The sequence below is a fragment of the Palaemon carinicauda genome, chromosome 44, assembly GCF_036898095.1.
Source record: "Palaemon carinicauda isolate YSFRI2023 chromosome 44, ASM3689809v2, whole genome shotgun sequence".
Classification (NCBI taxonomy): domain Eukaryota; kingdom Metazoa; phylum Arthropoda; class Malacostraca; order Decapoda; family Palaemonidae; genus Palaemon; species Palaemon carinicauda.
Window position 1 is genome coordinate 30,809,656 of NC_090768.1, and position 72,089 is coordinate 30,881,744.

Here is a 72,089-nt window from a genome sequence, read left to right on the forward strand (position 1 = left end):
AACTGCCATATGAAGAGAGACTTAAGAGATTAGATCTACCATCATTAGCGTACAGGAGGTCGAGAGGAGATCAGATTGAAACATTTAAGATCGTCAACAACAAGTATGATAAGGAGTGTGTTGAGGGTCTTTTCAGGATGAGGGAGGATAGTCTGACAAGGGGCCATGATAAGAAATTATTCAAGACAAGAGCCAGGCTGAACCGTTGCAAATACTCCTTCCCTAACCGTGTGGTTAACGTTTGGAACAAATTGCCAGACGAGGTGGTACACTCAGAGACAGTGACACAGTTTGAGTCAAGACTTGATAAATTTTGGAAAACACAGGATCAAAAATTCAATTATAAAGCTCAGATAAACACCACGTGCCACCACCACCCACATAGTGTCCTGGCTACCATACTGGAGCCACAGGCCCCCTAGGGCCTCTTCTAGGAAAACGTCTGTAAGAATCTGTAATACATCTCGGTGAAAATACACGGGATAATGAAAGACCCCCCTCTAAGTTACTGTATATTGATAGTATATGTAGGGCTTCAAACGACTTCATTCTATAGATGTGCTTAGAAGGACAAAGAATTTCCTTTTTAGAATTGTTCTCGCAGTTGGAAAGAAAAAGGAAGGTAATAGACGTAGGAGGAGATGATCATGATGATGATGATGATATTGATGATGTGTATATATATATAATATAACATATATATATATATATATATATATATATATATATATATATATATATACATATATATATACATATATATATATATATATATATATATATATATATATATATATATATATCCACACACGAGTTGGTTACTCTAATTATACTTACTTTCAACTATTCTTATAAATAACACACTAGCAAATAGACAGAAATATTTGCTTTTTCTTTTTTATTTGACGGATAAAACACGGTCATGCATTTCATTGCTCCCTCTCGTTGGAGATTTAGGATTCCTGTTAATGAAATTAAGAGTTCTTGATATCGTTTAGCTTCTCTCAGCCTCATGCAAAACGGAGTTGGGTTCAGTAGCTATATCATAACATCGGTATTATTTATACTTCATTGACTTATTACAAAAAAACTTACAAAGGTAAAGATGCATCATAAATTGTATACAATTATCTTGCACAAGACAGATTTACTTTAGTGAAAATGTTGTCCATAAAATATATAAACAAACAAATTCCTATTAATAACATGGTAATACCACTCCAGGATTTGAAATACATAATTACAAAGATCCATTGGGTTTCCTTCATTCAACAAGTTTACAATGTCCGAGTAATCAAGGTTAGGATATTTCCACTGGTTGTATGGGTAGATACATGGAACTATAATCCGAAAAGCTGTCGCAATTGTAGAGATTTTTTTTTTCATCATGGGCTCTGTTCTATGGCCTTTTATCGTAGTGGGTTAATTCTTGCTTGAGAGTTGTTCTGTGGCCTTTTATCGTAGTGGGTTAGAGAACTCTTGCTTGGGAGTTGTTCTGTGGCCTTTCATCGTAGTGGGTTAGAGAACTCTTGCTTGGGAGTTGTTCTGTGGCCTTTCATCGAAGTGGGTTAGAGAACTCTTGCTTGGGAGTTGTTCTGTGGCCTTTCATCGAAGTGGGTTAGAGAACTCTTGCTTGGGAGTTGTTCTGTGGCCTTTCATCGTAGTGGGTTAGAGAACTCTTGCTTGGGAGTTGTTCTGTGGCCTTTCATCGTAGTGGGTTAGAGAACCCTTGCTTGGGAGTTGTTCTGTGGCCTTTCATCGTAGTGGGTTAGAGAACCCTTGCTTGGGAGTTGTTCTGTGGCCTTTCATCGTAGTGGGTTAGAGAACCCTTGCTTGGGAGTTGTTCTGTGGCCTTTCATCGTAGTGGGTTAGAGAACCCTTGCTTGGGAGTTGTTCTGTGGCCTTTCATCGTAGTGGGTTAGAGAACCCTTGCTTGGGAGTTGTTCTGTGGCCTTTCATCGTAGTGGGTTAGAGAACCCTTGCTTGGGAGTTGTTCTGTGGCCTTTCATCGTAGTGGGTTAGAGAACCCTTGCTTGGGAGTTGTTCTGTGGCCTTTCATCGTAGTGGGTTAGAGAACCCTTGCTTGGGAGTTGTTCTGTGGCCTTTCATCGTAGTGGGTTAGAGAACCCTTGCTTGGGAGTTGTTCTGTGGCCTTTCATCGTAGTGGGTTAGAGAACCCTTGCTTGGGAGTTGTTCTGTGGCCTTTCATCGTAGTGGGTTAGAGAACCCTTGCTTGGGAGTTGTTCTGTGGCCTTTCATCGTAGTGGGTTAGAGAACCCTTGCTTGGGAGTTGTTCTGTGGCCTTTCATCGTAGTGGGTTAGAGAACCCTTGCTTGGGAGTTGTTCTGTGGCCTTTCATCGAAGTGGGTTAGAGAACCCTTGCTTGGGAGTTGTTCTGTGGCCTTTCATCGAAGTGGGTTAGAGAACCCTTGCTTGGGAGTTGTTCTGTGGCCTTTCATCGAAGTGGGTTAGAGAACCCTTGCTTGGGAGTTGTTCTGTGGCCTTTCATCGAAGTGGGTTAGAGAACCCTTGCTTGGGAGTTGTTCTGTGGCCTTTCATCGAAGTGGGTTAGAGAACCCTTGCTTGGGAGTTGTTCTGTGGCCTTTCATCGAAGTGGGTTAGAGAACCCTTGCTTGGGAGTTGTTCTGTGGCCTTTCATCGTAGTGGGTTAGAGAACCCTTGCTTGGGAGTTGTTCTGTGGCCTTTCATCGAAGTGGGTTAGAGAACCCTTGCTTGGGAGTTGTTCTGTGGCCTTTCATCGTAGTGGGTTAGAGAACCCTTGCTTGGGAGTTGTTCTGTGGCCTTTCATCGTAGTGGGTTAGAGAACCCTTGCTTGGGAGTTGTTCTGTGGCCTTTCATCGTAGTGGGTTAGAGAACCCTTGCTTGGGAGTTGTTCTGTGGCCTTTCATCGAAGTGGGTTAGAGAACTCTTGCTTGGGAGTTGTTCTGTGGCCTTTCATCGTAGTGGGTTAGAGAACCCTTGCTTGGGAGTTGTTCTGTGGCCTTTCATCGAAGTGGGTTAGAGAACCCTTGCTTGGGAGTTGTTCTGTGGCCTTTCATTGTAGTGGGTTAGAGAACCCTTGCTTGGGAGTTGTTCTGTGGCCTTTCATCGTAGTGGGTTAGAGAACCCTTGCTTGGGAGTTGTTCTGTGGCCTTTCATCGTAGTGGGTTAGAGAACTCTTGCTTGGGAGTTGTTCTGTGGCCTTTCATCGAAGTGGGTTAGAGAACTCTTGCTTCGGAGTTGTTCTGTGGCCTTTCATCGTAGTGGGTTAGAGAACTCTTGCTTGGGAGTTGTTCTGTGGCCTTTCATCGTAGTGGGTTAGAAAACTCTTGCTTGGGAGTTGTTCTGTGGCCTTTCATCGAAGTGGGTTAGAAAACTCTTGCTTGGGAGTTGTTCTGTGGCCTTTCATCGTAGTGGGTTAGAGAACTCTTGCTTGAAAGTATACTGAAGCCCACTTATGTCACTTAGTTCTTCCTATTCCTTCTACTTTTGTAATAATTTAATGGGCAGCCTTATCGATGAGCCGAACATGACGTATAGTGGTTTGTCCTGGGTACTGGTCATTGAGATTCATAGAAGGGAATGACCCACAGCCTTATATCAGAGAAATGGATATGGATAAGGCAACCCTTGTAACGAAGGCCAGGTTAAATATGCTCAAGCTAAAGGAAATTTTCAGTGGAAAATGCACAGATAATGTGTGTGACCTATGCAAAGTAGAAGAAAATAATACAGAAACACTTATTTTCAAGCCCAAAAATTAAGACAGTTTACTAACCAAACCTAATGGAACAAGCTATTGAAAAATCCCATCAGGGAATTGGTTGTATACATAAGTAGGGCAATGCATATGAGACAATTCAAAAATACCAAACTTACCACAATAGGCTGCCAAAACATTTAGCAAAATAATATCCCAACTGATTTCAACATAAAATGGGATAAAATTAAGGATAAGGATTTCATTAAAATTTTTGTTTATGGTACAGGTAAAAAAGCTCAATTACAGTAATAAGTATAAGCTTAAAAGCATTGCACCTATCTGGTATGCGACAGAGTACCCTCAAACTTATTTTTAGGAGTGAGCAGTTCGGAACCAAGATAAAAATTTGAGCACACATGAGGAATACTTTGGTCAGAGTAAACATACATAACTTTATATCCTTATATTTGTGTATCTTTTACAATTCATGATAATAATGATAAGAGTAATAAGAGATTTCAGACCTCCGCCAATGAATATTGCCAACATTTAACTAAAGTCTACGGACATCGCCTCCCACCTTTCCTATGCTGACTGTACAGTAATTGGTGGAAAATGCAATGTTGATCCAGAATCATGATTTTGATCCGTATCACTTCCAAAATGTCATGGTTTCTTCCGATACATATTAATTCATTGATAAAATTTGGTGAAAATCCAATACGTCAATTTGTTTTGACGTAATCATTAAAATTGTGAAAAATGCAAATTCGGATCTAGAATCCGGATCCGGTAACGGATCATTTCCAAAAGTTAATGGAGTCGTCCTTGACCTAAGATCTATATGTGGTGGAAATTTCGTCAAAATCCGTCAAGTAGTTTTGACGTAATCCTGTCCACAGATACACAGACAAATATATAAATAAATCTACTCGATTTTCTAACCTTGGCGGAGGTAATAAATACGGTACGCTAGATGGCAGAAAGGTTATTTTCCTTTTGTATAAAGAAAAAGGTGACAAAGATTAATAATAATAATAATAATAATAATAATAATAATAATAATAATAATACATAGTAAAAAAAATTCCTTAGTGGATATATAAAACCTTGACATCAGAGGAACTCATTGGCCAAAAGATACGAAGTTCCTAGGAAATAGCTGTCGTGAAGTAATCGCCTTTCTGTATTGTGTCACAAGGTCAGTGAATTCGAGATACCAATGTACTAAATAACATCGACCACAAAACGTTCGCTTGCAATGAAAAGAAACTAATGAATAAACAAAATTCCTTATCGAACATAATTTTACCTTGACTAAAACCGTGCACCAAAATACAAGGTCATTTTGCAATAGTTATGCATAAGATGAGCCGTTTTCTTTGGATTAAAAGCTGATACCAGAAAGTTACAGAAAACCAGGTTATTGAGTAGCTGATAAAATATCTGAACTAAGTGGGTATTTCGTCAAGAAATCGTGTCACACGATTTCTTGACGAAATACCCACTTAGTTCACACACTGTTTACACACTGTGTAAATGCGTAATGTAAGTAATTAATGTTTTAAAAGCTTATCTCAATTTAAAATCACTAACATACTGTTTCAACCCGTATCATATGTATTATCTATCATTATCAACCATGGTTGCTGATGCACCAGCTAGCATTGCCAAACCAATCTCATTAAATATCCGAGTTATTTGATAAATCTCAAAGATAGAATTCATATATATTAGAAATAAAACTGTCCTTGAGAAAGAGCATATCTAGTAGGATAAATATTTTATGATTTTTTTAAATTGGCATATCATGTGCAAATTTACATACTTGGTGTCACTTTGCTTTCACGTATTCGAAGCTCCTGGAAATGCCATTCAGTTCTGATTGATCTCTCTCTCTCTCTCTCTCTCTCTCTCTCTCTCTCTCTCTCTCTCTCTCTCTCTCTCTCTCTCTCTCTCTCTCGCTGACCTTGAAGTGATAAATGGGAACTTATCAATTAACTAAGAGCATACATAAATACAATTCTATCTTATCGGGTGACGCTTATTACATCAAAGATTACCTGATAAATGAAAAAAAAAATATTGTAGGTCAGATAAGAAATTACTATATCGCACAGTAATAGTCAATGATTTCAGTTCACTTTGTCATTTCTTTGTGTAATGTACATTAAGATGTGCTCCACTGATGATGATAAGAGAGAGGCACTGTCTAACGCCTTGAGGAATGGAGATGTATCAGAGACAGTGAGCCTTCTCAAGCAGTTTCCAAACATTCCGTTCACCCAAGCAGATCAGTGTTTATTGTGCATCGCCGTGAATGCCCCATTCAATTGCACTAAACTTGTATCATTGCTGTTAAAGGCAAAAACGCCTGTTACTGAATCCTACTCTTTGGGTGCGACAGCCCTCCATTATGCCGCTCGCAGAAGCTGCTTGAAGTGTCTGGTTCTTCTGGTGAAGTCTGGAGCAGATGTCCACAGGAAGGACCTCACAGGCCGCGTTCCTCTTCACTACGCTACCCACAGCCGTTGCAGCGGCAATTCAAAGTGTATTAAATTCCTACTGAGTGCGGGATCTTCATGCAACGCCTCGGACAGCAGAGGTCAAACTCCTCTCCATGACGCTGCTCAATTCGGCAACGTTACAGCCGCGAAGCTGCTTTTGAAATTCGGAGCCTCTGCCGATTGCTTTGATGGCAAAGGCCGAACACCTCTCAGCCTTGCATCAATTCCTGAAGTTGCGAGGATTTTACTTGATTCCGGAGCAGATGTGACAGTAGCCAATACAGACTCGGGGGAGACAGTAATAGAGAAAGCAGTGAAACATAAGCCTTTTTTGGTACCAACTCTGATGGCCTCAGGTATAGCTATCCATGGAGACATTGGTGATAGTGATCTGTGCGTCTTTTTCAACCTTAGTATTCTTTGTGGGTCCAATCGGTGCGAAACTAAACTCCTTCAATCCATGGTTCGTCGGGGCTATAACGATTTCCTCAAATACCCTTTGTGCGACACGTTTATACATCTGAAATGGATGAGGGTTGTACCATTATTTTACTTTAAACTAACAGTTATCCTTACGCTAGTTTTGACTCTTACGATAGACGTGTGCTTGAGGTCAACGCTTCCAGTGCATAAAAACACAACCGACAGTAATATTACGCATAGCGACACTTCTTCAGAGGAGGAGCACACTATTTTGGCCCTAACAAAGGTCCTCAAGTACTTTTCGTGTGTCATTCTGATTCTGATAATAGCGTGGGTTCTGTTACAAGTGGCAACCCTGCAACTGACGTACTTCCGGAGGGGCGAAAAGTTGCTGGAACTGACGTTCGTGACGTGCGCTCTGTTTCTCATCAGAATGCACGGGCCTCTGGACACCTGGGAGAGGCACATGGCCGTTTACGCTATCATGATTGGATGGGTGGAAATTACAGCGTTAATCGGACACATTCCCTCCGTAGGCATTTACGTAGAAATGTTCAAGAAGGTGAGGAATGAGGATTTGTCTTATTCTTATATCTCTCTTTACCTTGAGTGACCTTATGCATTTTCTCTGTACTGCAAATATAAGGACATCATTAGGTTACCTAATATCATAACATTAAGTTTAGTTACATGCAACCTCTTCATTAAATGTGTTATTAGAAATGCTTAAGCAGAAAAAATAAACATGATTCAAATTGCAATGCAAAATTCGTAACTTAGAATTTCAACTTATTGTTAAATATCTTGGTAAGCGGATTTTTAAATCAAAACAGTAAATACCGGATCTCATTTCAGGAACATTATATAATCTTTAATTTCCTAATCAGTATTTTCGAAGGTTTAATTATAACAACATCTAACTTCTTTAGTTCCACAAAGTCAATCGTCGGAATACACAAGGAATCAATTCCCTATTATATTAAGACACACACACACACACACACATATATATATATATATATATATATATATATATATATATATATATATATATATATATATATATGTCTTATTTATAACTGTAATCGAACAGTTTAACATGTTTTTTCAAAAAGGCCCATAAAAGAAACACAGGAAATATGAATAAATCACACTATATTTATGTTTATTGACCGAAATATAGTGTGATTTATTCATATTTCCTGTGTTTCTTTTATGGGCCTTTTTGAAAAAACATATATATATATATATATATACATATATATATATATATATATATATATATATATATATATATATATATATATATATATATATATATATATATACATATATATACATATATATATATATATATATATATATATATATATATATTAAAAAGCATGAACGGAGGCAAAGCACCAGGAGAAGATGGGCTAACAATTGATTTAATAATAGATGGAGGGAAATTCATAATAGTAAAACTGGCTGAAGTTTACACAAAATGCCTGCAAAAATGCTCTATACTTATAGATTTGTGAAACTATCATTTTACTAATTCATAAAAAGGGAGACACAAAAGACCTGAAAAATTACCCCCCAATAAGTTTAATCTCAGTAATATATTATTATTATTATTATTATTATTATTATTATTATTATTATTAGCCAAGCTACAACCCTGGTTGGAAAAGCAAGATGCTTTAAGCCCAAGGGCTCTAACAGGGAAAAATAGCCCAGTGAGGAAAGGAAATAAGGAAATAAATAAATGATGAGAATGAATTAACAATATATCATTCTAAAAATAGTAACAGCATCAAAACAGATATGTCCTATATAGACTATTAACGACGTCAAAAACAGATATGTCATATATAAAATATTTAAAGCCCATATTAGGCCGAATAGAAAGAGAGCTAGACTAAAATCAACCAAGAGAGCAGGTAGGCTTTAGAAGTGGATATTCAACTGACCATATCCATATAATTAACCAGGTAATGGAAAAATCAAGAGAATATTACAAACCACTATGTATGACATTTGTAGACTATGAGAAGGCTTTTGATTCTGTCAAAACTTCAGCAGCAATGAAGGCCCTTCAAAGAAGAGGAATAGATGAATCTTAACAAATAAGGATTATGGACGATTCTCTGGAGATTAATAGATATATGTACTTAGGACAGACAGCAAGTGCTTCCCCAGGACACGAGACCGAAGTTGAAAGGATAAACATGGGATGGAGAGGTTTTAGTAAACAAAGTGAAATGTCACTTTCTCTAAAAGGAAAAGTATTTAATCAGATGGTTCTACCAGTATTAGCTTGTGCATCAGAAATTCGGAGGCTTAATAATGTCTTAGTACATAAACTAGTTACAAAACAGAACTATGGACAGAATACTGATGGGAATAATACTATGAGACAGAAAACCAACAACATGGATATAACAAACTAAAGTAGAGTATATTCTAACAAAATTTAAGGAAAAGAAATGGACATGGGAAGGACATATAATGAGAATAACAGATAATAGATGGACATTTAAGAATAACAAAATAGGTCCTTGGAGATTGCAAAAAAAAAAAAAACAGGGAAAGGAAGAGAAGACGTTGGATTGATGAACTAAGAAAATTTGCGAGTATAAACTGACATAGAAAGACAATAAACAGACGTGAGTGGAAGGTCATGTATGAAGCCTTTGCATGCAATGGACTAGTTACGGCTGCTGCTAACATCATGATGATGATGATGATGATCATATATATATATATATATATATATTATATATATATATACATTATATATATATAATATATATATATATATATATATATATATATATATATATATATATATATATATTCCGCAGTTTCTAGTCACCCGCAGGACAAAGGCCTCGTTATTCAAGTCTGATGTTTGGCCAGTCATCAACATTAGACTTTTAACCCAAGCATGAGGTGATTCCTGACAAAAATAATTCCCCTTGTTAAACTATAAACCTAATGGCTGAATCATGAAGGAAAAAAAATGTACGGAAAAAAAAAAATCCACATCTTATGAATCTTTCACACCCCCTGTTAATTTCATTAGTTTTTCTGTTCTATGACACAGTCTTCCTATCAGTTTTTGCCATATTTACATTCAGGTGTCTACAGAAAACAACTTCTGTTCTTTCCCCTTACACATTAACATTCATTCCACCATCTTCCTGGTTTCCGTCCTTAGCCATAACTTTAGTACAAACTTTCACAAAACATTCTCTTCCTACAAAGACTTAACTGCATTTCTTTTTTTACTCAATCAGCAATGCATATTTTACAAACATAAACTGCACCATTCCGTTTAAAACTCATTTTCTTAAGCCCTGTCCACACGATCGAGCATGCCCGACGGGCAAACAGTGATACCAGACCACAATAGTTAGTAAGAATGAGGGTTAATGACGTCAGAAGCGGGAAAACCACAAACAAGGATCTGGCATCATACAGTGTTGCCAGATGCCTGCCTTTAGTTTTCCCGCTTCTGACGTCATCAACCCTCATTTTCACTAACTATTGTGGCCTGGTATAACTGTTTGCCCGTCGGGCATGCTCGATCGTGTGGACAGGGCTTTAAACTAGATTTTTTCACCCATATTTATTTTCCTTTCTCTGATATCTATCAACAATCTGTCCTTAAACATACTAATTGGAATTGGAGACATGACAAGACCCTATCTAAGGCCCACTTTTAGGCTACACAAAAACCACCCTGTTTTATTCTTATAAATTCAAAAATGTCATGACTTCCATAAAGAAAACAGAAATTTGCCCAAAATACACCTTGTTTATCATACATCCTCAACTTTATCTACATTTTCTCTCTATGGATTCTGTGCCGGGCATAGGGTTCAAGGCTAGACAGCAGACGGAAACATGAAGAGTAAAAAAGGCTCAGGCGTTTTTGTTAATACGGTTTATTATGCTAATCTATAAATCCGGTTGTAAAACCGGTAACATTATAACAAAAAGGAATAGAACACCAAAGAAAGAACTCTACAATCAAATTAACATAGAAATAAAAGGTAAGAGTCGAAGTAGCACTTACACAGGGTACTTAGGTTAGAGTTTCTTGCTTGAGGGTACATTCGGGCACGCTATTCTATCTAATTGCTCTTCCTCTTGTTTTGTTAAAGTTTTAATAGTTTACACAGGAGATATTTATTTTAATGTTGTTACTGTCCTTAAAATATTTTATTTTTCTTTGTTTCCTATCCTCACTGGGCTATTTTCACTGTTGGGGCCCCTGGGCTTATAGCATCTTGCTTTTCCAACTAGGGTTGTAGTTAAGCAAGTAATAATTATAATAATAATATGGAAGGGTATGTCACTCGAGGATTAAACATTAACACAATCTAATAGCCAAAAAATTACTCTAGTCAAACTAAAACTTTAAACAAATACACAATTCCTTAGTAAATACAAAACTTAATCTAAAATAAAATAACTTCTATTGAAACCATACATACCGAATTGCCGCCATAAGAACTCCATAACTCATCACTATATTGTACACCATTTTACAGAAAAAAGTCTAAAGCCAGGCTGACACTTGCACGAATTTGTGGCACGCATTGTCACGACTCGAGTCGTGAACTGGCGTGAACTCGTCGTAAACTGGCGTGAAGTATTCGTAAACCCGTCGTAACATCGTGGCATGTTGTGACGAGAATTTTGAAATGTTCAAAATTTTGGTCACGACAAAATTTCATGACCGGGTCGTGAACTATGCACAAACTATGCGTGAACTCGTCGTGCCTGTTCGTGTCAATGTGGACAAGTCAGCTGTGATTCTGAGGTAATTTTTTTTTTTTTTTAATTTTCCAGTTCGTGCCACAAAATGTCATGACAAATTCGTGGCAAAAAGTTGTGCAAGTGTCAGGGTACCTTTACTCCCAAAACCGGTCTATACCATTTGGACGCCAAGCGGTGACAGTACACAAAAATACGCTCTCTATAGAAAGTCATCTTCACATCACCTGTTATTTCCTAGCTAGTGCTAGACAAGGCAAGTGATAACAACCGAAACACAAATTTGGACTTTTAAAAGTATATTAAATATAGATATCATTACAGATGCTATTATAAGTTTTAGGTCACTTTACGCCACATACACCGTTTTCATATACTTTTAAGCTTCTCCAATATTTCTTCGTGGCAGATACTTGCTCACTACACCAACACTGTACTTCTTGGATCATTCCTTCTGTCATATTTCTTGTTATAACTTATCTGTTAAACAAAGTTATGTTATATACCAGAGAAAGTGTAACACATTTAGATGCCCTGTCTTCAATATGCCAAGCACTTGGCTTACAGATGAATAGAAGAAAACCCCAAGTTGTAGTAAAAAGGCAAACTTAACAAAATCAGAATGTTCTCGTCTTAATTGTTAATTGTGCACAAATGCAGGTGTTGCTATTTTTAAAACTCCTTGGTAGCATTAGTTCATTCACTACCAAGATCAATGAAGTTCTTGATAAAATTAAATAAACAGGGCTTTGTGTGCTTAAGGCGTGCTGTGGACCAGGGTTTTTCAAAAAAAGAAAAAAAAAAGCTCCTGAGACTTACCAATGAAATTGTTGTATAATAAGCAGTATGTACATGAACTATTCTTTATGGTGCAGATGCCTGCAATCTATACCAACAGCATCTCAAATAACAGGAACATTTTTCCATTTGATGTCAACAGAGAATCATGGCCCTTTCCTGGAGAGACTGGATTCCACACAGAGAGTTTGGAACAAATGGAAAGAATTGTCCACAAAATTATTTGATCATGGGACACATATGCCTCAAGAATGGACCCAAAACAAATTTAAATAGACAACTAAAAACAATGGCAATGGAAGACCTGGTGACCCTAAAAAGATCTATAAATACCAACCTTCAGCTAACTTGGAAACCTTTCCTAGTGATCGTATGGTCTGCAGAATGAGTGTTAACAATGGGGTCACTGGCCTGGAGCAGGGTCATGCAGAGCATCTCACCTTAAAAGGGCAGCAACGATACACTGGACATGAGGTACCCTCAGCCATGAATACTCAGTTGATATATCTAACATGTGAAAAGGTATGCAAGTCTAAGATTGGTCTGATAAGTCATAGCAATGTACACAAATGGCGAGAGAAGTGGCACTACAACTGGGAACTATTTACTATCTACCGAGGAGCTTTAAATGTCATCATTTGTTACGGTAGATTATTAGAATAGATTAGATTAGACAGCTTCGCCTATGATTATTATTATTATTATTATTATTATTATTATTACTAGCCAAGCTACAACCCTAGTTGGAAAAGCAAGATGCTATAAGCCCAAGGGCTCCAATAGGGAAAAATAGCCCAGTGAGGAAAGGAATTAAGGAAATAAACAAATGATGGAAACAAACTAAAAATAAATCATTCTAAAACAGTAACAACGTCAAAAACAGATATGTCATATATAAACTATAAAAAGACTCATGTCAGCCTGGTCAACATAAAAATATTTTCTCCAACTTTGAACTTTTGAAGTTATACTGATTCAACTACCCGATTAGGAAGATCATTCCACAACTTGGTAACAGCTGGAATAAAACTTCTACAATACTGTGTAGTATTGAGCCTCATGATGGAGAAGGCCTGGCTATTAGAATTAACTGCCTGCCTAGTATTACGAACAGGATAGAATTGTCCAGGGAGATCTGAACGTAAAGGATGGTCAGAGTTATGAAAAATCTTATGCAACATGCATAATGAACTAATTGAACGACGGTGCCAGAGATTAATATCGAGATCAGGAATAAGAAATTTAATAGACCATAAGTTTCTGTCCAACAAGTTAAGATGAGAATCAGCAGCTGAAGACCAGACAGGAGAACAATACTCAAAACAAGGTAGAATGAAAGAATTAAAACACTTCTTCAGAATAGATTGATCAACGAAAATCTTGAAAGACTTTCTCAATAAGCCAATTTTTGTGCAATTGAAGAAGACACAGATCTAACGTGTTTCTCAAAAGTAAATTTGCTGTCGAGAATCACACCTAAAATTTTAAAAGTCATACAAATTTAAAGAAACATTATTAACACTGAGGTCCGGATGTTGAGGAGCCAGCGTCCTTGACCTACTTACAATCATACTTTGAGTTTTGTTAGGATTGAACTTCATAACCCATATTTGCACCATGCACCAATTTTAGCTAAATCTCTATTAAGGGATTCACCAACCCCAAATCTATGCATCATCTGCATATGCAACAAGCTTGTTTTCTAGGCCAAACCACATGTATATATACAGTATATATATTTATATATATATATATATACATATATGTGTAAATAAATATAAATATATATATATTGTATATATATATATATATATATATATATATATATATATATATATATATATATATATATGTGTGTGTGTGTGTGTGTGTGTATATATATATCTATATATAAATATACACACACACATATATATATATATATATATATATATATATATATATACACGCGCACTCATACACACACAAGGCTGTATATATATATATATATATATATATATATATATATATATATATATATATGTGTGTGTGTGTGTGTGTGTGTGTGTGTGTGTGTGGGTTCATGTCAATGTATTTGTACGGGTCTATAAAACGGTAGCTTTAAAATTATATAAGAATAAATGTAATGTGTAATGCTGATAAATAAGATATTCGTTGAATTATATAACTTCAAGAAAACCAAACGAAGGAGAATATATTACCTAGACCCTAGAGTATATGAATAATCTCAAGGTCAAACGTTCTTGGTTTGTTTTTCTCTCTCTTTTTTCTTAGAATCTTCTAAGCGTTTCCGTTGAAACCGTTGTGATTTTTTTTCTGGCTCTTGAAATGGCAACATCAGTTGGTCTCATTACGAGGAGAATGAAGAGCGCGCTATCGTGAATGTTCTTAGTGTCAAGGAATACTCTGCGTATTCATAAAGTAATTTCTTTTAAGTAAACATTACGAAAGCATCTAAATAGTGTTTTAAAAGAAATATCAACGATTTACTAACAGTTTTAAAATATAGTTATATAATATATAACATCATACCAAAGTGACGCTTACATGAAAATGGAGGGTGTTAACAAGTTTAAATCTTCAGTGCTGAGTACCATAAAGATAGGAGATGCAAAAGAACTATACAGGATCTTAAGCAACGATGAAATTTCCAGGGAAATCCGGGGGAACAACCTACTACTTCATGAGGCAGTGAATGCTCCTAGTAACTGTTGGCTAATGCTACGAATTCTAATCAAAGCTGGAGTGTTTGTCTCTGCAACCAATGAAAGGGGCGCAACTGCTTTGCATCTGGCAGCAAATAAGGGTCATTTCAAATGTGTTAAAGAGCTTCTTGAACTTGGGGCTGAAGTGAGCCAGAAGGACAACGATGGCTGCTTACCATTGCATTATGCTGCCAGGAATAGAAGTAAACGTGGCATCAAAACTCTGCAGCATTTAATGAAATCGGGTTCTTCTGTGGATGTCCCAGAAAAAAATGGTTACACACCCCTACATATTGCAGCTTTAGCTAGCAATGCAACAGCAATGAAACTGCTGCTAAAAGTCAGCGGTAGCCATGGCTTGACAAATGACAGAGGCCAAACTCCTCTTCATTTGGCGTCCACTCCTGTTGTGGCAGAGATTCTGTTAAAGGCTGGGGCTCAGGGGTGGGCAGATGATCTATATGGCCGCACTGTGATCAACACAGCCATCAAATATCACCCTACTGTAGTTAAAAATTTGTTGGATTTTGGTACTGCTATACAGGGAGATCCTCACGACAGCAGCCTGCGCATTTTCTTCCACTTGGATGTCATAAAAGGGGATATTACAGAAGTGAGTCTATTACAGGACATGGTGAATCACAGACACTATGAATTCCTTAAACATCCACTATGCGAGACTTTTATTCATCTAAAATGGCTTCAAGTTAACAAGCTCTTTTATGTGAAACTCGCATTGCACGCCATTCTACTACTGAATCTTACAGCAGGTGCTATCATCCGAAAGCAGTGCAAATATCATGATGAAAGTCACAGGAAAGCTACTTGCTCACCAGAGCTACCAATAGCATTGAACATCCTGAACATTTTTGCACTGACACAACTATTCTTTCTACTTGCTTTCTACGTCCTTCAAGTCATAACTCTGAGGAAACATTTCTTCCGCCAAGCGAAGAAGGCACTGGAGGTCATTTTCACTGCAAGCACACTCATCCTACTCAAAGTGGACTGGGTGCAGGATACGTGCAAGCTCCACTTATGGGTCCCAATCCTTCTCGGAGGATGGTGTCACATGATAGTCCTTATTGGCCACATGCCGAATGTTGGCATCTACATACAGATGTTCAGACGGGTAAGTTTATCACTTGAATAATGGAGTCGCAGAATTATTTATCTAATGTATGCTTCATCGGTGTTGGTTAAATTTAGACTCGAATATACGTAAGTTTTAAGATATTATTATTATTATTATTATTATTATTATTTCTAGCTAAGTTACAACCCTGATTGGAAAAGCAGGACACTATAAGCCCAAGGGCATCAATAAAGAAAAATGAACCAGTTAGGAAATAAAATAAGTGAACTAAAAGAGAAGTAATGAACAATTGAAATAACACATTTCAAGAACAATAACAACATTAAAATAGATCTTTCATAAATAAACTATAAAAAGAGACTTAGGTCAGCCTGTTCAACATAAAAAAAAAAATCGTACAATTTTGGACTTTTGAAGTTCCACCGTCACCGTTTCAACTACCTAATTTGGAAGATCACATTCTAACGAATTTCTTTAATAGATAAAAATGATAAATTTAAATGAATAAAGTCTTTTTGACTGACTCATCAGACTCTTGAGCCTTCATGATCGCGTGCCCATAGATACTGTGATTAACACTGAGTTTGTTAACAGTGTATAATACTAAAATAATTTAAATTTTGTATAATAAAAATGTATGACTGACGTACTAAAGGGTTGAAAAGTAATGATAATGAGATTAGTTGTTGACCGGAAATTATACAGAATAATAAATTTATATTTACACTATGATGTGTATATATATATATATATATATATATATATATATATATATATATATATATACACATATATATATATATACATACATATATATATATATATATATATATATATATATATATGTATATATAGTATATATATTATATATATACATACATATATATATATATATATATATATATATATATATATATATATATATCCCGAGTGGATCCCACCCCCTTTATTTTGAGAAAAAAGTATGACTAAACTTTAAATTTTCGAAAAAAAAGTTTGAATGTTAAAGACAATTTTTTTTTATTTAATACTGCATTTAATTTCAACCGCCCCTCTCTCTCCCCTGATGTGTATACAGTATATATATATATATATATATATATATATATATATATATATATATATATATATATATATATATATATATATATATATTATATAAAGCAGGTTTTTCTTGGGAGAAATGTCTATGAAGAAAGTAAAAAGGTTTCTTGATATAAAGCTTGGGTTTTACGTAAAACCATCAAACTTTGATAAAAAATACAACTGCATACTCAACATATTCCGTTCAATAATTGCTACAAGAAGAATGTAAAAGAGATGTGAAAAATTTAAATCCTTCTTCTCTCTTTCTTACACACACACACGCACACACTTCAAAGTGCTAAAAATTCATTATATAGAAACTGCAGATAATGAGATTGTGTTTCTGTTATGAATCAAGTTGGGAGAAGTAGAGAGATTAACTGTGTTATGAATCAAGTTGGGAGAAGTAGAGAGATTAACTGTGTTATGAATCAAGTTGGGAGAAGTAGAGAGATTAACTGTGTAATGAATCAAGTTGGGAGAAGTAGAGAGATTAACTGTGTTATGAATCAAGTTGGGAGAAGTAGAGAGATTAACTGTGTTATGAATCAAGTTGGGAGAAGTAGAGAGATTAACTGTGTTATGAATCAAGTTGGGAGAAGTAGAGAGATTAACTGTGTTATGAATCAAGTTGGGAGAAGTAGAGAGATTAACTGTGTTATGAATCAAGTTGGGAGAAGTAGAGAGATTAACTGTGTAATGAATCAAGTTGGGAGAAGTAGAGAGATTAACTGTGTTATGAATCAAGTTGGGAGAACTAGAGAGATTAACTGTGTTATGAATCAAGTTGGGAGAAGTAGAGAGATTAACTGTGTTATGAATCAAGTTGGGAGAAGTAGAGAGATTAACTGTGTTATGAATCAAGTTGGGAGAAGTAGAGAGATTAACTGTGTAATGAATCAAGTTGGGAGAAGTAGAGAGATTAACTGTGTTATGAATCAAGTTGGGAGAACTAGAGAGATTAACTGTGTTATGAATCAAGTTGGGAGAAGTAGAGAGATTAACTGTGTTATGAATCAAGTTGGGAGAACTAGAGAGATTAACTGTGTTATGAATCAAGTTGGGAGAAGTAGAGAGATTAACTGTGTAATGAATCAAGTTGGGAGAAGTAGAGAGATTAACTGTGTTATGAATCAAGTTGGGAGAACTAGAGAGATTAACTGTGTTATGAATCAAGTTGGGAGAAGTAGAGAGATTAATTACAATTCGACCAGTCAAGAATTCGGAAGGCTACAAGCACTCGAATGATTATAGATATAAATAAGGGCACGGTCTAGGTATGTGTGTAATGTTTGGCCTAAATTACACTTACTTGATATCAGCTCACTCACATGGAATAACAATGTTTACTATCAGTTGAGAATATTCCTATCCCAGCATCTTCGCCAACTTGTCTTTTGGGTAGATGGGATATAATCAGAGACTAATTAAAATAAGTTTAATTTCGCTCAGGCTTACATCTCTGATCTACTTTACCAACTTGTGAGTTTCGAGTGAGACTATGTAAACAAAACTGGTATACAATACAAAAACAAATGAGCATCACTAAAAGTTTGGATCCTACTGCAATACAAAATTAAGAAGAATCACACCCTAAGGGTACCCTGACACTTGCACGACTTTTTGCCACGAATTTGTCGTGGCAAGTCGTAACATTTTGTGGCAAGAACTGGAAGATAAAAAAAAAAAAAAAAAACCTCAGAATCACAGCTGACCTGTCCCCACTGACACAAACTGGCACGACGAGTTCACGAGGAGTTCAGGCATAGATTGCACTTCCCGCATCTTCCCGACGAGTTCACGAACAGTTCGCACATAATTCACGACCCTGTCACGAAATTTTGTCGTAAAAAAAATTTTGAACATTTCATAATTCTCGTCACGACATGCCACGATGTCACGACGGGTTTACGAACACTTCACGCCAGTTCACGACGAGTTCACGCCAGTTCACGACTCGAGTCATGACAATGTGTGCCACAAATTCGTGCAAGTGTCAGCCCGGCTTAACTCTAGGAAAACTAACTAATGATTAAATCCTTCATAACATACGCTACTACGCTTATTCTGTATGTCTAAACATGTTCTATCAATGCAATACTGTGCAACAATACTGTACCAACCGTGTGTCACACAATCGTACATTGTATCATTTCTCTTTTTGTATATATTATCCTTTGTATCTTCGCTCTCCCCTCGCACTGACAGCAGCTTGTATTACCCTGTCTGCCAACTTCATTGTTAACTGTTAACAGAACCGGTTGCCGGTTTGACAAGAAATAACGTTTGAATTTTGTGACCTTACCGTGACCTAGTGTGTATATATACTCGATGTGTCTACTCAGTTGCATTCATCTCGCCTTCGACTCGCAACCTACTCTTGGACCGTCACAATACTCTTAAGATACGTAGCGCATATAATATTACAGTAAAAATTACATAACAATATGCTCAACCGTGACTAAGAGGCAGTCACATGAGAATTTCCTGAATCAGACACTTATTTCAGCCATCATTAGATTAATAAGGCTGCTTTAGTGGAGACATAATTTGACACCTGTTATGATAATCTTACGCTCCATTTACAACGCTACTAGTTTTAGAAGAAAACCAGGAAACCTTGGAAGATCGAATACCATCATAAGCTGTGTTCCTACTGATCATCTTTTACATTTGGAACTGCGTTTTGGAAGACTTATCGCTTACCTTCGGGAATTCCCCATTTCCTGTTGACATACGAGTCTCACATCATAAGAGACAAATTTCAGTCCTTTTATTTTTACAAATTATGAGTAAACCGTTATCAATAGGTGAACTGTGAGTATTTCATTAATCTTGTAAGATATAGTAAATATTATTCTTAAACGTTATTCTTATGTTTGCTGGGTATTAATTTCTTTCACTTTTGCTTTTTTCTATGCTAATTAATTGATAAGGGAATAAAACATTGAAGTATATCTTACATATTATACGTTTTATAAAACATGATACTATCATTCATATATATATATATATATATATATATATATATATATATATATATATATATATATATATATATATATCCACCATTACTAGCTCACTGCAGATAAAAGGCCACAGACATGTCCTTCCTCTTGCGTCCGCTTATGGTCTTTCTTTGTATGGTATTCTACACCCGCAAACTTTACTTCGTTAATCCAACGTCTTCTCTTCCTTCCCCTGCTTCTTTCGCCATCGCTAAGTACTCATTCTGTTACTTTTAATTTCCATCTGTTAAATTTCATTCTCATTATATTTCCTGCCCATGTCTATTTCTTACTTTTATATGTTAGAATATTGTTTAATTTAGCTTGCCCTCCATGTTGCACTTCCCATCATTATTCTTTCCATATATATATATATATATATATATATATATATATATATATATATATGTGTGTGTGTGTGTGTGTGTGTGTGTTCAAACATACATACATATACATTCACATTTATATGCAGTATGTGTTAATCCTTATAGAAATGAGTCATGAAACATGTAGGCTTACACATATTTTCAAGTCTGTGTCAAACTGATATTGAAAATGAGTAAACAGCTTTGATTCATTTACCTTGATTAGTTCATAAACAAACTTTCAACGTAAATATCTTTATTTTTATTTAGGATATAAAACAATTTTTCGACACGGTAAAATGTATATAGTTAGCCTACCTTTCCTTTTAGAGTATAAATAAATTGTTATACTCTTGTTAAGAAATGAAGAAATTAATACCTTGGGTTCAAGTGCCATCGTATAATGAAACTTCGGCTATTGTTTACGAGTTATGACTAGGCCTATTACGTAGGCTACACATTTTCCTCAGTTTCAGTGAAACCAAGAAATGCCTTAATCTTCTTTCTATCCCCCCCCCCTAATTATTCTCTCGCAGATAATTGAGGAAGGAGGATAAGTTTATAGGAGGTAGGGGCAGTGGAAGACGTAGTTGGGTGAAAGATGAAGAAAGTGTGAATGGTTATAGAAGAGGGCAGGTACTTGGAGTGAATATATCTTCCCCCAGAAGACAGACGCCTTTGCTGAATTTGCTTGATCAAGGTTCTTTGCTATTATTATCATTATTATTATTAAATGCTAAGCTACAATCCTAGTTGGAAAAGCAGGATGCTATAAGCCCTGGGGCTCCAACAGAGAAAATAGCCCAGTGAGGAAAGGAAACAAGAAAAAATGAAATATTTCAAGAAGAGTAACATTAAAATAAATAACTCCAATATAAACTATATAGACTTTAACAAAACAAAAGGAAGAGAAACGAGATAGAATAGTGTGCCCAAGTGTACCATCAGGCAAGAGAACTCTAACCCAAGACAGTGGAAGACCATGGTACAGAGGCTATGGCACTACCCAAGACTAGAGAACAATGGTTTGATTTTGGAGTGTCCTTCTCCTAGAAGAGCTGCTTACCAAAGCTAGAGTCTCTTCTACCCTTAGCAAGAAGAAAGTGGCCACTGAACAATTGCAGTGCAGTAACCCCTTGGGTGAAGAACAATTGTTTGCTCACCAGGATGACATAAAGTCATTCGGATTATGTTAAGTCATGAAACAATTGCAAACTTCAGTGAGTCAAATCTCCATAGAAACTTTCTACAGTTGTCATCTGTCAGTTACCTTTATGCAGTGGTGCCAGATATGGGGTTTTATCCCTAGATTTTGGGATTTATCTCTTAATTTGGGAATTTATTCCTAGATTTGGGGATTTTGGATGATTGGTGACGATATACTGTATATATTTCTATGAAGAAGAAACAGAGATGAGTAAACCTTTATATTGTTGCAATTAGTTTACTTACAATTACATGAATTATAGTGAGTAATTTCATTATTAGCAAAGCCTACATGATCAGAAGAAAAATATATTTCTGGAAATGGGGATTTTTGAGTTGTTTTGGGGATATTTTATCATAAGTTTTAGGGATTTTTACACTAACCCATCTGGCAACGCTGCCTTTATGAGAAATCTGTATAATAAAGATGAGCATAATCACCTTGCGTATACTGTTCAATCTCTTGCCGAGAATGATGCTTGCTTTATTTTGGTACATTGTTAAAAATTCGCATTAAAAAACGGTAAATGTCTGGAAACATCTATTCCAGGATTTTTACAATTTTAAAAACGAATATATTGACGTGAAAGGGTGATATTACGGTCACCAACCCGTAAAAGATAATAACAAAGGTAAAATTACGTTCGCCTGTATTTTACTGAAATACGGTTGAGAACAGTATATTTTTACGCGAATTTTAATATTAAAATTACGGGTTTTTTCTCACAGTGTATGCTAAAGGTAGGAAAGACTCGGACTATTTTTTGGACCTATAACGACTAAGAGTATATTGATGTCTTAGTCTAAATGAATCCATATTTGTTATATAATTTCTAACGCGTTCTTCAAAATAAAAATAAACAATATCGATACGAAAAGCCGAATTAACAATAATAAACTTAATATCGACCATTAAGAAATAAACAACAAAAAATCACAGCATACATCAACTCCGGGAGAATTTTGCTAGGGTTGTTCGTATCATGTCACCTTTATAATAAGAGTTTTACTAACGAATAACTGAGAAATACATTAAGGATAAATCGAAATAATATATGATAGGCCAGTTATATAGATTTATCGTTACATATATGGTATTCTTTATATTATAAATATATTGAAGTGCTAATGTTCACTGCCTCTTCCGCATTGTAAGCTTATATAACGCGATGGAACTTTTTACATCACAATACAAACTTATGAAATCGTACATCTGGCAAGCCCATCCTGCACGCCAGTTTGACCTTGCGATGTTCCTAACATTAGACCGAAATGGCTCGGGGAGTAAAAACGCCTAATTACGGAGACTACGTTCAAGGGATAAAAATGCCAATTTCATGTGGTAGTTGCATGAAACGATTGAATCCTTACAGTTGTTTCATTGTTGAAATAAATACGTAGCGAAACGAACTCCGTTTGCAAATTAGGCAATGCTATAATTGTCCAAAGGATCGTCCGTAGGCTATAAAACGTACTCTGCATAAGGATGAATGAATGGGCGTCTTGCACTATTCGTTGTCCTATGTAATTATGTGCCGGGGGCGTCTTCGGCTGCCGAGGGATTAGTGGGCGGGGATAGGGTGGATGTGACTAGCTGGCTGAACTAAACTTCCAACTTCCATGAACAACTCTCAGACTCTCAGTCACCTGGAAGAATTAAAACAAGTCGGTGTGTTGGTTTGCAGTGGCCGTCTGATGTGTGTGAAGAGAAATTGAAACTTTCCTTAGTGGTAGTGCTCGTAGACATAGTAGTGAAGATAACACATTGCTATTCTTAACAGAGGTGTTTTAAAGACATTAAAAAATAAGTGGTGTGTAGAATCCGAAATCTATTTTATCCCTAAATGAGCTATATAAGTTTACCTCAAAGAAGATGAAATCATATAGAAAATGATTATGCTTTATTCGTCATGTCAATTCAGTAAAGTTTTTTTTTATTGTAAAACAGAAAAAAATCAGCAACATGCTAAGCTACTCGTCAACTAACATAGGGGCGAATGTGTAAGAGATAATTTACGACCCTTCAAAAGACACGAACTTCCAAAACTGTGCCTAACAGGTTTGAGAGAGAGAGAGAGAGAGAGAGAGAGAGAGAGAGAGAGAGAGAGAGAGAGAGAGAGAGAGAGAGAGAGAGAGAGGATGGCTACAGTTAAGCTCATTCAAGACACCAAGAAATCTTTAATAGAAGCTCTGCAGGATGGAGACCTACCAAAGGCAACTGCCATCCTTCGAGATATCCCGTCACTTGTGTCGAACTCGGGTTCTCTACCATTCCTTCACGTAGCATTAGAAGCCCCGACTAACAATCGACGGCTCGTAAGCCTGCTACTGAAAGCAGGAGCTCCAACCAACTACCCAAACGCAGCAGGTGCAACTGCTCTTCACATCGCAGCAGGTAAAGGAAACAAGAAATGCTTGCTCGAATTGCTGAGGGCTGGCGCTGACGTTCATCATTGTGACAAAAACGGTCTTATTCCACTCCACTATGCATCTCGAAGTCGTAATGAGGGTTCCGTTGCTTGCTTGCAGCTGCTGCTGGAGTATAACTCCCCTTGCAATGTGCCTGCCTATCATGGTTACACGCCTCTTCACGTGGCTGCGGAGGTTGGAAATGTCATGGCCGTAAGAATTTTATTGAATGCAGGCGCTCTGCATTCAAGTGCAGACTACAGAGGTCAAACGGCATTGCACTTGGCGACATCACCTGCTGTTGCTGAGGCACTGCTTACTGCTGGAGCCGATATTACAGAAGCAAACATAGCTGAAGAATCAGTTTTGGAACATGCAATCAAAAGGTCTCCTGCTGTTGTACCCACTCTTCTTGCCTCAGGAATGACCGTAAGAGGCGGTCCGTATGAAAGCAATTTACGGGTCTTTTTTAACCTGGATATACTCTGCGATAGTAGTAGGAACGAGGTAAACTTACTCAGCATCATGTCTAGACAAGGCCAGTATGAATTCCTCAAGCACCCGTTGTGTGAAACCTTCCTTCATCTCAAATGGCTGAGAGTCTGGCCTCTGTTCTACTTAAAGCTTGCTGTCTTCATAAGCCTCGTCTCGACTTTAACAACCAGTCTCTGCCTCCGATCTTACCTACCCAAGGAACCAAATCTGAAAAAAAATGCAACTTCATCCGATATGACGCAAAATTTTACAGCCATTCTAATAACGGCCACCGTCTTGCAAGGACTGGCAGGGGTCTTGTGGGCCATCGTGATGTGTCGGGAAATCATGCAGGTCATAATCTCCAAAGAATATTGGAGTAAATACGAAAAATGGTTACAGCTGCCTTTCATAATTTTATCTGTGATGGTGATTGCAACGACTGGGGCTTTGGAACCGTGGCAAAGGCATGTAGGTGTGATTGTGGTCCTGCTAGGATGGTTCAATGTGACATTCCTCATTGGCCATCTTCCCAGCGTTGGCATATACGTTCAGATGTTTCTCTCGGTGAGTCCATATTCAAATGTTGTTGATAAAATGTAAGACTCTTTACCTTCTAAATTTCATGAAGCGATTCAAGCAAGAAATAGTGTGGTTGAACAAAGCAGAAAGTGGCAAATACACATGGATAAGTTCTCTTTTCACCAATTTGAGGTTCCTTTCTTGGCTTATTCCTCAATTTTGGTCTGATTGTGTTTATGAATGTCTGTTTTTTTAATTTGTATGTTTTGGATAAATCTGTTAATTTTTTTCAGCTCTTGGAATTTACCCTAATTTCCCATCTTTTCTTTATGAGGTTTTTGGTGTTTTCTGATAGTTTTCCTTGATCTTGTTTAGGATTATAATATACTGTGTATATATATATATATATATATATATATATATATATATATATATATATATATATATATATATATATATATAAGACTATTTGCCACCGACACACGTGACTATTAGATGTAGATATCAACCACAGATTAAATTTAATATACAATTTCCCCCTGCAAATATAAATACACTAGATATCAATTTTTGATAAATACTTATTTTGTGAAATGCTCCTGGCTGGGCAAGAACTCAAACCCATATCCCAGAGTTGAAACAATCCTAACGGTAGACTCTACCAATGAAAAATCAAGAGGTTCTTGATAGCTCATTAGTAGTCTACTCTTGGGATTGTTTTGACTCAGAGGTTTAGATTTGAGTGTTTGCCCAGCTGGAAGCATTTGTCATAGAATAATTTTTAGTGGATATATATTACCAAGGTTAAATTCGATATCAAATCCTATGTGTTAGTGGTAAATGGTATGTTTTATTTCTACATGAATAAAACCAATTGTCTATTAAGTATGATTTCCGCTTAGTTGAAAACTGATATTTAATTTCAACTTTTCATGAGTTAGTGGCGGATGGAGGGTAAACCCCATTCACTTGACAGTCAGCTGTGGATGTGGTAAGTGGAAAGATCAGAAATGATGAGTTGTGGTAGTTGCTATATGCAGATGATTTGGTGATCACTGCTGAACATAAGGAAGAATTACAGAGAAGGGTGATAGTGGCAAGAGATGTTGGAAAACGGTGCTTTGGGGGTAAATGTGGACAAGACTGATCCATGATTAGCAGCAAGGAAGGTAGGGACAGGATAGCCATACATGAAAGTAGAGGAGCAGGTATAAAATAGGTAGAACAATTCAATTTAGATACTCGGGATCTACTATAAATCAGGAGGAAGGATATGGGGCTGAAGTTGAGAATAGGATAAAAGCAGCATGGGGAAAGTGGAGGGAGGTAGTAGGAGTGGCATGTGATAGGAAAATGCCAATCAAGGTAAAAGTCAAGATCGAATAGCACAATATTAAGGCCGGTGTTAATGAATGGATCAGAAACTTGGGCTTTGAGACGAAAAGAGGACGCAAGGCTTGAGAGAACATAAATAAGAATTCTTTGGGAGATTATGGGAATATCACTGTTTAAAAGATTAGGCACGTGTTGAGAATGGATGGTGGGGAGGGAGTGAGGAGGGTATGGGAGGAACATGTAAAGGGCAAAAGATCAAGAGGGAGGCATATTTTAGCAGCCTCACTAATATTTTCTGTTCTAATTCTTCTATTTTTCTTTTGGAGGAAATAGACAAGTTTGAAGATAGACTCTGGTGTTTGAGGGATAGATTAAAGGAAGAAGACATGTATATACAATAGTTTTCCGGATAAACTGTAACTGTTTGAGTTGTTCTGCACAAAATTGCTTCTTGTTCCTGTTGAACAGCTGATGTTGCCGTCTTAAGCCAATATGAAACTAAAGAATTTGGTATTCATTGGACACCACTAGTGGTGTGCTGCCACCGTGTGTTTAAGGGGAGGGCGCTGCCCTTCTTCTGTCTATACGGTGTCTTCCCGACCCCAGGGGAGGCACTAAAGGGTGTAATACTTGGTAGTATTGTCTATGCTGCTTTGAAGACCCATGTGGCTCCTTACCCAGTGGTCGAGTAATCATTGGCTTGCACAATCCTATTGAAGGCAAACTTCTAGTTCATTCTTTCCTGTCTCATCTTCATTACGTTTTTCAGATGCTTTTACTTCAAGAAGAAGAATAAGTAGGCGATATTATAGATGTGTTCGCTGTACTTTAGAACAATAAGCTCTTGGGGTTCTGCTCCCCAGTTCAAGACCTGCAGGTGGTGTTCAAAGATGCCTTTCAACCTCCCGGGGCAACCTGGAGGCATATGCTTTTCCTTCCTTCTGCCTGATTCATCACATAATCAACATTGATTATTAGAATGGCTCTGGTACCTCTCAATTGTCCACACACCAAATGATATCCAAACCTGCAGATGCTTCTTGTCAACTTTCCTAGAGAACTACCCAATGGCCCACCTTCTCTGTCAGCACTATCTTCAGAGGTATCACAACTATGTGGAATCCCCTGCACTATACTGTTGGCGACTTTCCAACATCTCTTATGAGTGAAAGGCTTGTCACAACTCACAAGGCACTGCATGGGAGATGCCTGCATCTCAGAAGGGATAATTCTCCTATACAAGCCTCTATACAATCATTTGTTTTGAGCAGTCTTACCCTCCCATGGAGCTAGGCCCCTGGAGTGGGATGTCACCCGAGTAATCAAACCTCTTTTGCATACCTCATATGAGCCTTTTTGAGTTTGAAATCAGATGGAGATCTGACCCTGAAGACTGTATTCTTACTAGTCATAGTCTCAAAAAAAGAAAATAGGTAAATATTTTGTTTGTCATGAGTCATCGTGGAGGATGGAAGGTCTTCACCCTTGTTCCAAAGTTAATAGCCAAGACCCGGAAACAAATGCCCACTACTCCAGGTTTAAGAAGTGAATAATGAGGATCAGGATGATTTGTTTTTCTGGCCTGTGAGGGCATTAAATATTATGCGAAGCATTGGGTGGATGAGCATGCTGAGAAGGCTGACCATCAATCACATCATCAATCGTTTTCATTTGCTCAGTACACCCCTTGCGTTTTTCACATCTCCAATAAACCTTGTGGCCACACGTCTTATATACCAAGGTTGCAGATCATTCATAGAGGAGTTTTCTTGTACCTCTTTCTGTCTTACTAAATTTATATGTATATGGTTTTCAATGTAAAACTTTAAATCTTTGTGTTTTTAAACTAAAGCATTCTAAACCACAAAAATGTGCATATGGTATACTAAATTACCATTAACGACCCAGTTGAGTGAAAATTAGACTTTTCTACTAATTGTACTTTTCATCTTGAAATACTCTTTGTAGCCATTGTAACTTTAGAGTTTTAAACGTTTTAATTAATTTGTTTTTAATTACCCCTTTTGGCCAATTTTCCTGTCGACTAATAGTCAGTTCAACTAATTGTCTTTTTGACAAATTTTCTTCGACCAGTTATCAGTTGATCAACTAGCTTTCAACCAATCATCAGGCTACTACGGTGGGATCTTGCTCGCCCTCTGTCTCTTCATCACTTAGAGGTTGAGTGTGTGTGACGGTCACTGCTATGGGTGGTTGAGTGGATTCTGCTGATGTCTGGGCCAGGTGAACCTCGCCAATGTTTTGTAGGAGGAACCTTAAGGGGCATGGTGGATGCATTGGGAATTACTACAATTGTTTTACGCAGTAACTTCTTCAGGATGGCTTCACACACCAAGTCCGGCATTGTCTCTTGTTGGGCATCAGTGGCGGATATTGTCATTAGTCATCTTAGTTGCTTGTAGATGTTAATGGCCGTTGATGTCCTATTGCCATTCCTATGTTGTCCAGAAATTCAGAAATTTTCTCTTCATGGCCTTGGGGCATACTGAAGGATGACCTTTGTTGGGCCTTCAAAATTTCGTATGTGATGGTGGTGGCTAGCTTAGCTAACCATTCTGCTATTTGTTCAAAGATGTCGTCGGGTAGGAATTCGAGTACGGCATCAACTTTTTGTGGGGACACTATGATCTTTGAAGTGAAGATGGTTTCTCCCCTAAAGTACCAAACTTCTGGGTTATGATTGTAAAAAGAGGCAGGTGGTAACTCCATGACCGCTAATTTGTTGGTTAAGGTTTGGATAGAAATACGACATGTAGCCACGCCTTGAGAGTGGAAAGATTGAAGGAAACATTTACATCTAAAAAGATACACAAATAGAATCCAGAACATGGTAATTTCTTGGAATATATTTTATCTACATGAACAGAACCATTTGAATCATCTGAATTGGAAGCATAGAGTATTCGATATTAAATATGAGTCTCTACTTTAATGATAAAGGGCCATCATTCTGGGAATAAACAAAAATATTTTCGGTGTTGTCTTGTGTTTGTTGCAAGTCCGTTTTCATTCCGTCCAAGGGAGGTCGGGCTTTGATAACCAAAATATCACCGTGAGACACTGGGAAACGGTTCTTACAATGAATCGTGTACAAACAAGAAATTTTATCCAATCTTATGATATATATATATATATATATATATATATATATATATATATATATATATATATATATATATATATATATATATATATTAGAGCAGACGAACCCTAAGTTTATTCAATAGAAATAGGTGAAAAAAAACTTTTTTACCTTCTGCATAAAGAAATGCGAAAGAAAAAAAAACTACTTTTTGTAACTTGAGAAAGTGTTGGACGTGGGTGTAGCGCCAAAAATACTAGATCAATTTTACTTGTCAAAGATTAGAAGAAGCAAGATAACCGGAAGGCATGTTAGAAAAAGCAAAAGCAAAAAGATATCTTGGTGCCAAAGAAAAATTACTTCTCGCATATGGTAACCTAGGACAGGTTATTCACAAATCATATACTCTATGTCCCGACTGGTTAGTGGATACTGTAGCTACCGGTCTCACAAGAAAGATCAAGGACAACAAAGGTCTCAGGGTGGATTTAAAATTCATAAATCAAAATGTTAAAATGCTCTGTGTTTAATATTGACTTTTGCCAAGGACAAAGCAAGCTTAGGATGGGATTGGGTTCGAGAGTTAGTGCAACAAAGAAGCTACCCTGAAAATAGAATGGATTAGCTATAGGCTATCTCGTAACTTTGCAAATTTATCGGGTATTTGAAATCCCTTATTGTCTTCAGAATCTGATGTTGGGGTTTATCGCAATAGCTCTTTATTATGTACATTGTCCCCGTAGGGCTATCTACGACCGTTTTGATGATACTACAGATTACCTTAAATTACCAAGCATTCTAAGCCACTGGGTTGTCCCCTTAAGAAAAATATGAAATTTGAAAAATCCATTTAAATCTTATTTAATTTATAAAAGGAGCTTTTCTAGGTCGTTTAGTAAAGCTTAAAATGTCGTTTGTGGATTAGTCATAATACCTACTAGAAGCTTGTCTCTTATTCTTTCTTCAGTATATTCATTGCTGAGGAAGTAGTTGGCAGGAGGATACTTGTGAAGGGAAATTACGTATAATGATCTTTCAATTACACAAAATTAAACTTAACCCATGGGAAAAAAATTATTAGGTCTAATTTAGATAAATATCAGATATACCGTATGCATTTATATCCTTCTTCGCTGATAATAACAACAACAACAATAATAATAATAATAATAATAATAATAATAATAATAATAATAATAATAATAATAATAATAATACATATACCAAGGCACTTCCCCCAATTTTGGGGGGTAGCCGACATCAACAAATGAAACAAAAACAAAAAAAGGGACCTCTACTCTCTACGTTCCTCCCAGCCTAACAAGGGATTCAACCGAGTTCAGCTGGTAATAATATGTAAAATTGTTCTCTTTGCCATGAATACAATCACTGGTATTAGGGACTGAATTATAGTGTCTTATACGTTGGAAATGAATTGCATATGGCTGTGCATATTAGGAAGCAAATGATAGATCTGTAGGCCTACATCGGGAATACTTTTAATCAAACAACTTTGTGCTTATGCTAAGTTAATATTTCAAGGGGAAATATTCCACATGTTTTGTACTCAAGACTTCTCTCATATTTCAAGAGTCCATTTGAACGGTTGATTTCCAGGACTCCACAAATGGGTCCCATGCAGTCTTTTCTGCAGATTTTATTTTTAATCGAACAATTAATAGGATTTTGTCAATTTGTTCCTGGTCAGTGTTTCTTGATGTTAGATAATTCAGTGGCACTATGAACAAGATTATGCCCTTTTTCTTCCTGGGCTCGATGTTCTTTGAAGAAACGCGTAAACAAACACACCAGATATACATCTATATAATAACATCATCATCATCTCCTCCTACGCCTATTGACGCAAAGGGCCTCGGTTAGCTTTCGCCAGTCGTCTCTGTCTTGAGCTTTTGATTCAAGACAGAGATTTCATAATAAAGCCCTCAGAAGGATATTGGGAGTTAAATGTCAGGACAGGATTAGAAATGAAACTATAAGAGAGATTACTCGAGTGCCATATGTGGATGAGATCATGATGAGGGGTAGATGGAGATGGTTTGGGCATGCTCTTCGCACTCCCCAAGAAAGATTAGTTCAACAAACGTTCAGCTGGGCTGCACAAGGCACTAGAAGAATTGGAAGACCCAGGCCTACATGGCTAAGGACTATAAAGCGCGAAGGAGGAGACTATGAATGGAGACGTATATAAAAACAGCAATACACTGAGACTATCCGATGAATAGAAGCAATATTCTCATCGTCATGGTCGAAGAAAATTCATGAAAACTATCCTCTAGGATACGATAGAGATGTTTTTATCTTGGGCTTGTCTGTACCCTTCCTTACCTCCTTTCAAGGGGGTACGTTTTTTCATACCCTATGGCGCCTGTTTGACGGGTATCTTGACCGTGCCCTTCTGTAATTACTACTTGGAGGAATTAATTCCTTCGGGAGGCTCTAGGGATGCCTGTCACGTAAACAACAAACTCAACGCCCATCCCAAAGTACGCAGCACACCAAGGATAAGTGATGTAGGTGTATCATTGATAAATATACCATATAGGCTAGTCTATATTGGAACCATAGTAACTAAGAAGGTAAATAACTGGACAAATCTGAGTAAAATGCCTAATCTATAGATATTAGTTCTTTAGCTTGAGGGTGTACTCGGGCACACTATTCTATCTAATTACTCTTCCTCTTTTTTATTAGAGTTTTATAGTTTATATAGGGAATATTTATTTTAATGTTGTTACAGTTCTTAGAATATTTACTTCTTCCCTGTTTCCTCTCCTCACTGAGCTATTTTCCCTGTTGGGGGCCGTAGGCTTATAGCATCCTGATTTCCCAACTAGGGTTATAGCTTAGCAAATAATAATAATAATAATAATAATAATAATAATAATAATTTAACAGCAGCATCAAACATGCAAAATGTATAAAGTTTGCTTCGTAGACGCAGGCTCTTATCAGTGATGTTATTGCTGTCATAACCTGAACATTTCCTTTGAAATAGTTTCGTGTTCACTGCCTTTGAAGAATGTTGAATATATTTTTCATTCAAAAGATTTTAGAGAGAGAGAGAGAGAGAGAGAGAGAGAGAGAGAGAGAGAGAGAGAGAGAGAGAGAGAGAGAGAGAGAGAGAGAGAGAGAGAGAGAGAGAGAATATATATCCTTTCCAATGTTTGTGTGAATGCGAGTGTATATAAACATACGTATACACACGCCAATTTATTCGGCCATTTTATTTGTCATAATACTGTGTGTATGGATCTATGTATGTATGTATACACATACATACACACAGTACATGACGCATAACATTGCCGAATAAATTGGCGTGTGTATACGTATGTTTATATACACTTGCATTCACACAAACATTGAAAAGGAAAATATATATATTCTCTCTCTCTTGCTACGGGCCGACCAAGGGAATAGCCCGTGCCAACGAGAACTGTTGGCTATAATCTACAACTATCTCTCTCTCCAAAATCTTTTGAATGAAAAATATATTCAACATTCTTCAAAGGCAGTGAACACGAAACTTTTCTAGAGGAAATGTTCAGATTATGAAAGCAATAACATCACTGATATGAGTTTGTGTCTATGAAGCAAAACTAAAATCTATGGATTAGGCATTTTAATTTGATTTGTCCAGTTATTTGCCTTCTTAGTTACCATAGCTCAATTTACATTTGATTCGAGTGATTTCAAAGCCGAAGTGGGTCAAATGAAGTGAGGAGAATCAGGACGCCAACAGATGTTTGCTTTGTCTATATATATATATATATATATATATATATATATATATATATATATATATATATATATATATATATATATGTGTGTGTGTGTGTGTGTATATGTATATGTATATGCGTATGCATATTCGTATGTATATGCGTATGTATATATGTATATATATATATATATATATATATATATATATATATATATATATATATATATATATATTCTTCTTTTGACCTACTTTAGCATTGAAATCACCCAAAACAAATGTAAATTGAATCTTATGTTTTCTCATAGATATCTCCAGATCTTCATAAAAAGTTTCTATTTCTTCCTCTATATGAGATGTTGTTGGTGGATACGTTTAACTTTAGTTTATACTTCTTATTTAATTTATAAATAATCCTGCAATTTAATCACTTGTACTACAAAATTCTACTGTTACTTGCAAGATTTTTTATTTATGAGGAACCCCACTCCATTACCACTGTTTCTTTCAAGTCCTTTGAAGCAAAACATGTGACCCTCTCTTAATTCAATGCAAGATTCCCCAATTCTTCCAATCTCACTCAATCCTATTATATTCCAATTTATTTATTTCAGCTCATTTAGTAACACAGCAAGATCTTCTTCCCTAGACAGGGTTCTGACATATGTTGCAAGGTTTAGTTTTCAAAGGTGGCCTGGTCTAGTTCAGAGATTTCTAGCACCTCTTGGAGTGGGAATATCTTCCCAACACCTTGGGCAGTTGTTCCACTGCTGCTGGGAAATGGCGGCCGATACGGGGTTGTGATATGCATGTCTGGGCTTTGGCTAGTTTTTATCACCACGCTAGCCACTATAGATTGGTGATGGTGGGAGATTTTTGGTTTGATCACTCACATAAAACCTACCTAGTATAGATGGCCCTGACTTGTATAGCTTTTGTGATCATGGCAATGCACAAACTCTTTCATCACGTTAAGGTATCCCCACTTCAAACGGATACTTTAAAAGGATGTTTGCTTCAAAAGATGAACATGGAAATATTATCAACAACAGAGACGTAATGTTGTAATGATAAAAATCTGAGGATTTCTATACAATGTTATACAATAGTAATATTAGAAATAACTTTGTCAATTGAAATAATGAAACACCTGAGCCGATACCAAACGTAACAGTGGGAGAAGTAAAGAAAGCATTAAGAGGTATGAAAAGAGGCAAAGCAGCAGAAGATGCCTGATAATTGATTTAACCCTTTTACCCCCAAGGTAAGGTTAAATTTCGAGCACATTTTGCTATACAGTATATTTTTTTAAATTGCTCTAACAGCCTTAATTTTCGTCATAGAGAGGTCCGGTTGGTCTCATTCTTTTGGGAAATGCCTGAAGTTTCTCATAAAGCTATAAAAAACATGTAAATAACAGTGTTTTGCAAGAACGTACCGGTACGTCCTTTTGGGGGCGAAAGGGTTAATAATAGATAGAGGAAATTTCATAGTAAATAAAACTCTGAAATTTACACAAAATGTCTGCAAGAATGCTCTATACCTACGGAATGGAAAAAGAGTATCATTATACTAATTCAAAAAAGGGAGACATAATAGACCAATATAATAATTGCCTAGTAAGTTTACTCCCAGTAATGTGTAAAATATTTTAAAAAATCATATTGGGCCGAATAGAATGACAGCTAGCCTTCAATCAATGAAGAGAGCAGACAGGGTTTAGAAGCGGGTATTCGAAAACCAAGCATATTCTACAGGAAAGCTCAACAGAGTATAGCAAACCACTATGTATGGCATTTATAGACTATGAGAAAGCTTTAGATTCTGTCAAAACGTCAGCAGTAATGAAGCCCTTCAAAAACTACGAACATCTTTGAGATCATCTTCAATAAAAATGATCCAAAATACATTTTTGGCTTGCAAAATCACTGTATTGCAAGCAAACATTTCCTGTTGTTTGGTCTTTAGCAATGCATTACGCACAATATGGCCGAATATCAAGAATTTAATAATTTAATATTAATCATAATTTTAATAGTAATAATAATTCATCTTATGTTAGAACACTTGAAGATAGCTATATGGAAAGTCAAGAATTCCTACAATTACATATAGTGAGAGAATTCTGATTGAGAAAGGAGTTATATAGGGAGACACCATCTCCCCTTAATTAATTATTTACAGTATGCTTGGGAGGAGTTTTTAAAAAAATTAGTTTGGGAAAATGTGGGTATTGACATTACTGTGGAATACCTTAACAACTTAAGATTTGTAGATAACATAGTTCTATTTAGTGAATCATGGAAGGAATCATAAAAGACGTTAGAAGATTTGAATAGAGAAAGTAGATATGTAGGACTGAAAATGAATATGAGTAAAACTAAAATAATGCTATATGAAAATGCAGACAACAAATAACAGTTATGGACGAACATCTAGAGATTCTTAATGAAAATACATACTTAGGACAAACAAGTGTTTCTGCAAGCATGAGACCGAAATTAAAAGAAGGATAAGCTTGGGATGGAGAGCTTTTGGTAAACAAAATGAGATTATGAAAAGTAAAATGCCCCATTCTCTAAAAAATAAAAGTATTTAACCAGTATTAACTTATGCATCAGAAATTGGAGCCTTATTAAAGCCTCAGAACTTACGCTAGTTACAATTCCAAGAACTATCTAAAGAATAATGGTGAGTTTAGCACTAAGATCCAGAAAAAGAGCAAAGTGAATAAAGTAGAGGATAAAGGTACTTGGGCATGTCATATAATGAAAATAACAAATAATAAATGGACATTAAGAATAACAGACAGGGACCCTAGAGATTGCAAAAGAAGTATAGTAAGGAAGAGAAGACGGTAGAACGATGAACTAAGAAAATTTGTGGGTACAGGCTGGCATAGAAAGACCACTAATAGATGTGAGTGGAAAGACATGTCTGAGGCCCTTGTTCCGCAGTGGAATAGTAACAGCTGATGATGATATCATCATCATCATCACCATCTCCTCCTACACCTATTGATGCAAAGGGCCTCGGTTAGATTTCACCAGTTGCCTCTATCTTGAACTTTTAAATCATTACTTCTCCACTCATATCTCCTACCTCATGCTACATAGTCCTCAGCCATGTAGGCCTGGCCCTGGGTCTTCCAACTATTCTAGTGCCTTGTCGAGCCCAGTTTAAAGTTTGGTGAACTAATCTCTCTCCGGGAGTGCGAAGAGCATGCCCAAACCATCTCCATCTACCCATCACCATGATCTCATCTACATATGACACTCAAGTAATCTCTTATAGTTTCGTTTCTATTCCTGTCCTGTCATTTAACTCCTTTAACTCCCAATATTCTTCTGAGGGCGATATATATATATATATATATATATATATATATATATATATATATATATATATATATATATATATATATATTATATATATATATATATTATAACACGAGGATGGTTCCCGGGTCTGGGCACTAAAAATATATTATACTATGGCTCGTGACTGGGAACCAAACATATAATACTATATATCTCTCTGCCCAAAGGAAAAAGCAATCCTTTTGGCTGATGTGTTTGACAGTAAGCAGAGTAATGAGAAAATTGATCTTCCTCTTCCTGTTTTCCCGAGGCTAAACTAACTAATTTAGCTTTTCGATCTCGTGAAATTAAAGCTCTCTTGATGGACTCTGATGCTTAAGGAGGTGTAGACCCAAATGGTATTTTTCCTTTGTTTTTTTATAGACTGCAGATTTCCTAGCTCCAAAGTTATCTATTATTTTGTATAAGTTACCAAGAAGAGGAGCTTTTAGCACTTACTGGAGAATTGTTACTCCACTAAGTAAATGTTTATGTGGTAGCTCAAGTCCTACTGATTACAGCTAAATTTCCATATTATCTAAAGTTTTTGAACGTCTTTTGGCAAAACGTCTTAATAGGTTTGCTGAAGGTAATCATCTGTTCCCTAATTTGCAATTTGGTATTCGTAAAGGCCTTGGAGCATGTGATGCCCTTCTTGCAATCTCCAATGCTGTACAGAAATCCCTTGATTGTGGTCAGGAAGTTCGTATGATTGGCCTTGATTTTAGTGCTGCCTTTGACTGTGTTAATCATGAGGCCCTTGTTTTCAAACTCAGAACAGTTGGGAGTGGGTGGGTCGTTTCTTAGCATCATTATTAAATTTTTAAGTAATAAATCGCAAAGAGTTGTTGATGGGCACCATAATGAGTATAGGAATGTGATATCTGGTGTTCCTCAGGGCAGTGTTCTTGGCCCATTACTTTTCACACTATAACACATGACATGTGGTTTCACTTAGAAAACAAGCTTGATGCATATGTAGATGATGCTATTCTCTTTGCATCAATTCCATCTCCTGGATGTAGATCTGGGGTTGCTAAATCCCTTAATAGATATCTAGCTAAAATTAGTACATGGTGATCAGCGCCCAAGCCCCTCTTCACCCAAAGTAGGACCAAGGAGGGCCAGGCAATGGCAGCTGATGACAGGTGCAAATTATGGGGTATGAAGTTGAATACTAATAAAACTCAAAGTATGATTGTAAGTAGGTCAAGAACAGTGGCTCCTCAACATCCGGATCTCAGTATTAATGTTCCTTTAACTTTGTATGATTTAAAATTTTAGGTGATTCTCGACAGCAAATTTACTTTTGAAAAACACATCAGGTCTGTGTCTTCTTCAATTGCACTAAAAATTGACTTATTGGAAAATATTTTAGGATTTTCGGTGATCAATATATTCTGAAGAAGTGTTTTAATTCTTTCATTCTACCTTGTTTCGAGTATTGTTCTCCTGTCTGGTGGTCTTAAGCTGCTGATTCTCATCTTAATTTGTTGGACGGGAACTTGTGTTCTATTAAATTTCTTAATCCTGATCTAGATATTAATCTCTAGCACCATCATTCAACTAGTTCATTATGCATGTTGCATAAGATTTTTTATAATTCTGACCATCCTTTACATTCAGATCTTCCCGGGCAGTTCTATCCTGTTCGTAATACTAGGCAGGCAGTTAATTCTAATAGCCAGGTCTTCTCCATCATGAGACTGAATACTACACAGTATTCTAGAAGTTTTATTCCAGCAGTGACCAAGTTGTCGAATGATTTTCCTAATCGGGTAATTGAATCAGTAGAACTTCAAAAGTTCAAACTTGCAGAAAATGTTTTTATGTTGAACAGGCTGACATAAGTCTTTTTATTATTTAGATACGAAATATGTTTTAATGTTATCAATGTTTTTAAAATAATCTACTTATTCATTACTTCTTATATCATTTATTTATTTCCTTATTTCCTTTCCTAACTGGGCTATTTTTCCATGTTGGAGCCCTTGGGCTTATAGCATCTTGCTTTTCAAACTAGTGTTGTAGCTTAGCTATCAATAATAATAATAATAATAATAATAATAATAATCTGTAATTTCCCATTATTTTGCCTTTTGCGTGTAATGATCTATGGCTTTAAGAAAGTTAGGACTAGCATTTCTGATGGTAGATTGCAAAGGTTTACTAGGAGTCATGGTTATTATTCTTGCATACCTATAAAAAACTATCCTTACTGATTACTAACCGATTGTATTCTACAAACTCTTGGAATATCCTCAAAACAACAAATGCAGCTTTAAATCAACACAATGTACTTACAAATATCAAACTATCAACTTAAAAAAATATTTAATTATTTACCCTGTTATCTGCAGTCTGGCATAGATACTTCATGTTTACACTAAAGAACATATATATCAAGCCTAATGCCAGCAGTGAGAAAAATGTGAGAACAAATATTTAATGCACTACCATACTATAATTTCAGGTATCGGTAAGAATGCTTACTTTTGCTTGTGTCTATTCATCACTCTTCATTGGCTTTTCTGTGAGTTTCTACCTAGTTTTTGAAGGCGAAATATTCAATAACGTTTGGATGTCCCTGCTAAAAACGTTAGCCATGATGGTGGGAGAGTTGGACTTTGAAAGCGTTTTAGGGAGCGACACAAAGCAAACCCTTCCAGGTAAGTTAAAACGAGTTTTATTTCCATGGATCTTGCCTCTAAACAGAACAAGCAGTTATGTAGAAGTGCCAAATTGATGACCTCTAAATGGAACTAAATGGAAAATTTCTTGAAATGACATGTCTAGGTAGTGTAAAATGGTGCTTACGACAATGGTATGATACAAAACTTACTAGTATGGCCTGGATCCATACACTGGGAGATTTTTCAAGAACAAATTTGGCCTTGTATAACAGACCAAGTCTGGTATGACACTCTATACCAATTCTATTAAAACAAATAAATGTCACTTGATGGTAATGTGAGCAAAATAATGGCATGGATCAAATATAAGACGGAAAGGATGGTATGTGAGAGCATCATCAGAATAAAGTACAGTACCCTCCTACTCTATGGGGCATATTCTGTCCTATATGTGAGGAAAATCACTGGGTGATTTTGAAGTTGTCAGAGTAAAAAATCATAATAATAATAATAGAAAATCTAGACGGTTGCTGGGATTGTCTTGTGGGAGTAATAGCCACACACAGTAAACGTTTGATCAGCTCTCTCCTACCGAGTGATCCTATCCTTTATTTTTTAAAATCTAGTCTGTTATCTCCTGCTATTTACTTTGATAGATATTTAATGGATTAGAATATATGGATCATAGTTTGCTATTTAAAATATATTTACTTTTAATTTGCTAGGAATATATTTAATATAAAACATTGAAAAGCAGGTTGAAAAAATTATTAACTTGAACGGTTTATGTTATTACCATGCTACCGTTTTCTGTAATATATTTGTATTTAATAACCTTAGGTTGAATTTGACAATAATTTCCCCATTCAATGTGGCCTTTGTAATATCCTATAAAGTATTAAATATCCCAGCCCCCCAAATGTGAACAATTCTAAAATATTCAATATTATATGGCTCTGGCTGGAGAGCCTGCCGCTCAACATAAGGCGGTCACTGGCATTAAAATTTTCGTCATTGTTACTTTAAGAATCTTATTAAATTTTGAAAGCGAAGCCATGCCTCAAACACTCCTGCCTTATGGTGTGGGAGGATGAATGTTACTGTAGTGACTGTTCCCTCCACTCGACGTACAGCGGTATACCACACAAATCTGTTTATGATGATATGTTTTTAATTTCTTCATCATTGTTCTGCTTTTTAAATTTGCTATAAAAGTCTGTTAGTTATCTTATTAATAATTATGATATAATTAGTGATGTAATTTGCTTGGCAAAAAAAAGCAGATCTGACTGATTGCAATAATTACGGAGGCATCACACTTACGTCAGTTGTCATGAAGATATATAGTATGTTCATTCTAAAGTGAATAGAGAGAAAGATTGATGAAAAACTGAGAGATGAACTAGCAGGATTTCGAAAAGGTAGAAGTTATACTAACCAAATTTACATTATAAGACATGTGGTACAGCAATGTGTATAATATAGAAATCCACTTTTGATGGCATTTGTAGACTATGAAAAAGCATTTGATAGTGGACACCTACCAATTTTGTGGAGAGTCCTACGTTATTATGGAGTTCCTCTTAAATATATAAATTTTATCAAGTCTGTTTATGAGCATAGCAAGCGCAAAGTTTATGTTAGTGGTGTCTTATCAAATGAATTTCCAGTGAACAGTGGAGTACTCCAAGGGAATGTGTTGTCACCTATGTTGTTTATCCTCCTCATGGATTTTGTAATGCATAGAACAGTTGGGGATGGTGGAGGAGGATTGGACTGGATTGATAACAGGAAAATAGCTGACCTAGGTCATGGTTATGATGCTGTTCTTATTAGCAGAGCACCACAGGACTTGCAAAACCGGCATACCAGAATGCATGAAATATTACATGGAGTTGGGCCCAAGATAAATAGAATGAAAAAAAATAAGAGATGATGAGAACGGAACATGCCATAGAAGATGAAATCTCATTAGAAGAAGAGAGGCGTAATGAGGTGGAATCATTTAAATATTTAGGAACTATGATCTCTAATAAAGGATCTTTAGAATTTGAGTTTAATGAAAGACTGAAAAAAGCAAATCAGACAATGGCTAGGTTAAGTAAAATTCAGAAATCAAATCGCCTGAAATTACATATAAAATCAGGCTATATATCAGTTTAGTGAGAACGGTATTACTGTATGGACACGAGTCGTGGTACGACAATGAAACAGTATCCAACAGATTTTGTAGATTTGAGAAGAAAGCCCTCAAAAGAATATTGGGAGTTGAATGGCAGAACAGGATTAGAGATGAAACTATAAGAAAGATTACCCGAGTTCCTTGAGTGGATGAGATCATGGTGAGAGGTAGATGGAGATAGTTTAGGCATGCTCTTTGCACTCCCCAAGAGAGATTTGTTCACCAAATTTTCAACTAGAAGAGTTGGAAGACACAGGCCTACATGGCTGAGGACTATGAAACTTGAAGTAGATGATGATGACTGGAGAAGTATTGATTTAAAAGCTCAGGATAGATAGAGATGACTGGCAAAATCTAACCGAGCCCCTTTGCATCAGTAGGAGATGATGATGAATTAGTGCTTGAAATGAGCAAAATGGATATATCTGTATTTGGAACATTGTTCCATTTCAGCTTCGAAGATTATTCGACATTAATAGATAAATAATCACACTAAGTCAATATGTAGGTTCGACTTATTTACAATTAATTTAACTAGTATTCATATCACATGTTTTGTCTTTGAATTCTTATTCTATTTTCTAACCCATGAACCCTAAATCTTTCACAAACCTTCTAATTTCTAATATAAAGGTTTTAAAATCATCATATAAGAGTGCTACATCAGTAATCACTGCTTTTCAAGATTCACCCGCAATACATTTATAATTTCATTTTCTTAAATAGTACAGGAGATAACAGCAATTTTTTAGAGGAATCGTGCAAATGATGATACAAACATTGTTTTCCAAGTGATACTAATCAAATTTGGCTGATTGGCCAATTGAAAATTCAAGATGGCCACCAAATTAGTCACCCGAAGTTGAGGTTTTATCTAGAAGTATTTGTAGTGGTCCGATTTGCATGATCTAGATATGCAAATTATCTAAGCTACTGAAGTACATTTAAGGTTTACAAAGCAAACACATATATTTTTCAAGATTTTATTGTTTTTAAAGCAGTGACATAGTTTTCATGATTTTTTTTTTTTTCAAGTTGGTCACCAGATTTTCCATTTTTTATTTTGTAAGGTTAGCACTGTAATGCTAAAATCCTCCCATTGATCCCTTGGCTGCTGCTGCTACTGCTCACATACGCAGCTGCAGAGTGATGTGCAGAGGAGCACTAACTTTAAAAACTTGTATCTACCTTTACAGACTTTCTTAGAGGAACACTTTCTCAGCCCGCAACAACTCAGTGCAATAGGGGATAGTGTTGTCCAACATATCTGCCATGTCTCTCCTTTCTGTATCCATCCCCATTCAGATGGATTGCTCTTGTCTTGATTGGAGATGGTTGCCTGGTCCTGAGTTATCCCAGCCTGATAGAAGTTACACTATGTGCATTTTATGGGGGCTGCCTGTGTTGGTGGAATTCAAATGTGTGGCCTCTGCTTGCAGACAAAGAGATCTAGTATTGCTTCATCCACACTGGCAGCTGTGCTTGATCTGTCATACATAAGGACAACGAATCTCTTCAGCCTCTGCAGGTCATGATCAGGAATCACGTCGGATGGTGGCTGAGATTAGTGAATGTTTCAGCATCATCTAATACATTCCAAATTACCCATCTAGTTTTCTTCCTTTTCCCAAGAAAGGCAGTAGCAACTTCACATCCAGTGAATGCATGAAATTATGGGATCCCTTTAGCTATCTCAAGCCCTGTGGCAGAAACTACCTCATGGACTGGAATTCATTGAATTTTGACTCTTTGGCCAAAAGTAATCCACATTTCTCAAGACTTATTTTGTGTAAGGATGGCAGCATAGACATTGTTATGACTAGCACATCCATGTCATTGGTCTTAATCATAAAAGACTTCGCCCATCAATCATTGCATCCTATTGTGTACAAATATTTGAATGTCGGCTTTCCCCCGACAGCATGGGAACACTTTATTGTGTGGCTAATGGCATCTTTTCCTTTTGTGACGAGAAATTTGCTTGTCATCTCTGCTTCATACTTCTCCACAAGGAATTGAAACAGCTCAGTCATGTTGCCTGCATCACAAAGAAAGCTTTACAAATTACCTGGTGTTTTACTTATTCCTGTCACCCTTGTTATGCTTCCTTGTCCTCTTTTCAGTCTCATCTTAGATTTCAAACTTCACTTCTTGTATACATCAAAGACTACGTCCACCTGTTTGTATCTGGGACAATGTCTTCTTTAGCATGGTCATAAAATGTCATTGAAATACATGGCGGTAAGGCGTTGATTAGTGCTGATCCATCAATGATGATTGCATCTGCCTTTGGTTCTATGTCTGGGATGCACACTTACGCTTTAGTACTTTCAATCGGCTGTGATTCCTGACACGAATGAAGCTTGCCACTGTTACTAAGAGATGCAGGGTGCAGGGTATGACTGATTCCCGTACTTGAAGAATCAGTGCATATCATATTGCTTGTTCTGGATGGAGATAAACAGTCGTGAGAATAACTGACAGTTGTCTTAGAGGACTTTCCACCTTAGAATTCATCTCAAGACGTTTCTGGTGCAAAGGAAATGGGATTTTTCCAGATTAGATGATAGAAAGTATTGTCACCTTCATCTTCTAGCCCCTCCACGAAGGATTTGAAATTCTTTTTGCCCCAACAGTGATGTGTAGCTACTATTTCAGCTAAGAGTTGTGTTTTAATATTCTTTGGGCCTAGCACCAGCTGATTCCTCTTGGAATTGGTTGTCTATCTCCTGCATTACTACAGAGAGTGATTTCACATTTTTTAATGAATATTTCTAGGTACTAAAGTGTCTGCTCATGGTGTATACAGCTGTAGGTGGCATCTTTCTTACCATACATGGCTTGGTATTTAGCTACTACACACTCATGAAGGTCTGACACATTTTCTGTCATTCCAAGGGCTCCTCTGTCATCTTTGTTCTCTCAGTTATTTTGCTTGTGTGCTTATCGATTGCTATGGCAGAGAATTCTCTTCTAGACTCGTGGATAATGAAGTTCCCTTTGTGAAACTCTCCAGCCACACCTGGATATTGTTGATCAAGTGACATCATATCTCCGAGGTGAATTGGGATCCATCCCATATAATTGACATTGTTATTTGCAAAGAAGTAAGTCACCACTTCTGAAAGTGCTTCACAGTACAAGTTGAAATCACCTTCTCTGAAGATGCAGATCAGGGTGAATATAGTAAGCCCCATGCAGAGTTTCACAGCAGTGATGAAAACAATGTGCCTTGGTAGTGCCCGGCAATCAATCCTTCAAGAACTTCAAATTCACTCACTTGAAAGTTTTGGAGCTAGTTTAGCCCACGAGCCAATGTAATTTAATAAAGATCTGCAATGCGATCATTTTCAAGATAATACGTGAAGGTGTGCTTTATGAACAGTAAAACCTTGACACATAGGCTATGTATTACTTTACTTTATAAACAATAAATTCATGATAAAAAGGTGTAAGTGTGCTTCATAAATATTAAAATCTATTTCAGTAGCCTTAAAAACATAGGCATCCATATCTAGATCATGCAACTCAGACAGCTACAAATACTTCTTAGTAAAACGTCAACTACGGCTGGTTAAGTTGCGGCCATCTTAGATTTTCAATTGGTCAATCGGCCAATTTGATTAAAATCACTTTGAGGACATGTTCCAAATTTGTATCATCATTTTCAAGATTTTTCGGGCATCTCCTACACTAAAAATACGATTCCCATGAATGAAAGTTGAAAAAGTAGTAAAATCCACAATATATATATATTTTTTTTTTTCAGGGACTGCGCATATCATATTTGTCCTTTTTGTGCTACTGATGACGATAGTGATCACCAACCTACTTGTGGGTCTGGCTGTACAAGTAAGTTGGTGCATTTGGCATATATGTAAAAACTAAATTCAAGGATGAATCAGAATGCGAATGTAAATTATTGTTTTATGATGAAATAAATAACTGTTTATCAAATGGAAATAAATTCCTGTTTAATATTGAATTATCAAGATCCTGATAACCTAAGCACTTACAAATGAAGAGTAGACCTAATGCATTATGTTCAAATATATTTTTTTTTTAGACTTCTCTACCATCATTTACTTCATAAGGCAACAAACTTAGTGATGATAAAAGATGCCCTAATTATTTGTTAAAACCATACATAACTGAAAATACTATCTTGCAGGATATCCAGATGCTTCAAAAAGAAGCTGGTGTAAGTCGTCTTGCCCTCACTGTAGAACAAGAAACATCTGTGGACATAATGTTATCATCTCGGCTTGTAAGTTGGATTATGCCATATCAATTGCACACTTGGTTACGAAACAAGTGTTCATTATTACATCATCTGCCTCAAAGGAATCTTCATGTTCCAAATGCTTGCAACCAAATATCAGATTCTGATGCTTCCATAGACTTGTGGATCAGACAAGGAACAAGTGAGTATGAAGTGAATCTTTTTAGGATAAAATAGTTAGTATTATATCTAAAATCTGGCCGTTAATGATAACCTTTGATTTTCATCACCAAGACCCATAATTCTCCACCTCAATCCAAGTCTCTACCTTGATGGTAACTATCTAAAAGTCCTTACAATATTAACTTCATTATTTTTCACCCATCCATTAAAAAGTATGTGTCAATCAAACGTAATGCATATATCTTCCAGTTGAAATAAAAATTACGGTATTAGAGTATGATACATTTGCATTTAGAATATTTAGTTATAAAACAAATACCAAGACTAGGCCTATCTAATCAAATATACTTAAATTGCTCTACATTAGGACTAGAGAAGATTTGCAAAAAAAGTAATTGAAGGTAGGCTACGTTTTCAACATCAATGACTAAGATAATTACTGATTGCTCTAAAGTTGAAGGTCCTCACGTAAGGGCAATGAATAGCATGTTTAGCTGAATTTGAAATTGATAATTTATGTTACACCCCCTTTAGGTTTGGTTTGTCTCATCTAAATTGGACAAACTCAAAATACAGTGATGGTTCTCATAACTCAGTTTTGGCAGGTGAGAGTGTGACTAATTTTTTAATAGAAAAGCCAAATTAGTTACAAAGCTGGACTGATAGTTTCAGCAACGTCAAGGTTGTGTAATATCTGAGATTTTAGCTCACATGAAGTAATCGAACTGTTAAGCCAAAATGATTACTCTTCACGTTTTCACACAAACCTCACAGGGCCAGTTATAAAAAAATCATATATTGGCACTTACAAAAACAATAAATTTGGAATCACCTTTAAAGTTTCTCTAACGTTTGAACACACTACACACGATATATGGTGGGTAAAGACTTGTTCACTTTGGAGAGGACACACACTCGAGGTACTTCCCGTCTTGCTTCCATTTCCTTTGCATGTCGTGCTTCTTCTCTCTCTTTTTTCCCGTTCTGCCATCATCTTCATAATCAAATTCTCTTCCGCTGCAATTCGTTGAATCTCAGCCTCTACATCCCTTTCAGCTTTCATGCCTTCAGTTTGTGGGTCAACTGGTCCTTGGTTCACTACAAATTCTTCTTCAGCTTCCTCCAACAGTTCACGAGCTGCTACAATAACTTCTTCCGACAATTTTCCCGAGTTTATCAACGCTTCCAAGGCTAGACACTTGATTTGGGCTTTAATCATTCCACTCGTTGCATGGCCGCCACATGCCATTAAAATATAGAGCCACTGAGCTTTTGTTACATTAGCTTCTGACAATTTCCAAACGTTTGGGTTTTTCAAAAACCTTTTGTATTTTACAAAAAAAAATTTTACCTCTCGAAAAAAAAAATATATCCTAACAATACACAGAATCCTATCAACACTTAACTGTTTAAACCTTTAATGAAAACACGGCCCTGTTATCCCTAATATTTAAAATAGACTCGCTCTTATCCCAAGGGTCTGGGCACCAAAAACATACCATATTATGGTCCCGGATCTGGGCACCAAAAATATATATTATATTATATATTACGGCTGGCAAATTATACAACCTCTCGAGTTCCAAATTCACCTGTTTATTCTTAAACTATACTCATATTGGTGCCGTTATAGTATGTGGCCTACCTTTTTGGATCTGTTATAGTATGTGGCCTACCCGGTTTGAATGTGTCCTACCTAAGCCGGTTTGAATGTGTCCTACCTTAGGAAGAGTTTGTATATATATGTAATGAAATCAATTATTTTTCACAATTGTTTAATATCTAACAATACAATTTTAAAAGAACAGTTTCCTTGCCTACGAGTATGACGGGAGAAGCTAACTTAAAAAACCCACCTAACCTATGCTAAAAGCCGTGTCCTTACCCGGGGGGGCTGTGCCCCCCCGGACCCCCCCCCCCCTTATGCTAAAAGCCGTGTCCTTACCTACGAGTACGACGGGAGAAGCTAACTTAAAAAACCCACCTAACCTATGCTAAAAGCCGTGTCCTTACCCGACCCCCCCCCTTACACAACATTAACATTAACTACATAGTTAAATACTGAAATCCATGTGTACTTACATGATCAATATTCGTAATAACAGTATGTAGGCCACATACTATATCAGAGACAAAATTCCGTAGGCCACACTCGAAAGGTAGGCCACATACTATAACGGCACCCTCATATTTGTATAGTTAGGATAAATGTACATTTTTAATTTTTTGTATTTGAGTTTAAAGTTATGTAATTTTTGTTGATAAGAACATATACTCTACCATATCTTCAATGAAAATGACAATAAGCCACTTTATGTCAACAACATTTCTCAACAGGATCCCAACAACGAGGTCCAATGGAGCACTACAACATTTTTATCTGTCCCTATGATCCAACGACACCTGGGAAGGTGTACTTCAGCAATGCTACCAAGCTTATTCCAACAAGTTATACCTTACCCGAGTGGATTGTAAGAAACACAAAGCTATTAATTGAGAATGGTCTCCACACCAGGGAAAGTGAAGCAGATATATTAACAGATGACGGGGAGGAAGAAGCAGAAGAAATAGATACAACAAATGAAATGCAAAGTGCAACGTTAGAAAGCGTTCAGGAACAACTTAGTGAATTACAGAAGTCAGTCACAGTGATGTCTCAGTTGATGAAAAAAATCACTAACTCAAAATAATTTGCTTCTTTCAATAAAACAGATATCTTGAATTAAAATGTTTTCTACAACCTCATTGCATAAGCTTGAATAGGCCTATGTTAAAATTACTCTATTCAAATTTAGAACTGAAAATTAAGGACATTCCTAAAATATAGCATTAATATCATTTTGAAATATGAATTCACAGTAAGAATAATGAATATGTTCTAGATATCCTTGGGAAATTTTGAATATTTCACGAAACTCATTAAATATTTTTCATTTGAAAACATAGCGTACATGTTCACAAGGATGCCTTACAAATTATATAACTACTGCATATAAACCATTTCTTCAGTGCCTTTTCAAAATCTCTACTTATACTGTATAATGTAAGAGAAAATTGTTTCGTAATACTTTAACTCAAACTTAATATGTCGATTCAGTACAACCCAAAAGGTCATATTACTTAGTAAACTGTTATCACACTGGTTAAACTACAGGATCAAAGTTATGCTTTACCTAAACCCAATTATTTGTATACTGTACTGTATTACATTTAGGGGAAAATCCAGTTACATACTCATAAACTAGTACACCCAGCCTTTCATCCACTAGTGCCCTGTAGACATTAAACAAAATCTTAATAAATATCTATTATTGGGTACTTGATTGGTGTTCACTGTGCTTAACTTTTGAAGTTACAGCTTTCCAACATCTTAACATAACAAAGACAAGACATTCCCTTTCTCCTTTAAATTGCCTACCCCGTTAGGATGTTATTGGTCCAACAAAGCCAATTGTGATGTGTCATGGTAAACAATATCAGCGAGTGGATTCCACTAACATCATGATCTAGAAGTCAATACCTAATACAGTACTGTAAACTTCATGACATCACTAAAAAGGGGATAGGATGGGGGAAATTGGTGAACACCATAAGTATTGAAACAATAATGCATGATTAAAATTCCATTCATTTACATGAATCTTCTCTGGTGTTCACAATGCTAAATCTCACACACTTATGGATAGGCTAGTTACTTCTTCATTTCCTTTCTAAATGCAGCATGACTTATGATTGAAACAATTTAACTGCCAAGAGGGGTAAAAAAGATAGAATAGGGTGCCCAAGTGTACCCCCAAGCAAGAGATCTCTAACCCTAGACATAGGGAAGACAATGGTACAGAGGCTATGGCACTACCCAAGACTAGAGAACAATGGTTTGATTTTGGAGTGTCCTCCTCCTGGAAGAGCTGCTTACAATAGCTTAAGTGTCTCTACTACCCTTAGCAGGAGGAAAGTAGCCACTCTACAATTACAGTGCAGTAGTTAACCCAATGGGTGAAGAAGAATTGCATTCTAATCTAAGTGTTGTCAGGTGTATGAGGACAGAGGAGAACCTGTAAAGAATAAGCCAGACTATTTGGTGTACATGTAAGCAAAGGGAAAGTGAACCGTAACCAGAGAGAAGGATCCAATGTAGTACTGTCTGGCCAGTTAAAGGACCCCATAACTCTTTAGCAGTAGTATCTCAATGGGTGGCTGGTACCAGAAAACAAAAATTGAAGGGTGAGTATGGCAAGTGAGCTTTTTGCCTTACACGAAGTGACTTGGTCGGGTTCACTCATCCAGGAATAGGGCACCTTCACCTTATTAAACATCCTTGACATTTACCCCGTATTACAATTAGAAATAAACATGAGAAGAGCTAGTGGCGGAGCTCGTAACTAGAAGATGCATGGCCATTCAAACAAGATGCAATTGAGCAGATTTAGAAATTTTTTATTAGAAAATTAAACTATTCAGGCTAAGGGACTTATACAATTTACCACACCAAAGAACTAGTGCTTTAAAGAGCGCTATTCCATCGAGAGGAGTGATTGAATATTTGGACTACCATCTTTCCACATAAGGAATAAGCAGTTGAATAAAGGCACTTACTTTGGCAAGAGGAGGGGTGTAAGGATCCAAGCCCCAAATCATACTGGGAGGTGCTGTGTACCATCAGAACCATTACTGCATAGTGCATTAGAAACAGTAGCTACTGCCCGAGGAATTAGGCTAGGGTTTGAAACTGGGCACGTTAGGCTTGGAACATTACCCTAAGTAGGAAGCTAATTGGTTGACAGAGCTTCCACAAAAGTAGTTACTGCAATATGACTAACAAAAGTAGTTACTGTAATATGACTAACAAAAGCTAAATTTGTTAAGTTGTTGTAAAGACCAAGACCTGGGAGGGGTATTATAATCATTATTCCCCTATAAACTAGTAACCTCTGCTAAAAGTAAACCATCTTTGGTACAGTATAATGCTAGAAATAACTGCAAAGGAAAGTATTTCAAGAAAACTTCCAACATTATTACTTTGAAATCCAGCATTTAAAGGTTTTAGGTCATTAGCAACAAAATAGGGTTCAAAGCAGGAAATTATATTGAAATCTAGAACAAGGTCATGTAACTGATTAGTCTTATACAAGTCAAAACGTCTTTGATTTACAGAAGGCTTAAAGAACCTAAACGAGACCAGAATTACCAGCCATCCTTAGGAATTGAAATAATTCATCAACTATAGTTTGACGAAAAAGCGGCATCAGGAGCTTTTACTTATGCAAGAGGGTATAAGGATCTAGATTTCAAACTTAAATTTCAGCCTTGCATTCTTGATGTCTAAAAGAGAGTATAAGAATGCAGGAATGCAAGGGTATAGCAACAGAAGGACTTAAAGTAATTAGAGAAATTGAAGCTCTGTGAGAAGATGTCGACTCTATAAGGCGTAGTGAACATTGAAAACTCTTACTGAATGAAACACTATTACCACTAGACCTTACTATGGTCAGATAAGGGTAAGAAACTGGGCAGGTAAATTAGACTTGCTACATATAAACAAAGACTTACTGACTTTCTGAGATTAGCAAAGAAAGCTAAATAAGTTAAAAGCCTTTAAGGTTCATCATTAACTAACCAGCCTAGAGAACGGTGCTGGTGCATCATTAACAACTAGCCTTTTCTTCTCAGGATTTCCCTTTGAACTAAAACCAAGTTTTAAATACTTGAGTTTGAAACATACTTTCCCTGAGAGGAACAATGTTGCAAACGGACTCTATATAATGGTTATTCAAAGCACAGTACTATCATCCTAACAAATCAAGAAGAAAATAATTTAAACACTATAAAAGTTATCCCATTCTGGAGGGGAATGTCTTATGATTACAGAGTTGACCGAAAGCCTGAAACACTAAGAACTCTTGGAATTTCGCTAGTGTCGAATTACTTTACCAGAGATTTGTGTCTATTGAAAGGAGACAAAATGGACGTTAAAATAACATGTCCTTCGGGTCCACCGAAAGCAATAAGTCTCCCTCTCTAATAAAAGACAGCAAAGATCATACTACTCTATACCCTGACCTTTGTTTGTCACACAATTTTTTTCTTTAATTTTAGAGATAGACGTCGATAAACCAAACTTCTGAAGAAGCGATATGAACACCAGTCACAGATTCTTTCTCCATAAAATATGGATTTCCCTTTAGAAATGAAAGATAATGATCTACAAGGTATACTGTACAGTACAGTATATGAATTTAATCTTCCAAGGAGAAATTCCACATGTATGACATATGGGTCTTAGAGTGATCATAAGGACTGGTACCTCTTAACACAGCAATATATGGAATGAAAGGGGAAATTCCAATTTATTCTTAAATTCATATTTTTCCAATTTTGTCAAGAGTCAGCAAAATAGTATCCAAATAAATTCATATCTAATAAATTTTCCAAAAATTTTAAGCTTTACAGTTCCACTGCCGAGGGAGGAGTACATGACCAGATATTCTATAAAGAATTACATTTATCTATAGACTACATATTTTCTTCATAGTGACATTACACATCAATGCCAATTGCCCAATGCATTTCTGAAGATTGTGTAACTTCTTTAACTTCATCATAATTAACGAGAGAGGTATTACAAAATGACACCTGAAGCCATACTTCATCACCTCACAAAGCATTGCAAAATGCGAGAGGTCTTGAATTACGAGTGAAACGGCATACTAGTGCATCACCTCCAGTTAGTGAAAACTGGTGTGAAAAAATCATAGAAAAGGATAAGAAAATAGGTTTTGAGGTATATGACTGGCTTTGTTTACTGTGACAGTGGTATGGTGTATGTCAACAAAACCCAGTTTAATTAGTCAGAGACTTGGAAAGGGTTTATTCATAATAACGAGTATTCCACATAGAAAATGTTATAGGCTAATTTTTGCTCATTTTCAAAACTGGAACAGATAAGTAAGACTAGTTTTACATGATAGAGCTTGACTCTGAAAAACTTTTATGAAGTTAACTTCTGTATTCCCAAAAATACCTCATTTGACCAGTAGAGCTACAGAAAGTCTGTCTCTTGTTGCTATTAGTATCAACATTAATAACAATGTGAGCCTGTGCAAATCAAATTAGGCATTTTAGGGAATAGCTTATTGAACAAAAGTTGATAAGAAAGACAAGCTCTCCCATATAAAACTCGTCTTACCTTTCTATCCAAATTTTGATAAATGAACAAATTTTCAGGCTAAATTTTCTTTTTATGAAATATTAAGAAATAATTTACCCTGGCTTTAACCCAGGACTGCGCAACTTAAGACTTATCCTTTCCATTATGGATGAATAAGTTGATTTTAATGAGCTATTAAAATACCTTGTACATTACCCAATACTGTACTACAAATTTTAAAAACCATTTTGTATTTTCCAAGCTATACAAAACCAAGTCATTTAAATGGGTTACCGGTACTCCTAGTTCTGTTTTCTTTGACCAAACAATAAAAAATGATGAATTGGTTTGGTTACCTCATAATAGGTCGCAAGGTAACTCCACTGCATGGCAGCGTTATGCGTTATTCTCATCTGGTCAAAGACTTGTGGGGTGGATGAGGTGGGACCTTTGATTAAATGACTCGGGTTTGTATAGCTAGGAAAAATACAAATTAATTTTAAAATATGTTATTTTTATTAATAAAATAAATTTTTGAATATACTTACCCGGTGATCATATAAGCTGTCAGCTCTGCTGCCCGACAGAAAAACCTAAGGACAAAATACGCCAGCGATCGCTATACAGGTGGGGGTGTACATCAACTGCGCCATCTGTCGAGCAGGTACTCAAGTACTCCATGTCAACACAGAACCAATTTTCTCTGTCGTGCCACTGGCAAGACCTACTAAATACGCTGTTACTAACTGGATTTGTTTTCACAACTATTTGGTGAAGTACACTATTCTAGTTTTGAGCTTTCGCTATGCAGGTGTTTTATCTTCATCTCAAAACTTGAACTCGTTTTGGATAGATTTAATTATGGTGACAAAGAGAGTATGGACTCTCTTTCACTTTTAAATGGCCGACCCTTCCCTTAGACGGAAGTGTGTTTAGGTTTTTAGTAATTTTGCTTAACACGTTATAGATCTATATATTTTATATCTCTCCGCCTTTATTAGGCCTCTTCGATTAACTTTCCATTTATTATAAACATATAAAAATTACTCTGCCTTTTTAAGTACGTCTTCCTTACTGAGCCTCGCGATCCTCATAGGATGCTGAGCGACTCCTAGGAGCTGAAGTATGAAGGGTTGCAACCCACACTAAAGGACCTCATCAAAACCTCTAATCTAGGCGCTTCTCAAGAAATGACTTTGACCACCCGCCAAATCAAGTAGGATGCGAAAGGCTTCTTAGCCTTCCGGACAACCCAAAAACAATAATAAAACATTTCAAGAGAAAGATTAAAAAGGTTATGGAATTAGGGAATTGTAGTGGTTGAGCCCTCACCCACTACTGCACTCGTTGCTACGAATGGTCCCAGAGTGTAGCAGTTCTCGTAAAGAGACTGGACATTCTTAAGATAAAAAGACGCGAACACTGATTTGCTTTTCCAATAGGTTGCGTCGATTATACTTTGCAGAGATCTATTTTGTTTAAAGGCCACGGAAGTTGCGACAGCTCTAACTTCGTGTGTCCTTACCTTCAGCAAAGCTTGGTCTTCCTCATTCAGATGGGAATGAGCTTCTCGTATTAACAGTCTGATAAAATAGGATAAAGCATTCTTTGACATAGGCAAAGATGGATTCTTAACTGAACACCATAAAGCTTCAGACGGGCCTCGTAAAGGTTTTAAATAGAACTTAAGAGCTCTTACAGGACATAAGACTCTTTCTAGTTCATTTCCAACCATACGATAAGTTTGGAATATCGAACGATATTGGTCAAGGCCGAGAAGGCAGCTCGTGTTTGGCTAGAAAACCAAGTTGTAGAACATGTAGCCGTTTCGGATGAGAATCCGATGTTCTTGCTGAAGGCATGAATCTCACTGACTCTTTTAGCTGTGGCTAAGCATATCAGGAAAAGAGTCTTTAAGGTGAGATCTTTCAGGGAGGCTGATTGTAGCGGTTCGAACCTGTCTGACATAAGGAATCTTAGTACCACGTCTAAATTCCAACCAGGTGTAACCAAACGACGCTCCTTCGTGGTCTCAAAAGACTTAAGGAGGTCCTGTAGATCTTTATTGTTGGAAAGATCTAAGCCTCTGTGACGGAAGACTGATGCCAACATGCTTCTGTAACCCTTGATAGTGGGAGCTGAAAGAGATCGTTCTTTCCTCAGATATAAGAGAAAGTCAGCTATTCGAGTTACAGAGGTACTGGTCGAGGATACGGATACTGACTTGCACCAGTTTCGGAAGATTTCCCACTTCGATTGGTAGATTCTAAGGGTGGATGTTCTCCTTGCTCTAGCAATCGCTCTGGCTGCCTCCTTCGAAAAGCCTCTAGCTCTCGAGAGTCTTTCGATAGTCTGAAGGCAGTCAGACGAAGAGAGTGGAGGCCTTGGTGTACCTTCTTTACGCGTGGCTGACGTAGAAGGTCCACCCTTAGGGGAAGTGTTCTGGGAACGTCTACTAGCCATCGAAGTACCTCGGTGAGCCATTCTCCCGCGGGCCAGAGGGAAGCAACTAGCGTCAACCTTGTCCCTTCGTGAGAGGCGAACTTCTGCAGTACCTTGTTGACAATCTTGAACGGAGGGAATGCATATAGATCTAGATGTGACCAATCTAGTAGAAAGGCATCTATATGAACTGCTGCTGGGTCCGGGATTGGTGAGCAAAATATTGGGGGCCTCTTGGTCATCGAGGTTGCGAAGAGATCTATGGTTGGCTGGCCCCAGGTGGCCCAAAGTCTCTTGCATACATCCTTGTGGAGGGTCCATTCTGTTGGAATTATTTGTCCCTTCCGACTGAGACAATCTGCCATGACATTCAAGTTGCCTTGGATGAACCTCGTTACTAGTGAAATGTCTAGACCTTTTGACCAGGTGAGGAGGTCCCTTGCGATCTCGTACAATGTCAGAGAGTAGGTCCCTCCTTGCTTGGAGATGTACGCCAAAGCCGTGGTGTTGTCCGAGTTCACCTCCACCACTTTGCCTTGAAGGAGAGACCTGAAGCTTTCCAGGTCAGACGTACTGCCAGTAGCTCCTTGCAGTTGAAATGCATTGTCCTTTGACTCGAGTTCCATAATCCCGAGCATTCCCTACCGTCTAATGTCGCACCCCAGCCTACGTCCGATGCGTCCGAGAAGAGAACGTGGTTGGGAGTCTGAACAGTCAGGGGAAGACCCTCTCTAAGGTTGATATAGTCCTTTCACCAAGTCAGACAAGGCTTTATCTTTCCGGAAACCGGGATCGAGACCGCTTCTAGCGTCTTGTCCTTTTTCCAGTGAAAAGCTAGATGGTATAGAAGAGGACGGAGGTGTAGTCTTCCTAGTGACACAAATTGATCCACGGATGACAGTGTCCCTACCAGACTCATCCACAGCCTGACTGGGCAGCGTTCCTTCTTCAGCATCTTCTGGATGGATAGCAGGGCTGGGGGTTGATCGTCTTGTTGTTCAGCAACGTCCTCATCAGAGGGTTCCTCATCCGAAACTGATGAGGAAACGGCAACGGAGTGGGCAACGTCTGACTCGCTGAATCCGGTCGCACTGGTGGATGCGTGACGGAGCCGGACGCAATATCATGGCATTGCTGCACAGTCTGTGAACTGTCAACAACCATGGGTGCGCGAGGAAGTACAGCGTCAACCCGAGACTGTCTAGACTGTCTGGGTTGTGCAGTCAACACCCTACCGGGTTGCTGAGGTTGACGCACTGCTTCACAACAAGTCACCTCTGCTGGTTGTTGAACGTCTTCCTAGTGACACACTGAACGTCAACAACCACCTCCGAGCGTCACTAAACGTCAACGTGCGACTGGCAACCCACACTGGGTCGCATCGGTGGAGGAACCACCTCAACTGGCAGACGCGAGTAGGATACCTCAGCGTCAACAGGGCGCACAACCAACCGGTTGGAATGTTGTTGGCCAGAAGGTTCTTCTCCGCATTTAAGTCCTCTATCAAGGACACAAGCTTGGACTGCATGTCTTGCAGCAAAGCCCATTTAGGGTCTACGGGAGCAGGTGTGGCAACAGACGGGGTTAGCGACTGAGGCGGAACCATTTACCATCCCTGGAAGCCTTGTTATGTGTGACATAATAGTACAGCAAAACTTCAAAGGCTCGACAAAAGTTGAGAAGTTGACCTGTAAACAACTTGGAGCGTCTCCTGGCTAGGCGCCAGGGCGAGTCTACCAGAATTGAGAAGTCTATTTGGGCAGAGGCATGAACTCCCAAGCCGAGAACTTCTCTCGTGTCCTACAGACTCTCGCTCTATAAGCCAGTTAAAAGAAGGGAAATCAAAGGCTGTATCCCTAAAACTCCTCCTGGTGCAAAAACCAGTCGCCTAGCCAACGTAACGCTCTCTAGGAGAGCGAGAGAGCACTAGCTTAACAACAACGGCTTCGAAGTAGCTAGGCCTAGTGTAAGTTCTGACGTTTAGGCGAACGAGGAGCAGCAGTTACAAGATCCAGACGAAGATCCTTAAAAAATCATCATGATTTAATTAAAGTCCATAGGAGGCTAAGCAGCTTAAGGCTCCTCTCCAAATGACAGAGTCCTCAAAGGAATATCAGTAGGAGGGAGAACAGCACTTTCTCATCTACAGGAACCTTGTCCGATAAAAGCTAGGTTATCTCAGTGAGTCTCTCACTGGTGCATAGGTAGCAGACCAGAAGGCAACGTCATGTAACTGCTTGACAGTCTGTGAACTGTCAACAACTGAACTGTCAACCACAACAGGTGCGTGAGGACATACAGCACTGGTGCATTAGTAGCAGACCAGAAGGCAACGTCATGTAACTGCTTGACAGTCTGTGAACTGTCAACAACTGAACTGTCAACCACAACAGGTGCGTGAGGACATACAGTGTTCACTCGAGACTGCTTTGACTGTCTATACTGAGCAGTCAAAACAACTCTAGAATGCGGAGGTTGACGCACAGCGTCAAAACAAAGCAACTTAACTCCACCCTCCTGTTGTGGTAACTCGCGAACGTCAACGGAGGGTTCCGTGCATCTGTGAACGTCAACGTGCGGCTGGCAGGGTACACTGCGCATGGGTGGTGGAACTCTCACAGCCGGAGTGCGGGAGAAGGTAGCCTCAGCGTCAACTGAACGCACAACCGTGGTTGGTTGTAGGCTAACGGGTGCAGCGTCAACCTTCTCCGCACGATACTCCTGCATTAAAGATGTTAACTGTGTCTGCATGGTCTGCAGCAAAGACCACTTAGGGTCTACAGTAGCAGGTGCGGCAACAGACGGTGTTACTGCCTGTTGCGGTACCGCTTTGCCTCTCTTAGGAGGTGAGCAGTCGTCGGAAGACTGCAGCGAGTCCGAACTGACCCAGTGGCTACAACTGGGCCGTTGGACTTGCGCGGAAGGGACCGACTTGCGCTTAATAAGCTGCGAGACCTTGGTCCATGGTTTCTTACGAGAAAGCTCTTCCGCAGACGAGAAGTAAATGGGCTCTCTCGTCTTTGTGTGGGTGGGGCGATCTTGGGTAGATACGCCCAAAACCACGGAGGGAAACGTCTGTTCGTTGATCAAGGCCTGACGAACCCATAAGTCGTTCGACATTACTTCTCCCCTGGGCTTGGGAGCTTGCAAGAGGTCCCGGACTAGGTGAACGACAGGCACGAACAGACGAACCCTCGGACGCAACACTGTAACACTTTGCGCATATCACTTTATCACTTCGATTTTCTGTTTTGCACTTATTTCACTGAAATCGAAACTTTTACTGATTTCTACCTGAAACACGCAATTCTACCCTTCATTAAAAGGTAGTAATTGCAAAAACAGTCGTATAATGCAGCTCATTAATACTAGCAAAAACAGAAAACATATAAAGATAAAGAATTCAGTGGCTGGGAAAGAGACTAAACACTAGTTCAAATAAACTACGTTTACAAACTCTCACCGCACATAGCCTGGGGACAAGAATAAAACCCTAGAAACGTTTTACCTTCTTCCCCGTACAGCGACTAGGGAGGAGAGTAACACGAGAACAACGTTACCCGCTTGAACGGAACGTTTTTTCTCCTCTCTCTCCCTCCGTCTCTATCTCTCTCTCTCTTTCTCTCTTGATTTCACACCTGAGAGAAGAGCCCAATTATATATCGTCAAAAAAACATGTTATTTGGCTAAAGGAAAAAAACTGAAAGGTTTTCCAAATAAAAAGTTCCTTTAATTTAGAATTTAAACCATTTAAGTTAAGAAAGAATGAACGAAACGTCAGAATCGATTTACTCTTACTGCAAAGTGAAACCGTGATACACTCTCTCTATCGTAACGATAGAGCGCATGTTGAACGTTCTGAACGTCAACAACTGCGTAGTCTAAAAAAACTAAACGTTAGTTCATCTTTGAAAACAGTACGAAGACTATCAAAGTTTTAAATTCCTTAAAGGCTAAATACGATATAACGGGCTCAACGTTGATTAACTTCGGTTCCAAGTTAGGACCGCCTACTATCAGGAAAGGTCGCATATAAACAAAACATAAAAATTTATTTTTATATGTTTATAATAAATGGAAAGTTAATCGAAGAGGCCTAATAAAGGCGGAGAGATATAAAATATATAGATCTATAACGTGTTAAGCAAAATTACTAAAAACCTAAACACACTTCCGTCTAAGGGAAGGGTCGGCCATTTAAAAGTGAAAGAGAGTCCATACTCTCTTTGTCACCATAATTAAATCTATCCAAAACGAGTTCAAGTTTTGAGATGAAGATAAAACACCTGCATAGCGAAAGCTCAAAACTAGAATAGTGTACTTCACCAAATAGTTGTGAAAACAAATCCAGTTAGTAACAGCGTATTTAGTAGGTCTTGCCAGTGGCACGACAGAGAAAATTGGTTCTGTGTTGACATGGAGTACTTGAGTACCTGCTCGACAGATGGCGCAGTTGATGTACACCCCCACCTGTATAGCGATCGCTGGCGTATTTTGTCCTTAGGTTTTTCTGTCGGGCAGCAGAGCTGACAGCTTATATGATCACCGGCTAAGTTTAATATTGAAAATTGTAGTTTATTCCTATGTTGATACAAACTTCTGATTCATTTAAATGGGCATCTTCCTTAGGTGGGGGGAAGTCTCCATTGAGAGGTATTCACTCTCTTTGATAGTTACAAGTACGTATAAGTAGAGCAAAAGTAAAACATGAATATGCATGGACAATTTAGCTGGCTTGTAATGACGCAGGGCTGCAGTGTCCAATCATTTAGGGTCAGTCTAATCCCAAGGTAAAGCCATATGAACATTAAGCATAAAAAAAGTGGTGCATCAACTACTATGTAATAATTTATAACTGAGAACATATTCTTACCTGCATTAGGGTGTGGTCCAATAGAGACCTTCAGGTCCATCTTGTGAACACAATCAGACTTAATCCACATTTCATACCGTTATAATGCAGAAAATAATTAATGTTAAATGTCCCATAAGAGCTCAGGCTAGACTTTCTGTTGAGCTGCAACAAAAGGGCCTAAAGAAAGTGTCTAAAGATCTGTGAATACAACCTTTCAGGTAGTGATCCGTGAAAGTGTTTTCCTTTTTCCAGAATCCTAGGGTTGTAGCAAGATTACAGATGTCATGTGTTCTAGGGAGAGTCCCCTGGCAATGTTTTCACCTGAGAATTTATACACTCATAATTGTTTCTCTCAGCCAAAAGGGACCTCTGATGTCAGGATGCCAGAGAATTTTAAATCAATCAATCAGCCAAAAGGAAATTGTATTTTTGGACACCTTTTTTAGAGCAGCCTGTACTCGCAGATAAGTTTGGAGTTTTGGGCCTAAGATATGCTGTTCTTTTCAAAGACTTTCTGACTGCTCTTATGGCACAGAGTAAAAGGTTATCGTTGTCATCAGTTTGAGAGACGATATCGTGAAAGTCAAATCGAAGGTCATTAACAACTGGATTTTGAGTTTTGGCCACAAACTCAGAAACAAAACAAAGTATTAGCTCCTTCCAACCTCTGGAATGTGACATTACGTAAGACAGACCATGTAGTTCATTTACTCTCTTGGCTGAAGCTAAGGCAAGGAGAAAGATAGTCTGCAGTCTTTATGCATGGGTTCATTGAGGTTCTTTTCAAGGTCCTAAGAACCTTTGTCACATCCTATGAAGGGGACTTGGAGTTCTCATGGAGGACAATTCTGTTCAAAATTCTTAATGAGAGCTGAAAGTTCCTATGAAGAGGAGAGATCAAGCCATTTCACTTTGAACACCTGGCTCAAGGGCATGTAATAAACCTTTACTGCAGTGACAGAGGGATTTCTTGTTCCTTAGGAACACTAAGAAGTCTGCAATCATGGGAATAGTGGCCTTCAGTGGAGCAATATTCCCCATACGACACCAATCACAGGGTTTTCACTTGGCTTGGTAGACTACTACGGATGACTTTCTGAGGTGTCCCGAAAGTTGTTTCGCAGTCATTCACGAAAACCCTCTCTTCGGAGGAGACGCTAGTCTCCAAACGTGAAGAGACATGCAGTGAACTGCCTCGTGGAATATTCTTAAGGGCAGTTGACGCAGTGGGTTTGGCCATTCAGGAAGTTCTCTTGGGATTTCCGTGAGAAGTTCCAGCAGGTCTAGATACTACTCCGCTGTTGGCCACCTTCGGGTTTCTAGTGTTACTATGACCTCTTGTGATGTTCGGAGTCTGCTCAGGACCTGAAGTAAAACAGTGGAAAGGGATAAAAGTCCAGCTAATGGCACGGATGCTGGAAAGCATCTTCCATTGCTGCTGCTGGGTTTGGGACCAGAGAGCAATAAATGCACCGGGAGGTTGATGTTTAGGCTAGTGGCGAACATGTTTAGTAACATGGAACCCCACAAAGTTAAAAGACTCTTTACCTCTAGAGGAAGCAAAGACCATTTAGAAGTAATTGTCATCCCTGGTCGACTCGGATGGTCCTCAATGGCGTTCCTCTTCCCAGGGATAAACCTCCCCAAAGGGAATACTATATTGGTCAGTCCAATTGTGTATCTTCACTGCTAGCTGGCATAGGAGGTGGGAGACTGCACCGCCCTGATTGGAAATGTAGGTTGCTACCATGGAGTTGTTACTCATCAACACCACAGAGTGACTTTTGAGAGTCTCTGAGAAGTGGAACACGCTAGATACATGACTTTCATTTCTAGATATGAAAGGTCCTGTCTTATTGGGACCATAGACCCAAAATCTGCTCCCTTCCGAGAATAGAAGTACTTTTAGGAAGAGACCTGAAAGGGTGGTTCCTGCTAACAGGTTCTCCTCTCTTAGCCACCATTGAAGATTTTTCCCAGCCTCCTGGGGCACCGACAGCAAGGTTACAATGTGGTTGGATGTTTGAGACCACTGGCTCTTCAAAGCCCACTGCAATGAGTGAAGATGCATTCTCCCAAAGGGGACTAAGTTCTCCAATGAGAGGTGTCCTAGGAGCTTTTGTCAAGAGCAAGCAGGAAGCGATTTCCCTTCCAAGAAGGTTTCTGCTACTTTCCTGGATCTCATTACCCAGTCGGCAGATGGAAATGCTTTGGCCTGGACCAAGTCGATATCTGATGGACTGTTGAGGGATGAGGCTGGATTTCTCTAGGTTTAATTGAATCCCCAACTCTGCAGAAGTTGAGGAGGAGATCACTGTGTTCTACCAGCAGGGTTTGGGACTGGTAGGAGAAGCCAGTTGTCCAGATACCTTAAAAGCCAGATGCCCATGGCATGAGCCAGGCTGAGACAAGGACAAAAATTCTGATAAAGACCTGAGGAGCTGTTGTCAGCCAACGTATAGCACCTTGAATTGGTAGACTGTCTAGTAAGAGGAGGTCCTTTATTGAGCCTTTCATATAAAATGGTTGGACTGTCAGAATCCTGAGTCTACCAATGGGATTTGATACCCTGAACACAGAATTTCTACCATCCAGGGATTGGTCCCGCAAAACTGCCACCTTTGTCAATGGCTTTGTAAGCAGTCCCCCACACGTGGTAAGTTGGGGGATATGCCCTCCCTACCAGGAACTTCTGAGACTGCAACCTCTGCAGCCGGAGGAATGTCTTACATCAAAAAGGTGGGTCGACGGTCTTGCCTCCCAGGTTGTTGAAACTCCGTATGGGGATGAAGCTGTCTTTGCTGAGTACCCTGCTTGAAAGGCGAGTTCCATTGGAGTTGATGTGGGGTGGTCATCCTTAGTACTGCTGCTCTCCTCATGAGAGAAGCCTGGCCAAATTTCTCATCCTTCTCTATGGCCGCGGCAAAGTCTGATAGAGGAAAGAGCGATAGGGAGCTCACCAGGCTGGAGTTCCTCAAGCAGAGATCATCCCCAAGGGACAAAGAGGAGAAAGCATTCCTAGGGACAAAGGAGAGAGTCCCTAGGGACAGAGGAGAGAGTCCCTGGGGACAAAGAGGAGAGAGTGTCCCTAGGGGACAAGTGCTTCAAGCATCTGGGTAAGACAGAGTCGCATCTTTTTAAGGATGCAGTTGCCCCAAAGGGAGACTGTCTGGTACAGCAAGAACTCTAGAGCCATGGCTCCTGACCTTGAGAGGTCTTCAAACAGTTTTAGGGCAATCTCGCCCCATAGATTTTCAGTCACCCTAAAGCGTGAAACTACCCTTGACCAGTGGTAAAGCCAGAAGCAGGCTTGCATAGCGGATATAGCTGCTACCTCCATGATTTTCCTTTCGGGCCGCGAGAAAATGAAGGGGAGGTTAGGCAATTTGTTATGAAGTATAGTGGGTACCAGAAAGGTGACATCGGCATTATAGGGAATGGGCTCGGGAATGCGCCAGAGTGAAAATAAAACCTCTTCTTCTCGCATGAAAGGGCTAAGGAAGGCAAGTTAAAGGACCTGCCAGTTTTTAGCGAGTTCTCTGAAACCGAGACTTAGGGGTTGATCATATCCAGTGTGTCTTGGGTGTGATTAGGGCTTTGAGATTATGTAAATTAAGTATCTATCAAGCACCGCCTATTAGTGGATTGGACGTGAAGAGGCTCATCTAGGCATCCAAATGACAGATTAAACTCATAATCTTAAAAAAAAAAAAATATCTGATGCTTCTGAACAAGACATTGGAACCTCGAGGGGGCCCCATCAGTTGAGTTGGTGCACACGCGTAAAACGGGGTTTGCCCGAGATTCATTAACGGGGATAATATCATGATAAAGACGTGGCTCCACTTTAGGGGTAATTGGTGGTTCCACCTTAATAGTAAAGTCAGAAGATTTGACTTTTCCTCGAACATCCTTCTTTTCTCTAGTGACATTCAGTGAATGGAGAGAAGAGGAAAAGGAGAAAGAACAGGAGGAGTTGTGACCACTCCTGGCATATGGGACTAACAGGGAGTTCTCTTTCACAACGCGACTTGTGAGAGGAGAAGGATTTCTCCAAGGCAGACTATTTGACATGTCTTCTACGAGGATTGCGTCTATGGGGCTTAATAACTGCAACCTCATCTGCTGCAGATGGGTGTGCCACTTGAGGAAAACAGGAAAATTATTCCAGAGCCCTTTCCTAACCCTGAACCTGAAAATGAGATCCATCTGAAAAATAATGCTATTGTTTTCCAAAAAATGCGTAATATTTAAAGCATTATGAAAATTACGCACGTTACTAGTGTGAGGACAGGTTGGTAAAGCAACAGGTTTGTTATTCTTATTGCCAATAGTTATTGATGGTTATAAGCCAAAGTTTCCTGGCAATGGGCCGAAGCTGACGATGGATCACGACCGCGAAGGGGTTCCATTCGCATACGAGCCTGCGTTGTGATAGCACGATTAGAACATGCATTATCATGTGACATGGTATCATAGGTATCAAGAGTTGAAATGGCGGTGTGTTTAGTGACGTCATCACACGTTGAAATGGCGGTGTGTTTAGTGACGTCATCACACGTTGAAATGGTGGTGCGTTTAGTGATGTCATCACACGTGGGCACAGAGGCATGTACAGATTTGTTTGGCTGAACATACGTCCAGGCTGATCCACATATAGAAAATATGTGTAGAATTAATAAAGGTTTAGAAGTTACAATCAACTTCCGAGCAGTTGGCTTGGAAGGAGAAGACACAAATGGTCTAGAGCAATTTGGTTTGATCAAAGTTACGGTTGTGGGCACAGCCAAAGCGGTCTGACCAACCTCAAAATATCGCGAGGGGGAGTTCTGGGTCAAGTCCAGAGAACTTGTCAGAGGAGAGCAGTGCCGAGGACCCCTGGGGCTACGACGTAAGCCAGGCTCGTGCGTATGAGCTGGAGGACAAATCAGATTCTCCAACAGAGTTACCTCCGTACGAGGAACAATGGCAGTCTTGACTCTTAAGAGTTCTGCATACAGGAACAGGGGGGGGGGGGGGGGGCTTTTTGATGCCTTGATAGGAGATACCTACAAAAGCAAAAAGTCATCTTGGATAAAATCAGCCATAAAGGGCTCATCACTCAAAACATAAGTGGGAGGCGAGGGAGATTTATGCATTTCTGAAAAATCAGGGACCAAGGATACAGGGATTGGATCTGGCTCAGAGTGCAGTAGCTGTAGCCAAAGGATCTATAACATGCATTGACTCAGGATCACTAGGCACACTCTCAACACTAGGTGATAAAACATTAACAAAAATATGATCACCATTGATTAAATTATGACCGTTGTCCTCCATGACTGGAGCCTCAGAGGACTCAAGACATGAAGGAGCAGGATTGGGGATAACCTTCGATGCAAAGAAGACGAGGAAGGAGAACGATCTCTCTTAACTTGTTTCTCAAGTCAAGACGATACCTCTCCCACAGGGAGGACAACCATTCCCTACAATATTCACATGGAGATTCCACAGAATATCTTTTGCCTCGGCATGAGGGGCAGAAAGGATGCGAATACGTCCATCTGACTCATGAAGGTACGACATGGGCAACCATCTCAGCTGGGGAAAGACAGCACGACACTAGATGTATTAGCCATAACCAAGCACACTCGTTATCGCACAGCTAATGAAAGCATTATAGTGACGATGATATAGAAGACACAAAGTACTAAGCACTATAAGGGTAATCCAGTGTGGATGTTGAAAGTCACAAGCATACATGAGAAAAAGGGGAGGCTTCCTCTCGATACAGCAACCAGAAGATGAGTGATGCAGTCATACGCCAGTGCATAATGCTGCTATGCAGTGGAGTTGCCTACCTACCAATTTTGATGAACTGAACTCATTCTTCTTTTCTTATTGTCTGATCTTATAAAATGGAACTAGGAGTAAGTCATTTAGATGCCTCAGAAGTTTGTATCCACGTAAAAATAAACTTGTATTATGAATAAACCCTTCCTAGCTATGACAAATATAATCCTCATCAAATACTTGAGTGTCTGGTCCAATTGTTAGCTGTTTCAATACCCACCAGAAGCTATGTGGGCACATCCCAGGGTATCAGATGATGATGGGTCATTGATTACCAGTTGAAGAACAGTACTGTTTGCGAATAAAGTAATCAGGAAGAAAGTTTTATGCATTTGAATTAACAAATATAAACAGTATGTAAAAATCTTCTGCATAGAGGTCCAGTTCAACATATGCAAGAAACTGAGTTTGTAATTACTTTTTCAAGATAAGCGTCATATGAAATAATGAATTTATTATTTTTTCTCAAATTTAGTTAATTAATAATACACAAGATGAGTCATTGAATCAATTATGTATTAAAAAACAATAAATATCCAATAAATAAATAACCAAGAGGTAATTCAATGCTTGTTACTAATGTTCAAGTTATTGCAAAGTTGCTGTTTTTTTTTTTTTTTCAATTTAGGACAGCTGTATAAAAGCTTAGGTCATATTTACACTGACAATTCCAACTTTTATTCATTCTTATTACAGAATACCTAACAGTTTCTGAATTTCCTAGTGTCACACGACTACTTTCTTAAAATAAAGTAAAATTTACAAAAACAAAAATAAAGTGATATGATGAATAAGACTAAAATACTCTACCAGTTAAATAATATTTCATAAACCATCACTATTCAATTAACATACTGTAATTCTAGTCTTAGGTGAGAGGTTTCAACCAAAGTCCAAAACTTTTCCTCTTGGCCCAGTAAAAGAAATATACAAACTATTCAGTAACATACTATGGAAAGCAGAAATAATTATAATCCATATTACATATATATAATTCACTTGAATGGATGTTTTTCTGTAACACACAAAATCTTGCTACAATATATATCTGGAACTCATGAATACTGCAACAAATTCATTGTAACTACTGAAAAAGCTCTCAAGAAATGAGACATTTCAAATCATTCATTTACTTTACATTAAATTAAACAAATGCTTCTAAATATACACAAAAACTTCTGTCATTCATATTATGGAAACACTAAAAAAAACATAAGTCCAGTATCAATTATGCATCATATACTGATTATCATAACTGTAATTTGAACTCCTCAAGTTAGTACTGTATAGTGTGGTCTGCATAAACCAAGAATATTGCATGCTTTGCACTGCAACTGTCTTAACATATCAAATGTTGAAACATAGTAACTAGACGTAATGCTGAGAAAGCTACATTTTCCTGTGGACAGTTTAAAAATTCAAATAGGATAAGTTACTGTAACAAAACAATTTATTATAACTACACAGTAAGTGATGAAACATCATTGAGTTGTCCTTTCTTGACATGAATGAATAAATTTATATTTTTTATAACATTAAATTTCATAAGGGCATAATGAATGGCTAAATCACATTGGTGCTACTGATTAGTACTTGCAACAAAAGGTCAACCAAAAACAACCAATAACTTTTAAATGTGTTAATAAAGGGAAGGTACTGTAATCTAGAAAGGGTAAATTTCCAAATCAGTGACAGCTCATATCACAAAATTATAATTTTGCTCCAAAACGAAGTCACAAAAGACCCAAACAAACATATATGTAAGGAATATTATATCTAAGAATTACCAAATGCACTTCACACTTAAATAGAAAATAAATCAACGGCAATGGCGTAAGTCATTTGATATGATGAAATACTGTACGGATTTGAAATTTAAACAAAATCTGGAAGGTGACAATTTTTATATCACCAATCAGTATGTGCTTAAAATCATTGGGCAATTTAGAACTCACAGGAAATGCATAAAACAAACTTATATAAGTTGTGCTAAACATGATAAAACTGTTGAAGTAGTGCACACATACTGAACATAAACACACACTAGATCATAAATAATATATATACAGTATATATAAGACATCTAAGAAGTCATATTCAAATTAAACTTAAATACAGTCCACCCTCTTTAAAATGGACTAACTGGGGAAGAGAGCATAAATTTTTGCCATTTATTCAGTGTAACTTGACAGATTTTTTTTCTGTATTCCCTGAATCCTACACCATATTCTAGATGACAAAAGAAAACCTATACAATTCACCCTCTTTATAAAACAAACTAATTTGGGGGCAAGGGCGTCGATTTATGCCAATTGTCGGATTTAATATTTATTCGATACATTAAGGCAGGCTTCTGTTATACTGTACCCTTAAACTTACACCATCATATCATATTTTAGTTGTCCTGTCAGGCTAAAAGTATTTTTGAAGTAAAATACTATACAATATTATACATAAATCTATATGTTCATGCACTGCAAGGAAATACAATTTAAATATATTCAATGTCACTTGAGGGAAGGATAAAGGCAGGTAGATATCCAAAATATTTCTTTTTTAATTCTTTTTTGGCCAAGTTAGTAATGTAAAATATTCCATGATTTGCTTTGTCTCATTCATAAACCAACCATAAAAAGGAAATATATGACTGGATATAAAAAATGAAGTAAAATGGAAAATGGCTGACTGGTTTTGAGTGTACCAAACAACTAATGAGGATTCTTTCTTAATTTCTAGTAGTTTATCATTAGCTGACCTCATTCTAGAAGTAGGGCTAATATGAACATCTATGTACATGGGAAGAATATTAGAAATATATAGTTCAAACAAAATCTTTAGTTATAAAAAAAACTTGCAAATTAACTTAAAAGTATATGAAATTTACAGTATATTAAAATGTTTTAGTTAATAATATGAGCAATTCTATTTTGAAATTTCCTGCATTGTAACAAAATACATATTAGTTGTGTTTTTCTGGGTCGATCTGTGGCGCCGGGTGAAAAGAGTCCTTCTTATATACCTTTTCTGATAAAACCTTCCAATTATACCAGAGAAAGATAAAAGCATGGAATGCTGAGGTTACAACCCTCGCGCGAGCACCTTTAGGGTGTCGTGTATAAAGCAAAGGCGCGTGAAATCCACTATTCACAGGTTGTCTTCCATTTAGTTAATTCCTTCGTCAAAGGGATGGGCCGATACAAAGGCCCTTGCCAACCACCAGCGCCACACCACCCACGCCACGACGCGAGCGCCATCTGAACACCATCCTTCTTTTTGGACTGATAGAATAGTGTGTAATTTGTGGTGCTCTCGATCGTTTTTAACAGTCATGGATTTATTTTGTCATGTCCGAAGCTCCATCTTCACACATTCCAATGTTAAGTACCATAGTTTGTTTTGACAGTATTTTATTGTACCGGGCTTTTGTTTTATATCCAGTATAGTCTGTTTTATTATTCCCGTCTGGCCTTTGGCGGCCATTGTTTGTTCACTTGTTTGGGAATTCATCTTTATCTGCCCGTTTAGTACTCTGTCACTTAGGTTCTTGGTTAAGTCCCTGGCCTTATGCCTTTAGAACCGTTATTATTTTTATTTTTTTTTGTGTATTTATGCTCATGGTACTTTTTGCTAGTAAGTCCAGCCTACGAACGAGATAGCGATTTAGCTTTGTTTTTGTTTAGTAACCGCCCGAGGCGTTCGTCACTCGACTGTGCTATTTATTTAAAGTTTTAGCAGATGCTATTCTTCGATCGTAGTGTTATATGGATGTACATTTTTATTTTATACGTTTATAATAGTGTTGTGTGATTTTTAGTCCTGTTTTTGTGTCCAAGAGAGCGAGAGATTGGGGTCCCCGTTTTCTGTTCGCAGTCACGAGTTTCCCCTTTATCTCGTTTTCTTTCTTTGCTCTGGTGGTTAAGCGGATTTCCCGTTTTCCGTTTTGTGCGTTCAACGGGTTCTCCCTCCCTCACCTCTCCCCATCGGGGTGGATGATAACTTACGAGTTATTTATTTTTTCGTGACTTTTCAATTGTTAGCGTTATTTTGGTCCGTGTTCGTCCTCTCCCCGTTACGGCTCGGGAGTAGTTTATGAACGTTTTCCACTCCGCCTTGAGTTCTACTCCGGCTTGAGGGATTCTCAATGACTTTCGTTCTATTGTTATATTTATATATTGTTTACTACATGGGACGGGCTTCATATTGTTTAGATACGACCCTCCGGTGGCCCTTACTGCGGTCTCAGGCCACGGCCATATCCACAATAGCCATTGTTATTACAATTGTGTTTTTATTCACAATAATTATTCAGGACCTTTCTTCTCCCTCCGGCCTCACCGGAGTTTGTAAATACGCTTTGCTATGATCTAAGCCTTAGCCCTTAGCTGCGGCTTGGCTTTTATATCTTCACAATTGAATTATTAGCCACAATTGAATTATTCAGAGTATCTCATTATCCTCCGGCGTCACTGGAGGTCGCCCATACACTTCACACTTATATTTGCCTTGCCTTTGGCTAAGACGGCATTATTCAGGACATCTCATTACGCTCCGGCTTCACCGGAGGTCGCCCATACACTTAACACTTATATTTGCCTTGCCTTTAGCTAAGGCTGGTGTTTATATTTATTTTAAGGGCATGTCACTGCTTCCCCGACCCTCGCAGGTCGGCAGATTGCTTTAAGTTATTTATCCTTATGTCATTATCAGACATTAGGTAAATTACAAATATACAAACATTTGGATATTATAGTGCCAACAATGGTTTTGGCCGAATAGCGATTTAAACGTTTGCGATTTAGTCTGTTAGTTTGTACTCGCCCCAGGAAGGCTCGATTTAGACTATATCCTTATTTATTGGTTAAGTTGTCGTTATTCTTCGTTTTTGGTTATTACAATGACTAAAAATTAAAAAGAAAAAGGAAAAATAAAAATAAAATAAAAACAATCAGTTTTATTTTACTTTCCTTATATTATTGTGTGATGTTAGCTTTTAATATGTAACCTTGAGAGTGAGAACATAGGGTGCTCGTTTATTAGCTCGAGTAAGGGAGGTGATTTTCCCGTTCTCCGTTTTTATACGTTCACGAGTTATTCAGGCCTCCTCTTATTATCAGAGTTGATGATAGTACGTTTAATGTTATACACGTTTTATTGATGTGGTTACTGTTAATATAGCTAACACTATTAGTAGGAACGTTGGTGTATGAGTCATTAATTGGGTTCGATTTATACCGACACCCTTAGCTCCGCCTTGAGTTATGTTTAGCTCCGCCTTGAGTTATGTTTAGCTCCGCCTTGAGTTATACGCCGCTATAATGGATACTCATTGGGTGAGAACTAGTCAGATATTTGGAGTGCAACGGTGAAATCCGGCACTCAGACTCCGGCTGAGACCTTTTTGCACACGAACCTTTGTCATGTTTGATCTCAATTACACCTTTCCGGCCCCTTTTTTCATCGAATCTCCGGCTACGCTGGAGATAACTCAAACATTCATTGAGGTTAATGTTATCGTACCGGTGACGATCACGATCTCACGGGGACTAGCCTTTGCTACCGGATCTCCCATACAAACAGAGATCAAGCAGACGTCCAGAACCGGAGTTAACAATGTGATACCGATGAGGATTTCACAGTTTCATTATTACGGTTTCTTTTTCATCGAATCTCCGGCTTAACCGGATATCGTACAGGCGATCAGCATTGAGGTTAATATTAGATTGCCTCTGGTTCACGTTGTCACTATGACGGACCTTTGTTTGTACCGGGGATGGTTACCGGAGATCCGGTACAGTCGGAGATCACTCAGACCACGGGTGGCCAATCTTTAAAAAAAAAAAAAAAAAAAAAAAAAAAAAAAAAAAAAAAAAAAAAAAAAAAAAAAAAAAAAAAAAAAAATTATTTATGAACGTAACTATGCCTATATTTATGCATGTATTTAATTCTAACTATGTATAAATATGGTTAAATATCCATACAACA

The 72,089-nt window shown here is 37.7% G+C and overlaps 1 protein-coding gene across 3 annotated transcripts; it reads left to right on the forward strand.

Annotated features, from left to right (window-relative positions):
- Positions 1 to 5,820: 5,820 nt before the first annotated feature.
- Positions 5,821 to 48,578, forward strand: LOC137634093 (transient receptor potential channel pyrexia-like). Of its 3 annotated transcripts, none has more exons than XM_068366314.1 (5): positions 5,821 to 7,195; positions 39,085 to 39,280; positions 45,196 to 45,278; positions 45,598 to 45,850; positions 48,169 to 48,569. In XM_068366314.1, exons 1-5 carry the CDS (start codon positions 5,867 to 5,869, stop codon positions 48,519 to 48,521), a joined length of 2,214 nt encoding a protein of 737 aa, XP_068222415.1. In that variant the 5' UTR covers positions 5,821 to 5,866; the 3' UTR covers positions 48,522 to 48,569. The 3 variants fall into 3 exon arrangements, with proteins under 3 accessions (XP_068222415.1, XP_068222418.1, XP_068222416.1); XM_068366317.1 differs by lacking the exon at positions 5,821 to 7,195 and adding an exon at positions 14,569 to 16,038 and having other exon boundaries at positions 48,169 to 48,578; XM_068366315.1 differs by lacking the exon at positions 5,821 to 7,195 and adding an exon at positions 23,730 to 25,117 and having other exon boundaries at positions 48,169 to 48,576.
- Positions 48,579 to 72,089: the final 23,511 nt, after the last annotated feature.

Coding starts and splice junctions, on each gene's coding strand:
- LOC137634093 (XM_068366314.1), top strand. CDS start 5,867: ATGTACATTAAGATGTGCTCCACTGATGATGATAAGAGAGAGGCACTG. Junction 7,196..39,084: donor ACGTAGAAATGTTCAAGAAG/GTGAGGAATGAG, acceptor CTATAATTTCAG/GTATCGGTAAGAATGCTTAC. Junction 45,279..45,597: donor TTGTGGGTCTGGCTGTACAA/GTAAGTTGGTGC, acceptor ACTATCTTGCAG/GATATCCAGATGCTTCAAAA.